We start from the raw sequence: 72,089 nt of genomic DNA, 5'->3' as shown, positions 1-72,089 counted from the left end.
CAATTACTTCAGCCTCTGTTTCAGCTATTTCATCCAAATTCATTTGTTTGAGATTTTGTATATTATTTTTATAAAAATGGTTGGGTGCAAAGTTTGTTTTGCTGCTTCAGCTGATATGGTCTGCTCATTTTGGCTCATTTCTTGTTGTTGTTCATCCATGGTGTCTTCATCAATATTTAGGCTTGAAAACTCTTGTTGTAAAGTTAGGAAATTGTTGATTTGTGTGTCATCTTCAAAGACTTGCCAATTCTTAAGATTGTCTGGGACTGCAGGCCTGTGTTTGGTTTCAGCTATGAAATGGTGATTGGGCTCAAATGGCAGCTTGTATCTGCTGGCAAAAGTTGCCAAGATATGTGCATGTAAGTTATGGCTTCTTGATATTTTAGTAAGTTGGGATTCGCTGAACGTATTGAGTATTTTAGTGGCAGCTCTTCTGTAAGCTCTTAATCTCTGATCATTTGTGACAAAATTTCCCTTCGTTTTCTTTATTATCACGTCTGAGTCTCCTAAGATTGAAACTTTTGTTGCTCCTAGATCTCTGATCAGTTTGAGGCCTAATAGGAGGGCTTCATACTCTGCCATATTGTTGGTACATCTAAAATTTAGCCTATAGGCATGACCTTCAGCATGATCAGTTTGTGTGTTGTGGATCCAGACTCTTGCCCCTGCTCCTAATTTGTTTACAGAGCCATCAAACTCTAAATACCATAAGATTTCTTGGTCCTGACTAGCATTGGGAGTTGTAATCATTTTTGGAGTGGGCAGATTTGAATTTTCTGTTTCATTTAGTTTGGCTGGTGTGCTGGTTACATTAGTTATTTCAACAGTTCCTCAGTTTTGGGTAACGGATCCTTCGTTTGTGCCTATTTCTTGCTCTAAATCCAAATGCTTATCATCAGTTGGAGGACTTGTATCAACATTAAACAAGATGAAAGAATCCATATCAGAATGGATTGAATAGATAGGAAAGTTTTGGGGCTTTTCCTCACTGCTTACCACATATTTCATTAGTGTTTCTCGGTACAGTCTCTTTGGTTGCCCAAAGACTGAAATAGTGGCATAAGAGAGGTCTAATTGCAAAGATCCTTGGAGTTTGGCTCCCCAAGATCTTGATAAAAGCATACCATATTTGGGTGGAATATCAGCTACCACCACGTCCATTAGGATTGTTTTGGTTGGGTATTGGACCAAGGACACACACAAATCTTTGATTAGGCCTAAACACTTGACTTGACTAGAATCAAATGAGAATAAGTCTTTGTATGGTCTAGTGACATCTAGGTTCAGCTTCTCCATTACAGCTTTGGGAATTAGGTTGTGTGAAGCTCCTGAATCAAACTTTGCATTGTGAAACACTTTGTCATGGATGTGTAAACTCACATAAAAGGGTAGAACACCTCCATTTGTTGTTTTACCATCAACCTCAGGACCAAAAAGCAATTCAGGTTGATCATCTAAGAAATTAACATCATCCCTATTTGCTGGCATTTACAGCGATCTTTTGATTTGCTGTCTATATACATCATGTTTAGCAAGCTCAGAGAGAGGAATAAATATCATTAATTTACCAATTTCTGCCTCTAAATCGAAGGGTTTCTCCAATTGAGTTTTTGTGTTGTGACTAGCAGATTTTCCTTTTGCAATTGCACTTTCAGCGATTTTCTCTTGGTTTTCAGTGTTATCTTGAAGTATTTCTATTTTGGAAAGGCTTTCAGGAGTGCTGTTTGAATTCTCTTTTGAGGAAGAGGATACAAATGGTTGATTCTTAAAAGCCTGCATGTCTGATACATCCTCTATAGTCACTTCTTTTGAGTTTGGGTCTGTTTTATTAGCAGGTTCTATGAGGATAGCTTTTTCCTTTATATTCTTGGGCTGTTTAGCATCCTTTGGTTTGATAGTTTCAGGCACATCTATGGTTCTGGTCCTCAATTTGTACTGCTTGTGGACTTCATATACTGCTGTATCATGTAGCCTTCCTTGAAGTCATATGATTCTCCGGACTTGGTTTGGAATTGATTGATATCATGATCATCTTAGTATTCTTGGGTTAGAAAAACTTGTTGTTCACTCTTCAAACCCATCAAGTTGATATGAGAGTCCTCTATTGACTCACTAGATGTGGATGCTTCAGCATAGTTCTCTTGAAAAGGAGGTCTTATGTTATGGTCGGGGCTAGCCCTTCCAACGTTTGGGTTTTTTGTAAAGTTTGGGTTTCTGATAATATTACCTTGTTGTCCATCCCATGATGTTTTTCTTTCAATAGTTCCCATTCTATCTTCAAAACTGTGCATGTTATTCATGATTACATCCAGTTTTTGCTCAATAGCTGAAGGCTCTTCTTTAAAAGTAGTTCTTCTCTCGGCTTTGGCTCTATTTCGCTTAGTGATCAGGTTTGCCTCCACACTAACAGCTACATTCTGCACGTCTGCTAAGCTTTGAGGGGCTCTTTCCCTCAATTTATATGCCATTTCGGAATCAAAACCATCAAGGAATTTATATAAAGCTAGATCAGGTGGAGGTCTAAGGTTTTGTGGAATAGCATTGTAAACATTGTTGAATCTAGCACAATAGTCTAAGACAGCTTCTTGTGGACCTCTTTTTATGGTGTCATATTCGGATAATATGTGCAGAGGGTCCTTCTTCTTCTCCCACCTGTTAAGAAATGTTTGGTAAAGGGCCTCTGGGTCAGCTATGGAATTTGCAGGAAGAGCTCTAAACCAAGGCCTTACATCTCCTGTTAAACTTTGGACAAAAATCTTCATTCTTACATGATCATCATCTATTTCATAATTCTCAAAATAGTCCTGCATTTTCTTGGTATGTTGCAGGGCAGTGTTAGAACCAGTACCATCAAAATATGTGATTTTAGTTTGATAATCCTGAGGCATAGCCCCTGGATTTGCAGGCAGCTATAAAGGGGCATATCTGTTAGCCATATTTACAGGTATAAGTGGAACAGCAGGAAGAAATGGAACAACTGGGACAGTAGTAACAACAGTGGTAATAGGAGGAGTATGTGCAGTGAATGGAGGAGTGGAAAAGGTGCTTTGAGAGGTGGATGAGGAACTAGGAGAAACAACAGTGTGAGGATGGAATGAAACTTTAGAAGGGGTTGGAATATAGCCTTGGGAAATTGCTTCAGGACTCGAATCAGCAATATCCTCTTTCCCTTCTTGTTTCCTTAGAAACTTTGGGATTAAATTGGGATTTTCAAAAGCAGCTGGGGGATTTGGGTCTGGATTTGACCTGGTATAGCGAGATTTCTTCTTTGGAGCCAGCTTCTAGCTTGTTTTTTGGAATTTTCTGAAGATTTTCCCCAGTGGAGTCGCCAATGATGTTATCACTCAGGTTGTCCCTTGGCTCCTTAAGGGATATGGCCGAGGTAACCACAGACCAATCTTTGGATTGCAGGTCCTAGCCTACCTGCAATCAGAGAGGGCTCTCTCTTTATAATTTAGCTTTGTTTTTGGAGTGATTTTTAGGCTAGTTATGATGTACATGGGTTTTTTTTAAGTTTGGTGGGATGGATGGATGATGTTTCAGATAGAGTTGGCATGCAAAGTGTGAGAAGTTCAGACCATTGGGCATGGAGTCAAGGATTAAGGGTTGTTGGGTGTGTCTTCTTTGGCAAAGAGGGACTACAGAGCATGATAGCTAAACAAGGAACAATATCAAGCTGGAATAAGGATGAAATGGAGGTCAGGGAATGAAAGGCAACTAAGTAACTTTCATTATGCTAACAGAGGGAAAATGAGAGAATATCATCTAGGAGCAATCAAGGATTCCTAAACAACATTCATATATGAAAGAACTAGTGTAAATATGAGCAATGAAGTATTCATATTCAGGCCTAATTCTGAGGAAAACATAGAGAAATCACAGAAATTGAGCACAGAGTACAGCTAAGTAACATCTGAGCTATTCTTCTTTCCTGCAATCTAGATCATGATACCTATATGATATACTAAACATAGAAACTGAAAGACAAGTGAGAAAGACTTATTGATCCATGAAGAAGCACGAGAATTTTGTAATTTGCTCTTCAGCCATCAAATCCACAACCAGACAATTCATAAGAAATGCATTCCCGCAATCCTTGTTCATAAAAGTTCTCAAAATATACAGCGGAAGTCTAGAATGACCTTATCAACCAACCAACCAACCAACCCTTAAAACATTGTTTGGGGAGGTATTTATAAGCAAAATATCTACAAACATATCTGATAAAAAGATCTGGGGAAATAACTGCGATTAACCTAACTTCTACTGCAAGTAAAGCAAAAAATATCTATTTTGAGCTGCGCTGGAGGCAGCTCCATCAAAAATGAGTTAATATGCGTCCTTTGGGCTCTGTGCTATTCATTTTACAATAACTGCTTCTTGATCTCTGATCCACTGATCTTAGGTGGCTTTAATGTGCATTAATCTCAATCTAATGAGCCTTTAAATGGCTTTTACTGCTCCACTGATACTCTTTGACTTGTTGGGATCTTCTTTAATGCTCATCTGCTTTGGCATTAAGTCTTCCACTGATACTCTTTAACTGATACACTTTTCAGCTGTTCTGATGCACTTTTTCTTCACTGATACACTTTAACTCTGCAAAATCGCCCTTGCCTTATCACTTTATGGCAAGATATGACTGTTACTGTCTTCTTTATCACTTTCTGCAGGCTTAGAAGGTCTATTGGTGCTGGCCGATCAAAACATGATCAAAAAGGAAGAGGAATTCATAAGAGTGGAGGATTTGTGGACTGGTAGCTTGTGTTGAGGCCGTGCTCATTGTCCGGAGCCAATTTGGGTTTCCGCGGCATTTTGGCACGCCCTTTTTTTGTGATGACATCAGCACGACATCATCGGTGGGTCCTGGTTACAGAAAGATGACGTGGCAGCTGACTGGGGCGATGACATGGCACATGACACGGTGGCAGGGTGGGGACGCAGGCAGACGGCAGTAAGTGGTTTTATCGGACCGCCTTTTGTACGGGGGCGGTAAGTGTCAGAGGAGGCCTGATGCAATGAAGACAGGGCACGCATCCCTGCGTATGGCGGTAAAACCACCCTCTATCGGACGCTAACATCCCGCCTCCTCAACGCTTCCATCCACCGTCGGATTGGAGGGCCGACGGAGTGCGAAGCTGGCGGCAGGTTAAATGGGCAAAAGCGACAGTAAGAGGGAGAAATATGATTTAAAAAGGCGGGAGCGATTACTTTTAATAAAAGGAAATGGATAAATGTAGGCCATTGGATCATGCATAGGTGCATCGGACGGCTGAGGATAAGTCGCAATATCGCATCGGCGGGGGGCAATGGGTCATGAATATATGGGATAAGCGATGCGGCGATGAGCAATATAATATAAACCGTTGGATGCGGGGGTTAATCGGATGGCGGGCGGGCGATTGCTAAATCGCGTCGGCGGAGGGGTAATGGGGAAGGCTTAATGTTTGCGCGATAAGCGATAGTGATATCGCATCGGATGCGATAGCGATATCGCATCAGAGGAATGTCATCGGGGCATAAACAAATGGGGCCAACACTTGACTGCTACCTCTGACAGCGATATCGCGTCGGAGGGGGTGTTAATGCAATCGGAGGAGGGATTTAATGCATGGAGAAGGGTTATATGCCTTGAAAAAGGTTTTCACATGATCGGAAGAAGGTTTTATACATCGGAGGGATTTTAATGCATCGGAAGGGCTCCAAATGCATAGGAAGAGGGCTCTTACTAAGTTTCAAGTAAACTTAGTAATTCCCAAAGCATTATTTATGGTTATATTTCAACCAAAGGAGAGGATATGTATATATGGGGGATTTTATCATATTTTTAATATGGGGAGGGGAAATAAGGAGGGATTTACATAATAGAGTTAGAAATTAATATGAATTTTGACCAGAAAGCACTAAGGATAGAAATCTTTAGGCTACAAAGGGAAAATAAGACTTATAGAAGAAATATGAGCACCTTTAAGCAAAGAAGATCTTTACTTAGGCAAATGTTATGGAATATGATGAATTTTGAGATATTAAGCAGATCTTAACATCTTTAAGGGAAATTAGTGAATGATTTGGGGAAAAGGAAGAAGGGGAAGTTAGTCATGCCTCGCTTGATCTGCTCCAAGGGAAAATTGCTTTATACTTGTGATCCGAAGTAAATAAACATTTTTAAATACACAATTGATCACACTTATTCATTCTGCAACCTCAAAAACTACCTACCCAGCCTACTTAGCCTAACATTTTGTCTTCTTTTTGTTTGGGTGCACTTAGACTATAAAACCCAACTTTTCATCTTTTTCTTTTGGCTATCCTCCTATCTAAATCTATCCTTATTTCTGCCAGGGGCTCAGATTAAACAGTTGAGCACCCTTGATTCTCTACCTATCTAACAATCTGCCAAGATTAAATAGTTTGGACAGATCTTTATTCTCTATCTCTAAAACAAGAAATTTAAACCTAGGGAAGCCAAGATTAAGCTGTTTGGCCTTCCCTCAACTGTGAAACTCTTCAAAAATGGAATATAGTAGTGGCATTTGAGCTAGCACACTTTCCTGACCTCTTGATTGGGGTTCATTTCTTTTTCTTTTTTTCTATGGCCCATTCATTCTTCTTTTTTCCCTTTGATTATTCTTTTAGGGCATCCCTCTTTACATTTTTTAAATTTTTGATTTTCTTTGGAAATACGGAACCTTTGCAGCATAAAAAGATGACATGTTTGGCATTTAAACAGTCAATCATGAAATATGAAACCTATTGCATAGGAGGCTAACACATCACATCATATTTAAGAGAAAATTCTAAGGTTCAAGCAGTGGAATATCACATCGAGCATCAACAACAAGTTCTCCAACTCTTAAAGGATAATCTAGCTGTGGCACATAATAGAATGAAACAACAGGCAAATCAAAATTGCAGCGAAATAAGTTTTGATGTAGGTGACTGGGTATTTCTACGACTACAACCATATAAACAAATGTCCCTCAAGCAAGCTAAGAAGGATAATAAATTATCACCAAAGTATTATGGTCCACACAAGGTGTTGCAAAAGATTGGTACTATGGCATAGAAATTGGAGCTTCCTGCAGCTTCCCGAGTGCACCCAGTTTTCCATGTTTCATGCTTAAAGAAGGTTATTGGTGACAAGCTCCCAGTTCAAACAATATTGCCAGAACTTTATGAGAAAGGAAAAATCATATTGGAACCTGAAGAAGTCACAGAATCAAGAATTGGACATTTATGAAATCGATCAATTCAGAGTATCTCATCATGTGGAAGAACTTACCCACTAAAGATTCCACATGGGAGTATGAGAATTTTGTACAGAAGCATCCAAAACTACTCAAGCGTTTAGGACAACACATTTTTGATGGAGAGGGGCATGTTAGGTCCCTAATACTAGTGATTCCCCCATTACTATTTTCATTCTAGCCCTTATCGTTATTGTTGTGCCCCTATTGTCCCCATATTGTTATTATTGTGCCCCATAGAAGCCCACTGTTGTTATTGTTGTGACCTTATATTATTATTGTTATGTCGACTCAAATATATTGTGACCCCTTAGACTCCTATATATAGAAAGGATGTTTTGTCATTTGTGTCATCCAAGAATTGTTCATTTGTGTAATGTAAAGGAGGTTTCCCCCTTGAAGAGGCTGATTATGAAGTCGTTGATCAATCTTTTCTATATTTTTGTGAGATAGTTTCTTAACATTATACCTTTAATATTCTTTGAAACTAATATATTATTTCCTAAAGTATTTGGTAAGCAACGTATTAATAATTTCTTTAGCATGGCCGAGTACAAGTAGGATTCTTGAACCGCTGGTGAATCCTAAACTATCATGACAGCTCACTACCTAATGCGGACATCTCGTTCAGAATCAGTCATCTCGAGTTGGGCTTGGAGCGGAGTTAAGTGAGGGATATGATAGAGATTAGGTCACCGGCCAAATGCTTAAGTTTAGTGTTTTGTTACAGCTGAAAGGCTTAGCATGTAATATTGTTGTTATTTCGTTACAGCTGAAAGGATTAGATCGTAATGCTAAATGTAATTTTGTTATGGATGCAGGCCTAAAGGGATGTATATAATGTAGGATTCAGATAGAAAATGGTAGCGAGCAGAGTGATATCTATGCTACTGTAACTGTGGTATTTTGTAATCTTGCTGGTATCGACCTCGTTCTGGGCTGGATTCGATTTCATCATGTACATTTGCTGATTCTAAAATTTAATATCAAGGTACTGCACCATGTTGTTTCAATCCTGTGTTTTAATTCTATGTTGATGTGTTGCTGAGAGTTGAGTTTCCAAGTTTCTTAAACAGGGAAACGAGTTGGTTGGCTAGTGCCCATCCAACCTAGCTCGTTCTCCCTCACATTCTTCTTTCTCGTTAAAATTGTGTTGATTTCATTTTAATGCAAGGCGTGAATTAAGGTAGATGCTTCTATTCTTTCACAAAGTTTAGGTTCGATTTCATTTATAGCCATTGTGTGACAGATCCGTGGTGTGCATGCTTAACTAAGTTTGATCTTACCCTTTTGTAATTTTTCTTTTCAAAGCTTAGTATTATTTATGCCTGGATCGTGCAAGCACATTATTCTTGCACTAGTGCATTTACAGTTCTGCAATTTGATTTCTTTAGTTCATGACAACAAAGTTTTTCATTCTTTTCTATCACAAGGATCTTGATGCATTTCTGTAAGTGAGTGTTCATCTTTTAGAAGTATTCTTGATATTCTGGATTGAATATGATTTGGTAATTAAGGAATGAACGTTGTTATAATGCATTAGTTTGTACTTGCACTTTACACTTTTAAGGAAAGGATCGAACTACACATCTAATTATTCAAAGTGAACCTTTTCAAATTAAAAAAGATTGAAAAGGAAGATCGGATTTATGTGAATAACTATTAGAGGGATAAAGCCTATTGTCACAATTAGATAATTTCTTTAATTACATGAAAGAGTTCCTTGATTGGAGAAAAGTGTGCTTTGAATTTCGAAGTTAATTCTTATATTGAAGTTAATTTGGGTTGAAGCATCTTTCTATTTGTGAAATCTATTTTGAAGTTCTATTCACCTTTGCAAATTATTTTCTTAAGTTAACACACTCTTTATTCTTTTATAAAAGAAATTTGAAAACTTGGTGCAGGACTATTTGTTCCGGTACATGAATCAATATCTTGATACAGGAACAAAGTGCTCTAGCCATAAGACTTAGAGCCCCTGCATAAGGACATAAATCTTCAGTACAAGTGTATAATATAATTCCAGCATATAAGCTTTGTTCCGGTACTGGTGCAAGAATATTGTAGGAGTACACGAATAATAGCTCAGTGTAGGGAGAAAGATCTATAAAGAAGTTAGATATCTTCAAGGGTCCAATTATTAATCTGACATATAACTATGCTAAAGATAGACATATATTTCCATTTCAATTAATCAGGATTGCTTACAAGAGTTTGAAAGTTCCTTTCATTTATTTCTTCGCAAAAGTACTTTCTTTCATATTCCAACACTAGAATTTCTTTGGTGTAAATTGTCAGGTGATCTTTTCTTTTCGATTCTGCAAGATTGTAATTAAGGAAGTAGGAATAGAGTTAGAAAATTTTCATATCATTTCTGGCATTTTCTATGCTTTGCCTCTAATTATACGAAACCTACGGGTTGAAAATTAAGTATTGAAGGAGTCTTCTTAACCACAATTCATGCACCCAACAATATTCAATACATACAAATTCTTGACCTGCGCACCCAGCTGGAGGCGGTCTATGCACTCAGCTACAAACTCTTCAAGGCCTCTACGCACTCAGTTGTGGAGCCTTTCCTTAAGACCCAAAATACATAACATAAGACGCGATCACTTGCGAATTATGAGATCATCATGAATTATCTATCTTCGACAAGCTTCACATGTCTTTAACTACATTACATAGCTAAACAAAACCATGGTCCACATACCATGGACTCAAAAAAACAATGAACTAAACTCCAATACCCATTACAAAATGAGGGTCTTCGAGCCACCCCAATGCCCCTAGACACTCCGTAGTACATATAACTTCATGGACTCCATGCACTCTTCTTCTCAAAATGCGAATTCTTTGACCAAAACTTGGACCAAGTTTGACCGCACCCAACACTACTTATGGTGATAGTGGGACTTTTTCTAAAGTTGTTTATGTGCCCTCTGACTTTAGACCATTGACTAGGCATGCTAGTTTGTGCAACACCAAGTTCAATAAACGTAAGTGTGAAACCATAAATGCAGACCCCTATGTGCATTATGTAGGACAAAACCCTAAGTGGAAAACCCTAGGTGGAAACCCTTTCATTGTTAAAGATTTTAATCTTGGGTAATGAAACCCTATCATTGCTTGCTGAAGATGAAAACCCTAGGTGCATTGAAACTTCATTGCTAAAGAAAACCCTCATATGCATTGATCAAATCCTAAGATGATCTAAGCAATGAATGCACGAATGAATCCCTAAATGTATACGGTAAGTGTGCGAAATCCTAAGCATTCATTATGCCCTTACCCTAATTGATGAAAAACACATGTGGAGAAACCCTAACATGAAAGATGACCTAACAAGGCAATGTCATGAAGCATATATAAGAAGCACTAACATTCTCCAAGGCATGTCAATATGATAGAAAAACCCTAGCTACAAGTTCAAAACCCTATATTCAAAAACCAAGATTCAAAACCATAGGTGCATTTTCTATGATAAAACCTTAAGTGCAAAACCCTAGGTGCATTGTCTAAGAGAAAACCTTAAGTGAAAACCCTTGCATTGTTAAAGATGATAACCTTGGGTAATGAAACCCTAGCATTGCTTGTTGAAGATGAAAACCCTAGGTTCATTGAAAATCCCTTGGTAAAGCAAGCCCTAATATGCATTGATGAAACCCTAAAATGACCTAAGCAATGAATGCATGAATGAAGCACTAAATGAATATGATAAGTGCATGAAATACTAAGTATTAAAGATTCCCTTACCATAATGGATGAAGAACACCTGTGATAAAGACAATGTTAATGGATGAAGAACACATAGCATGAAAGTTTCCCTAGCAAGACAATGTGAGAAAGCATATATAAGAAGCACTAATATTGTCCAAGGCATATCAATATGATGCAAAAATACTAGCTAAAAGTTCAAAACCCTAAGTGAAAAACCCTAGGTGTAAACCCCATGGTGCATTGTCTACATGAAAACCCTAAGTGCAAAACCCTAGGTGCATTGTCAATTAGAAAACCTTGAGTGCAAAACCCTAGGTGAAAACCCTTGCATTGTTAAAGATGATACCCCTAGAATACTTTTCATCTCATGAACTAGAAAAGTTTAAGAGAGAAAGAGAGTACAGGTCCTTGGTGGAATATTACAGTTGTTATACTTCTGTAAGGGCTATCTTCTTTTATGTAATTTCCAACAGCAGATAAAAAAAAGGCATAGGAGAAAGAAGAATAATTATTCACTACTCGTGAACTGTAAAATTCTAAGAGAGAAATAGAGTACCCTGTTCTATAGGAGACCTCCATCTGGCTTAAAAACAAGACATATGAAAAGTCATTGAATATTGCACTGTAGTATTCTTCTGGAATTTCAACCTATGTCTCTGAATTTTCAGACTGTGGTATTTCTATGCAACCTCGGCCATCTCAACATACTCTGAACCTATCCAAAAATAAACCCTTGTACCCTCAGATATGTGGAATTATGCGTGTTGGAAATTTTATGATAGAGATAACCTCTGTAGTAGTAAACTATTGGAAACCTTGATTGGAAATGTGAAGAAGTATTGAAGGCATTCTAAGGTCTCATTTTGTAACATATTTTGAAATACTTTTCGAGACATCACTATTTGTTAATAAAAATATTTGTTTTTCTATTCATTTTTGGGTTCTATTTAAAGTGATCTTAACTAGTAAAATAACATTTGTAAAAGGAAATATTGATTCACTCCCCACCCCTCACAGTACTTACAACAGATACACAAAATTGAAATATATTCAAAATGACACAATTGAACTGTAACCAAAATGACACATCTCAATTGTAATCACAATGTAATTCCATTAATAGAATTAACTAAAAAATGCATTCCTTACATACAAATTGTGTTGAGATATCAAAAAGGTACCAAAAAGTAAAGTGAGATCGTATATAAAAAACATAGCTCATATAAATACATCAAAAAGGATGGACATAATGGTTGTTTATGTTGCTACCATAACATCATAAGAAATAAGAACACCATAATAACCCTGATAACAATCACAAGAAAAATGAATTCATTAATAGTCCACATATATCGATGCCTGTGAATGATAATTGGTGGAGCACATGATGACCCCTCCACTTATATTGCAGATCCGCCTCCATTGGACGCCGCTTCATAGAGTATATCATCAACAACCATTTGAACATCTGATCGGTAAGTTATGTTAAATTTTTGAAATTGTGAAGCGATGTTTTTTGCTTTTTTGTGGAGGGGTTTCAAATTTTGTCTTCTAAGTTGGTAAGTTCCAATCATTTGATTGGTTGTCAATTTTGAATTGATTTAAGTGACAATGTTACTTGCACCATAATTCATTGTTGTGGTTATCCCATTAACTAGGGCAAGCTAGTAAGCTTCATTGTTCGTGGTTCTCCGAGAAATTTCTCCACTGTTTTGATAGACTTGACCTAGTGCTTCATTCTGAAGCACAAATTTAGTTCGTGCCTAACCTAGATTTGGATGGCACCAAACTTGAATGATTAAGGTCCCCTTTTGCACCATCTGAAAAACAAGAAAACAATTAAATGAAAAAAAATTTAATGAAATATTGTTATATTTTTTCAAACTACGTTGCAACAACTCATTGTTGCAGTGGTGGAAACTCATTGTTATGATGACAACAACTCCTTGTTACAGTGGCTACAACTCACTGTTACAGTGGTGAAAAATCATTGTTAAAATGGAAAAAACTCCCGGTGAAAACTCCTTGTTACAATGGAAGCAAAACCCTATTATAGTGGTGGCAACTCAGGAGGGAAATCGACACTTCGTTATGAAAATACAAAAAATATGTTTTCATATTGTTAATCAAATCATATATCAATGAATAAGAATTTTAAAAGGTTGCAAGGCATGTTAACTTCCTATTTTTACTACATTTACCTATATTTACTATGTTGACCTAGTGTTACTACGTTGACCTACATTTAGTAGGTCAACCTAAGTTTATTAGGTTGACCTAGGTTTACTAAGTAGACCTATGTTTACTACGTTGACCTAGATTTACTATGTTGACATAGTGTACTAGGTTGATCTATGTTTACTAGGTTGACATAGGTTTATTAGGTTTACATGTTTAATAGGTTTCCTTAGGTTTACAAGGTTGACCTAGGTTTATTAGGTTTACTAGTTTGACTTATGTTTAAGGTTGATATAGGTTTACTAGGTTGATCTATGTTTACTAAATTTTCTAGGTAAGCCATAGTCAACCATAATCAATGATGGTAAACTACCGTCAACTGTTGTCACCATGGTTGGTTGTTGGAAACCTTGGTTGATCAGTTTCAACATGATCAAATATGAACAACCATCACAGACAGTAGTCAATCATGATCTATCATAGATAACTAAAATTTAATGTGGAGAACCATGCTCATCCATAGTCAACTAAATATTTTCCATAATAAACCCTCCTCAACCATAACTTGAACAAAATTAGCCATAGTAAGCCACATTTAATTTTTAATAATTTGAATGGTATCAAATTTTTAGCCCTTATTAGTGAAAAATAATTACCTTCTGAAATAATCATCACTATAATAATAACAATCAAATGATAAAAAGTGAACAAATTCAATTTATTTGCATTCTAGCAGAAGTTATAACAATACTAATTTTTGTGTTATAGGGGAAGTTATAATAATATTAATTATTTTATTTTAGTGGAAGTTATAAAAATATTTTTTATTTTTCTTTTATGGAAGTTATAATTGAATGTTGAGGTTAAATTAGACATCATATTTGTACTAATTATTCACTGTTTATATAGGTTTACAGTCAAAGTAACTATCCTTAACTTAAGAATTTGCATAATCATTCTGAGATTTTATTTTATCTTTTTTTCCTTATTATAAATATCTTAATTTTCACTTAGGAAATAAATGTAAAGAACATGTACTAATTCAAGTAGTTGTTCATTTCAATTCCACTAATAAGTTCTCCTTTCTGTAGCAGTTTTACATTTTTCCTTTCTTGTGATGTTATTATGTTTGGAGTACTCCTTTTACTTACTATTTGGGCAAAAGTTAATAGCAAAAAGTGTAATTTGAACCAGATAAGAGATAACATTGATGACAATTTTACTAAATGCCAATGAGCAGGAAAATATTGTTTTATGAAGAACTTGATTATGAAGATGATTGTCTATTCCCAATATCCCCCAACTTCTAAAATTTTATTCAATTATCATAGTTTTTGAGTATCAATTAACTTAGACCAATGTTAAATTTATTCAGTTGTCACAATTTTCGAGTATTACCCTAACTAAGACAAATGTTAAATTTGTTCGATTGTCATAGTTTTGGAGTACCAATTAATTTTGAAAAATTTTGTTTTGGATACTTACTTTCCAACCCACATCTTAATAAAAAGGTATATAATCAACCTCTTAAATTTTATTAAGTTATCATGGTTTTCTAGTATCAAGTAATTTAGATAAATGTTAAATTTTATTCAATTATCATGGTTTTACAACATCAAGTAACTTAGAAAAATGTTGTTTTGGATAGTTACTTTCCATCCTACCTCTTAATTATTAGAATAATTTTTTATATAATTGCCAAATTTTAAAGTTCACTCATTTAAAGAACAGGTGCTAAAACAAGTAATTGTGACCAAAGTTTCAATGTAAATTTGAAATTTCAAGTTTGTATGTCTTCTCCATACTCCTAATAATTAAATCTATGTAGTACATGTAAGAAAACAAGTTCAAACTATGATTAGGAGATATTTTTTCAACTAATGGCTACCAATTCTTTGTAACTTTGTTTGTTTTTTTGGCTAAAAACAATACACACATAGCAACAACATGAGAAAATTTAGTTGAAAATATGTAACAACGGTGAGAAGCGAGTTTCCACAATGGTGTCCAATGAGTTGCCACACCGATGACCTAGATAAGTGTTGTTGCGGCAACTCATTGGTCACCATTGCAGAATCTCACTGGTCACTGATGCGGCAACTCGCTTGTCACCGTTACCGTAACTCACTGAATTTTTTTAATGGAATAAGCGGCAACAAAAAATGGGAGTGTAATGAAATTTGGTAGGAAATTACCTCTGCTCACTAGATACGTTTTCTCTACGTGCTCTAACTAGCCCAGATCATTAGACCCTGAAACAACATCCCACAAATTTGTTAGCAGGAGAAAAATAATGCATAAATTTGTAGAAAATACAGATAATTTGTAAAAAAGAAACAGTAAATTTATCTTTGAATATGGTAACCCTCTCTACAAAATGGTAACCCTTCGCATCTACGGTAACCTTGTCATCGATTGAGCCTACTCTAAAAAATTGGGAGAGAATTTTCTCTGTCTTTGTCTGAAATAATTCCACAAGAAATACTTAGGAAGGAGAAAAGGACTCGAAAGAGGACTCGGTGGGAGAGAAAATAACTTGGGAAAGGAAAAAAGGGCTTGGTGGGATGGTGAATTTTTGAAAACGACCCGCAAAATGAAGATGGAGTCCAATGAAGATTGTTGAAGGAGTGGGCGAATTTATGAAAATGGTCTGCAAAATGAAATCGTTGGTAGCTCAAAATCGCTGAGTAGACACAATGAAATGGGGCTTTCATGAAAAGGTGTTGACAACAAAAGAGAGAAGGGCTCTATCTTGCCACACGTGATAGATTGAAAAAATTCGTCGACTCGTATGGGTCCATAAATTTGGAATTCCTAATTCAAAATTTGTTCACCACCTATAACCATTCGAAAGGAAACCAGTGATGAAATTTGTGACAGGTAGAGGAGTTGTCACATCAAGGAGTTGGCTCGGACTTGGAAAATATAGCTCTCCATGTTACGATGACGGGGACAAAGACGACGATGGAGAGTTGGAGATGGAGAAAAGTTCCTTTCACAAAGGAGAAATATTTGTTTCGTTCACGGATCCCACGCCGCGGAGCAGATCACTGGAGGGGCCTCACAGGTGACAAACGAGCGTGAAACACGAAGGATGTTCCGTCGACCTATTAGCCTACTCCAGAAGAGAGATTCCCCACTTGCACCACGTCAATGTGTTTGAGATATGCAATGAATACGATGTGCTTGAAATAAAGTGTAGAATCTGTGTCAAGTTGTAGTCAATCAGTTAAACAATTAAATTGTATAAGCCGTAGTGGTCAAGTCAATCAGTTGAACAATTAAATTTTATCGACAGTACTAGTAGTGGTAAAGTCAATCAATTAAACAATTAAACTTTATAAGCGATAGTGGTTAAGTCGATCAGTTAAACAATTAAAGCTCTTTAGATGTGCAGTTTATGAGATATAATGTTGGATGAAAAAATGTTTCCTTATGTGTGAGACCTCCTTTGATAAACTAGGGTCCAAAAGTTGGAATTTGAAAAAAGGATAAGTTGACCTATGTTGATTGTATAATTTTGGAATATTGTAATTTTCTTTTAATTATAAAAACCTAAAATATTCTTGAAATATGCAATAATGTTATAGAATGTGTACCATAGAATTTAAAAACATTAATCAAGTTGTAAAATAAAACATTAATCAAGTTGTAAAATAAAAAATGCCGAGTAGTCATTGAGTTACATGATAGAAAAGTCCCCTCATTCTAGAAAATGAAATGCTCGACGGACTCTGAAGATGCACAATCAGTATGAACATTGTCCAAACTATGGAACATATCCTCATAATGTGGCCGATTTAGAATATTATTAAATCTAATTTTATTTCAAATGGAAAACCATTTTTAATAATTATCTCCAAAACAAAAATTTTAATGAAAAAAATTAAATGTCAAACAACAAATAACTTAGAAAATGGTATTGCGTTTAATTATAATGTATTGAATGTATAGTAATGATATATTAAAACTTGGTGAGTAATGTGAAATGAATTATAGAGTTTATGTATTTAGATATGTGCATATATATGTAGCATTGGTAATAGAGTAAGAGTTTTTCTATTTTAATAATATTTTAAGTTTTCAAAATCACACAAAATTGACACCTAACCACTGAGTTTGGACTCCTACACCACAAAGTGTTTTAATAAAACAATCTATCATCATTTTCTCTACAACTATGGACTTCTTTTAATATGATTTTGATAAATTAAAATATAAGAATAATTTATTCATTTAATATACACTTATTAAAATGGATATGATATTTAAAATATATAAAATATTAAGTAAATATAAAATATACAATATCAATATATAATTTTTAAAAATAGAAATAAGGCAGACTATGTTAAAATTGTAAATATAATTTCAAATATAATTTTAGAGCTTCCATATATATAGAGAGAGAGAGAGAGAGAGAGAGAATTTGTCCAAGGTCTTGGGTGGACATTCTACCCATCGTGAGGGACCATGCAAAGCATGTTGATTAGAAAATAGAGCAACTAGTTTAATAATGAGGAAAGGTGAGACAAGAAGAATGTTAGACTAACTATTCAAAGCTTAATGCTAAAGCAATTGACTATAAAGATAGATAATTTTGATTAAGAAATTGGAAAATTAAAATTATTATGAATCATGTGGAAAAATAATAAATTAGATTAATCAATTAGTAATATTAATCAATTAATAACTTTTAATAAATTAGTTTAATTAATTAATAAAATAATTAAAAAATAAGTTATATTAACTAATTAATAAAATTATAAAAAGTGCTTTTTACTAATAATTATTAATTTTATTAGAAAGGGGGGAAGAAAATTATTAATTCAATGGAGAAAGGAGGGCACAAGGCACCATTAAACCAAAATTAGGAATTATAAAGAATTGTTCTCATACAAACAATGATGAAAAAAAATTGCAAAATAAAAAGAAATTTTAAAAGAATTGAAAAAAAAAGGTTCATGAACCAAAAAATATATAAATGGTCGAATTCAATTGTGCAATAAGATACTAGGGAGATTGTCTATAATGTTTTTTTAAGAAAAAAGATAAAATAAATAAATAAGAAAAATGAGAAAAAAGAAAGAAATGAAGAAAAAAAAAGTTGAGAAACATCAAGTTTATAAAAATGGGCAGGGCTAATGTTTTTTGGTTCATCAAAGTATATAAGCTATTTAGATTTATAAGAATGCTCAACATATTTTGAAAACTATTAGTATTATAAGCTATATGCTCCTTCAGACATGCTTAAAAGTACCTACCAATTTGGTCTATATAAGATTTTATACACCAATACATTTTATAAACTCTAAGGTTCAACAAGGATCTTATTGATCTTTGGGAGATTTGAATAATTGCTTTAAAACCTTGTAGTGTTTGATACTCCTCTTTACCTATTATTTCTTGCTTCTAGTCTCTGATGATGAGTGAAATGTTCACCTTAAACTTAGGATGTTTCATCTCTTCATAATGAAATTATCTCGAGGTATCTACTACTAGTTTTAATGTTCTTCCTAGCTAACATTTTAGAGATGTGATCACTAGCTCCTTTTATATAGGGGAGAGAAGGGTGGACTTTTTCTTTCTTTCTAAAGCTTCATATTTCATAAATAAAATATAGTTTTAGCAAAAAAGAATATCCACCTCATAGAGACTAATTAATGAAAAACAATAAATGAAATTTATAGGAGAAATGACTCTATTTATGCAAAGCTTATTGCAAGTGATACTACAACCAAGGAAAATATTCTAGATTCATGTATATATTATAATTTTCAATCCAACCCATTATTATTTTTGTTGCTTTTATTATTTCACAATATTTATTTATGTAGAGAAATATGAACTCAACACTCATAGAAATTAAACTCTGGTGGACAGAAAAACAACATTTCTTCCAACTACCCAAAAAAAATAAAACACATATACACATAAAATAATTGAAAGATATATGTAAAACATAACATTGTTTGATCTTCATATAACTAAGATCAATTAAAAACTAAAATATTTTACATATTTAATGCATAATTACCCATATGAACATGTTCAAAATTATGTATCACAATAATTTAAAATATTATAAGTTTAAAGTAAATTAGAAAGAATTTGCTGAAAAGTTGTTTGATTCTAAGAGTCATCCAATGGGAGAGAGCACCTTTCCCCAAATAATTCTTGACTTAAAATGAAATAACACCACACGAAAAAAACAAACTAAAATCTATAATAGAGAAACTCTTCAACAAAGATACATAGCAAATTTACATGAATGAAGAAAATGAATATCCTCCTGAAATCACTGAACATAAGTATACCCTCTCTACTCACAAATTATGTACAAAAAATTCTGAAGGTTATTTATAAAAACAATGGAAGGTGATGAAAAAGTGAAAGGTGTAATTAATAATTTCATTAGGGATATTTTGTGTATAGATAATGGAAATCTTATCTAAAAATATAAAAGTATGTCTAAAAATGAAGTATGGGAATATGTTAAGAAAATTTTTTATATAATGTTTCACAAAATACAATGAAATTAGGGATAAAGTTGTGAAAAAGTTTACAAAACTATTTTAATATAAACAAGAGCTATGTGGTGGTAATGTCAATGTTATTACCTTTTTTACACATTGGCAATATCACTATTGTTGTCTTTTTCACATTGGCATCACATGATTTTTTGTTTATTGTACAAGAACATATATATATGAATTCATACAAATACATAGATGAAGATTTACAACTTAAATCTTTATTTATTAATTTATAATATCAATTTGTAAATTACATAATAACACGCATATATTAATTAATGAAACACATTAATTTAAAATATGATTTTGGAATATTAATTGCTTTATAAATATTTTATGTTTAATATATTCCAAATTTACATATATATAAATTAGTATTTAAAATTTTTTATTATAACAATTTTGGTTTATTAGTTTTTTTATTATTCAATAAAATATACTATTTCATTTATTTTTGGAAAATATTAGGTAAAATTTATAAAATATAAAATTACCATCACGTGATGACTTTTTGTTTATTGTGCAAGCATATATATATATGAATTTATACAAATAAGTAGGTAAAGATGTTTATCCAATCATTAGGCCATGTGTAGTTTTTAAGTATATATAGTTTAGTTTAGAATTGGACTACAAAATCTCAGTTTAGAATTGGGAACCAAGTTTCCTTGGACCACATCCATGAGATCTCTAATCAATCAATATTATTTTAAATTGTATAAATAGTAATGTTCAGGTCAATCCGTTAAACAATTAAATTTTATAAGCGTTAGCGGTCAAGTCAATCGGTTAAACAAATGTATGGTTCAAAATTAAATTTCATAAGCAGTAGTGGTCAAGTAATCAGTTAAACAAATAAATTTTATAAGCGGCAGTGGTCAACTCAATCCGTTAAACAATTAAATTTTATCAGCGGTACTAAGAGTGGTCAGGTCAATCAGTTAAGCAATTAAAATTGTTGGTATACATGTATTTAGACTAGCTGTGTTGGTGTACATGCACTTAGACTAGCTGTGTTGGTGTACATGCACCTAGATTAGCTCCAGTTAACTTATTGCTTGCATGTGGCACATGTACACTTTATCTTTTCGGTCCATCGATGACGACAGCTCTGATGTTTGCAGTATAAAATGGCCAAAAGATGACGTGATCCTCATGGAAGGCCTTTCGTTTCTGTGCTATACCAGTAATCATCCGTGCCCTCAAGGGTATCACGATTCTCCCAGAATAGCTTTCAGCTGGAAATACCGAAAATTGGAAAAGAAACCAAATCTTACATCTATTCGAACAGACGTTAGTCCATCGCCAGCGAAATCATGGGATGCCTCATGAAGCCGCGCAGACGATACAATGTTGCAGTACTCCGTCGAACGGGCAGTGGTTTCTTTTCTCTACTTTTGCATTATATTTTGAGGGGGGTTTTCTTCCCACTGGGTTTTCCCTCTTTCCTCCTTTTTATGCATTGTATATGGGTACCTAAAATGGCCTTGTTGCCGGGACTCATTCATTTTGCATCACACTCACCTAAGTTATGCTTAAGGGGGGGTGTTGGTGTACATGCACTTAGACTAGCTGTGTTGGTGTACATGCACTTAGACTAGTTGTGTTGGTGTACATGCATCTAGATTAGCTCCAGTTAACTTATTTTGCTTGCATGTGGCACATGTACACATTAGCGTAAGATAAAGCACACTTAGCTTTAGTTAGCTTTAGTTATTGCATGTACAACTAAGCTTAACTTAGTTGCTTTTATGTATTTATTCTAAAACTCATATTGTAGAATCAATTCACTTTCATTTTTTTCTCAATTCTTGCTCGCTTCCTTCCTTCTCTTACAAGCTTATTATTGTTTTGCGGATCTAGATCTATCTGAGTATCTCAAAAATCTTACAAAAATATATAAAAATATATAAGCGGTAGTCGTCAAGTAAGTCAGTTAAACAATTAAAGTTCTTCACATGTGCAGTTTCTCAGATATAATGTTGAATGAAAAAAAGTGTTAGACCTTTCATAAACCAGGTTCTGAATGTTGGAATTTAAAAACAAGGATAAGTTCTTGATTTGTGTGGATGGGAGATAAAAAACAAAAATTAACTATCAAATTCTTGAAATATGCAATAATATTATAACATAGGCATAATCAAGATGCAAATTCAAAACTGCAAAGTAGTTATTGAGTTACATGATAGAAGAGTCCCCTGGATTTGACATTCAATCCACATCCACTTTTACTTCTTCGCGAACTGATCTTCTTTCTGCTTTTGAAATGTTGAAGGTGTTATGACTCCACTCCATTCCCTTGCCTTTACTCGAATCCCCCTCTTCGATGCGAATCTCCTCTGAAATGGAAGCCTTATTCTCAATTTTCAGAGCCTTCTTCAGCTCTTCCACTACGTCACTCACGCTCGGCCTGGAAGACGGTTCAGCCTCAACACATCTCATCGCGACTTTGGCGACACGAGTGATGGATTTCATGTTGTAACCTTCACTACCCAACCTCTTGTCTATAATTTCTGTTGTAATACACGCATCTTTATCCATATCCAATAGATATGGTGTCACCTGTAAACATTCAAAAAATTCATTGAAAAAGTTGCCCTGCAAAATATTTCTATTTAAACGTTGGATGATTTGTGAGAAGATTTCTTACCCATCTTATGATGTTTACATTTTCTTCAGCAACGGTCAGATCTATGGGTTTTCTACCGCATATGATCTCTAACAAAACCACTCCAAAACTATACACATCACTCTTCTCTGTCAACATTTGAGTGTTGAAATACCTGTCAAAATATTCCCCTCATCAACTTACTTTTAATCGAAGTACGGTGGAAATAAAACTTGAGATTGGCTGTTCTCTTGAAGAACATAATTGAAAGCACGGCAGAAAAATTACATATACTCAAAGTAACGAATTGAATTCATTAACATAAAGAATATTGCATAGAGAATAAGTTGAGTTATTTGGGTTAGGATGTACTCTGGATCCAGGTATCCTAACGTTCCTTTCACCGCAGTGGTAACATGAGTGGCCTTCTCATCAATCGTCATCCTTGAAAGACCAAAATCGGCTAATTTTCCATTCATATTGCTGTCTAAAAGTATGTTGGCGGTCTTGATGTCCCTGTGAATTATCTTAGGAATGCAGCCGGTATGCAGATATTCCAAACCTTGACATAGAAATATGATGTTAATTAAATGATATACTTATATCTATATATATATTCTAATTGATAAAAGAAAAAATCTTTCTCACAGTCATTTTTCTGAATAATTAATCAATTTTTTTTGAACTTAAATTTAAATTTAAACCGTTTAAATAAACTATTTAATATATATAAGTATTTTTTTTTTTCTATTTAATGGTGACCTATCGCAAGGAGTGCCTTAACAGTGCACCCATTCACCGTCAATCCAAAGCCCCGTGGGCAATATATATAAGTAATTCACTTCAACTTAAATGTTAACTTTAAAAACATTTATTTATCTATAAAATACTAACACTCAAGTTGTGCGCAGCTTACACTAAAGTTTTGTAAAACAGTTTTAATCTCCATAAATAGTTTCTCCCCTTAATAATACTGATAATTTATATTATCTACTATTATTTTACTCTTAGACTTACCATGAGCTGCATCCAAAGCTATTTTGAGTCTTATTTTCCAATTTAGTTCTGAATTTCCTGCATTCACACCTGTGAAGAGAATAAAAATCAAATGCAGGTAGGTTGCTTGGGCTATTCTATCAACGGAAACAAAAATATTATCAAGCCATATAATTTACCATAAAGGTGGTCCATTAGCGACCCTCCTGACATGTGCTCGTAGATAAGCATAACTTTTCTCGATTGGTTACAATATCCCAGCAAAGATACCAAGTTTCTATGATTGATTTTAGAAAGAAGATCAACCTGTTCATGGCATACATATAATTTAGAGCCATGCAGTCAAGTATAAATTGTATGAATTTTTAAATATAAAATTTGAGTTTTTTAAAGTTAACAATTGGAATGCTTGGATTTACACTTTACATAAACTCAAGTATAAAATTTCACTAAAAATCCAACCTTTTTTTTCACATTTGGCTAACAATTTTGATGAATCAATACACTTCCAAACAGAACACAGCAAAACCTGTAAATTGAGCTTATATTTTACCTCATTCAAGAACTCATGAACTCCTTGGTGGGAAGAGGAGGAAAGCACTTTTACAGCAATATATTTCCCTTCGGGCAACTCACCAAAGAACACCGATCCAAATCCCCCTTGTCCGATCTTTGTACTGAAGTCTTTTGTTGCAGCAATCATTTCATCTAAAGTGAAAGCGCGGGACTTTGTTGGAATTGGCACAGTAATCATTGAGGACTCTGCAAGCTCTTCATATAGGTTAAACTTAATATTTTACTTGGGAAAAACTCGTTTGTTATATAAATGAAAATTTGGAATTTTTACACAAAAAATAAAATCATAATCATCTCTCATCTATAAGATACATTTCCATTATATAGCATAATAATCTTCTAATATTGACCTTGGTACAAGAAAGGCTTCGTTTCTGTTTTCACCAATCTGTTGTTGTTTGTAACACCTGCTTCCTTTCGCCTCAGTTTGAGGTACACAACAATACCTGCTATCAACGCCACAGTGACGATTAGAATGCCACTGAGTGTTGTTACAAGGACCACCTTCGACGTATTATTTTTTGATTTCTTTGGAGTACATTCCCTCTTATCCATACGTAGGTAGCGGTTTCCAGAATAACTGAAACATAATAAAGAGAGATTTTTAATGAACGTAATGCAGAAAGATGATGAGAATTTGAACTATTCATGATTATTATGTGGCATTTCTATTTAAAATATAAAAAATTCTTGATCTGGAAAATATCTTGAAAGGGAATTTGTGTGGAAATGTAATACTTGAATTTCAACGAACAATGGAGCAGAAGATTGGCAGGAATTGCACCGCTGAAATTATTGTTCTCTATATTCCTGTAATAAAAAATAAAGAACATTTCATTACAAATATTATAAACTGATTTTATTTAACATTGAACAAGAAATGGGAGTGAGACTTGCAACTCTTTAAGATTTTTCAGTTCAGATAGCCACTCTGGAACACTACCGCTCAGGTTGTTGTTTTGGAGATATCTGCATAGCAATTAATGCAAAATTTTCTGTCAAATTTAAGAAATTGGTACTGCAAAATGACTATAATAAATTGAGAAAAAACTTACAGCCTCTCCAACATGGTTAAATTGGATAAATCTGGCAAAGTTCCAATTATATGATTATTCTCCAGTGACCTGTTGATTTCAACATCAACATTGAATATGTTTAAGGCTTGATATAATATATAATATCCAAAGACATAAAGCATTTCAATTTTGTTTTTCCTTTGTAAATTGTTGGAAATAATAATTACTCCAGCATGGAATGCAGTCCAGATTTAGAGTCTCAGTTTAGCTGAGTTAGTGTGAGTTAAGTTGAGTTTAATATTAGCAGTTTGAGTTCACCCTATATTTGGAAAGGTTGAATTTAGTAAGTGCGTGTATGTCAAGTTATTTTAACTGAGCCTTTAGTAGAAAAAGGCCTAAATACCATTTACCTGGTTCATTGTAATGATCAAAAGGTTTTGTGTGATCAATTGAAGAGTGGTAACACCTATGTGTGTTAATTATTGTGTTTCTTCTCTGTCTTTGCAACAAATTGATATGCCGCAGTTCCTATGGTTTGTGTATTAATTATTGTGTTTCTCCTTGTGTGTTAATTATTGTGTTTCTCCTCTCTATTTTTCTAACAAATTGGTATTGGAAGAAAGACCAAAAAAACCTAATAATAATAATAATAATAATAAAATAAAAATAAAAATTCTAATATGAAAATATACCATTCTTTTTAATGAAGTACCAAATTAATAATCTCCTGAAAACTTCATTCTATGGACATTCCATAACCAACCAAAGTGAAGCAACAAGCATTGATGCTATAATCTAGACTGGGTTTTGTTGTACATATCTTTTCAGGATTTTTCACACAGGGTTACACATAAAAGAACAGTCAAAATTCTGCTTACAGATTAACTAAGGCAGTCAATTGTCCAATACTGCTAGGCAAGATTCCTGCCTGGAAGAGTGAGCATACATTTCGGAAATTCTTATAGGCGAAGAACTGTTATCACAGCCAATACCCTTCCACGGGAACAAATAGCAAGGATCGGAAATCCAATCTTTGATGTCAAAATTTATTTTGATAGAGTGAAGAGCGTCAACTGCAATTAAAGAAATACTGGGTTAGCAATTGAATGAAGAGACATATAACTTTGTAATTTCAGTACGAGAAGTTTAGTAAGGCACTTACTATCTTGAGAATAGGTTGCCTCATCCGTGTCATATAGCCAATGATACTCAAAGGCGTTTAATATTGGACCAAGGGTAGATTTAGGGGCCTTCACGATGTTAAAGGAATGTATTTGATAGGGGACGAATGTTAGCTCAAGGGTGGAATAATTAGGCGCGAGAGTAATGATTTCTGTCCGGGTTTCACCATTAATCTCCACGTAGAAAGATCTCGATTCAGAGGTATTGAGCTTCTTGATCTCTGCAAAATACAACAGCAGTAATGGTCTGGTACCGTAACGGGAAGATGTAATATTGATGTCCCTGCTGTTTCCAAGCCACGCTGTTTGCATGACAGCAGTGGGAGGAAGGTCTTTGGTATTGTGCGTTGAAATGGCCTCTTGCGAAATTACAACATCTGACGTAGTTGTAGCATCTAAATATTTATTGGTCCAGATGCGGTCGAATTTGTCTTGAGGATATCTGCGTAATTAACCAGAAAAAGAAACTATTCAGCTCAATACTCGACAAAAGCAGGCGTAGGATTAATGTATCTATCTATCAGCATATTCAATACTTGACATACGCAGTATTGATAAAAATTGAATTTTTTGACATAGTGCCAGTCCCAAGGCGTAGGATTAATCTATCTATCTATCAGCATATTCTATATAAGGCGTTGTTTAGGTTCTGGCACACATCTTTAGGTTTAGGAGATTGTAAATGTATAAATTTCATACCTAATAGGAGATTCTCCACCGACATCATATGTGCCTGGCCACGACATTGTTCCTGGCTTAACTTCTCCATACATGCCATCTTGGAAGGTTCTCAATTCAATGGCAGAAATAAATGGATCGTCAGACTCCGAGGTCCTGATCAAGCAAACGCAGAGCATAGTGCCAGAACTAACAAATATTCTTTCATAATAATCTGCATCTACATCCCGGGTTGTTATCTGTACCACAGCCAACAAACCGGGCGTCTCAATAGAGAAAGAAAAGCTTGGCAATTCTGTGAATCCATCGTAATTTCCAACAGCAAACCATAATCGGAGGAGGTACGGCACATTAGGGGACACAGGCAGCTGATAGCAAGACTTGTTGAGGGGTTTTGGGAATAAACGCAGGTGGTGCAAGTAAGAACCGTAGGCTCCCTGAGAGGCGTTCCCTATGTCGGCTGTCTCGCCGACGTCTATGTAAGGAGCATCAGTGACCCATGTTATATTATCTTCAGTGTAATTCGTTCTCCCTCCGCAACTAATACTCAGAAATCCTGCCACACCACCAGTAACTTAGGAAATCAAAACATAATGTCTGCAACAAGATATCAAGTGAGGATCTAAAGCGCAGAAAAACCGAATCTAAAGCGCAGAAATACACTCATCAGCTGTTGGATCGCATACCTGGTTGAGCGCTAATGAAAGGCAATAAACATAACAGCACGCCCACTGGCGCCATATTCCAGCAACCCCTTTTGTCATGGTGAATTTTACCCATTGTTCCACAAGTTTTTTATACAGTGCTCCGGCGTTCCTCGTGGAAATTAGAAGCAGCCGCTGATCCTGAAACGATTTTGGTGTTATTTACGCAATGTTGCGTATTGTAAATCGCGTGCAATATTAAAAGTTTATTTCACTGGCTAGCAGACACACCGGAACTGAAATGAATATTACATTCACTTTAGCACGGTCGGCAGAAAATAATTGCAATGAATTTGACTTAAATACAATATTTTACAATGATATCGATGATCAAGAATTGTGAAGTTTGAAAGAGGTGGTTTTTTGGTTGGAAATATTAATCTCAACCACAGCTTGACAAATACCATGTTTGCCGTAATCTCAACCACAGCTTGACAAATACCATGTTTGCCGAATGAAGATTAGAAAACCAATTACTATGTAAAATGGTCTATGTTGGGTATTAATTATTTGCTTTGTTGAGATAAATATGGATGTAAAAGTCATTTGTAATGTTGGGCAAGTCCTGAAAACCAGTTTTACAGACAATTACTCCGCAACCCCAGTGAAGGATAAATCTCAATAAGTCTTTTGTGTTTTACTTGGAGTAACAGTCTCCAATTTATCATGCCAATGTATTTTCCTATGTTTTATAATATAATACAAAGTATGTTATGTTGGGATGTGGTTCTAAACCTTCATGAGTAGATCTACCCAACCATTTGCTTTTACTTTGTTTTTCCGTGAGTGAATTCTATGTTTTATTAAGCCTTTGTGTAGTTGCCATATCCTTGCCGCAATTGAAGTTGATTTTGTCGCAAAGGATTTTTTGAGCAAGACTCCTCTTTTTTGCCCCGGTAAATTTCTAACATGGTATCAGAGCTTTAAACTCTGTTAGTGTAAAATCAACTGTTGTTTTTACTAGCAGTTAAAATTGTTTTGAGCGCATATTGTTTTTTTAGCATATTTACTAGCAAGTAGAAAGTTTTTTTTCACACTCAAAAAAGGCAACATCAAGCACAAGCTTCACTAATATTTTTTCACACTCAAAAATGGCAACATCAAGCACAAGCTTCACTAATCCTTAGATACCTTAGTTTAATGACTAAAATTATGATTATTGGGCTATTACAATGAAGGCCTTGCTTTTGTCTCAAAACATTTGGGATTTGGTGGAGAATGGTTTTCAAAACCAACAAATGCAGCAGCATACAATGCCTTGTCTCAAGCAGAAAGGGATTTGTTGAGGGGAAATAGGAAGAAGGATGCAAAAGCCCTCTTCTACATTTTTCAAGCAGTTCATGAAAGTATTTTCTCAAGGGTTGCAGCAACAACGAAGTCCAAGAAAGCATGGGACACCCTCTAGACAGCTTACCAAGGCATGGAAAAAGTCAAAACAACAAAGCTACAAATGTTGAGAAGAGACTTTGAAACACTTTGTATGAAAGAGTCTGAGAATGTAGACTCGTTTTTTACACATGTAATTGGGTTGGTTACTCAAATCAGGTCTCATGGTGAGACACTTGAAGAAAGGAGAATAGTTGAGAAAGTTTTGAGAAGTCTGCAAACAAGGTTTGATGCCATTGTTGTGGCCATAGAAGAGACAAAGAATCTCTCACAGTTCTCAGTGGATGAGCTTCATGTATCACTGATTTCTCATGAACATAGACTTAATAGAGCAACAAGATTCTCATTGGAGCATGCCTTCAAGACACAAGTTTCTTTTGGTCAAGGTAGAGGTAGAGGAAGATCATATGGTAGAGGAAGAGGAAGAAGCCCACACAGAGGTGGAAGAAGCAGCCCTTCAAGCTCAAGTGGGAGGTGCAAAAATCAAAATCAAATTCAAGGCCCAAGCCAAAATCAAGCGCAAGGTTAGAGGTATGATAAATTTCAAGTTCAATGTCATTACTGTAAGAAATATGGTCATCATGAAAATGAATGTAGAAAGACGCAATATGACATTAGTAACAAACCAAGTGTAAATTTCAAAAAAGAAAATCAGAACCATGATAACATGTCTTTAGCTTGTAATTTAGCACAAGAAAAACAAAGTGATATATGGTATCTAGATTCAGGGTGTAGCAACCACATGTGAGGGAACATAGAAATGTTTTCCAATCTAGATGAAAGTGTGAAATCTGAAGTGACATTAGGGACTGATAGAGTCTCTGTCATGGGAAAATGAAGATTTAATATCCTAACAAGGAAGGGGGAGATGAAGTACATTTCAAATGTTTACTTTGTCCCCGGTCTGAAGCGTAACCTCACAAGCATTGGACAACTCATGCAAAAGGGCTACAATGTCTTCTTCAAAAATGATGTGTGCACAATTTTGGATAGACCTCCAAGTAGACAGCTATTTGCAAAGGTTCAGATGACAAACAATAGAATGTTTCCCTTAAAGATAAGATAAAATTTGAAAGAAGAAGGTGCACAAGCACAACTATCAATGAACTCACAAGAGGATGGAAGAAAAGATGTAGTTGTCATACAAGTAAACTTTCAAGCAAAGGTCAAAGACGAAAATTGGTTATGGCATTTGAGATTTGGACATCTCAACTTTGGAGGTTTGAATTTGTTGCATAGGAAAGGCATGGTGAATGGATTGCCACTCATAGAAAAATTGGACAGCTTATGTGAAGGATGTATCTTGGGCAAGCAACATGGAGAGACATTTCCAGCAGGAAAGTGAGTAAAGGCAAAGGCACCTTTGGAGATTGTCCACTCATATTTAGGTGGACCAATGCAGACACCATCAATTGGTGGTAGCTACTATTTATTTGACCTTCATAGATGACTACACGAGGAAGACATGGGTCTATCTCCTAAAACAAAAAAGTGAATTGTTTGAGCGCTTTTGTCAATACAAGGCTCTTGTTGAGAAGCAAAGTGGAGACTACCACAAAGTCCTCAAGACTGATAGAGGTGGCGAATACATCTCAAATGACTTCCTTTGATTTTGCAGGGAGAATGGAATTCACAAGCAATTTACAACAAGGTATACACCTCAGAAAAATGGTGTAGTGGAAAGGAAGAATAGGACCATTATGGGGATGGCAAGGAATATGTTGAAGGAAAAGCATTTTCCAAATGATTATTAGGCTGAAGCTATCGCATGTGCAACATATATCTTGAATAGATGACCAACCAAAGGTGTCTAGAACATAGTTCCTGAAGAGGCATGGAGTGGAAGAAAGCATAGTGTCACTCACATGAGAGTTTTTGGATGTGTGGCATATGCACATGTCCCGGATGAGTTGAGGAAGAAGTGATCCGAATTGGATCCATGAAGAATAATAAAAACACCATGGTTGTACCAAAACAGGACACACTTCAAATAATTATGAGCACAGAGCGATTAGGAAGACCTCTGAACAGTGGCAATTGGCAGCCAGCGAGGAATGATGAGGACCTCGGTCAAAGAACGCTAACCGAGGCCCATGGAGACCGCGTAGGAGGCGAAACTAGCACTTGGGAAGCTCGGATCAGGGAAAGGAGGCAGTTTTTGATGCACGCATCGCTGGGCAAAACCCATCGAGAAGGAAGGGCCCTGAGCGCTTGGTCGCATGGAAGCAGGGAAAACCATGGGGAAAAGCGGTAAAGGCTAAAGGCGGGACCCGCGCTCCAAAACCGGCGGTATTTATCGAGGGCACCCTTAGGCGGTAACCGGATTTGGCTGAAACCTAGCGTTTCCATTTAGCGCCCGACGCGTAGCAGGCAGAGGAGAGAGAAAACTGCCGCTCATCGTACGCTAACAGTCAAGCAAGTCAATCGCGGGAAATGAGCGAATGATGTCGGATCTGGGGGCTCCAGATATAATGGCTGAGAATGTGCTTGATGAAAGAATTGGATTTGACAGGGGATTGAACTGCGATGTATAAGGATTTGAGGTTCGATTTGACCACTGAGGTGGCAGATGAGTCATTTCCCAACGTAACCAAAGAACTGAACCGACGAGGAAAAGTTGGCACAGTTCGCAAGAGGACAAGTGGCCACTCCTTGTGAGCTATTGATGATGATGCAGAAGCAGGGAATTCCAAGCAAGCAGCAGCAGGCGATCCGACGGGGGCGGAAGAGGAAACGAGCAGTCATGAGAGCGATTGGGTTTAAAGCCATAAATAGAGAACAAAAGACAGAGAGAGGACACCGAGAGGAAGAACTGGAGAAAGAAGAAGACGAAGACAGAGAACGAAGAGACAGTGGAGCAAAGAGCGAAAAGACAGAGAGCCAAGCTGACTTGCAGCGTAATGTAGCATCGAGCCATCCCTAAGAGGATCTGTCGGGGAACTGAGCACCACATTAGACTCCTCCCATTAAAGACCAGAGAGGTCAAGAGCTAGTAAGGCAAAGAGTCTGTGTACTCCAGTGGCTTTGGGAATCCAAGAACCACCCTGCCAAACAATTCTGTTTCAGGAGACTCAGATTGAGCTCCTCATTGTAATTCTTTGCTTTAAAGACACAATAAAAGAAGGCCACCGCTGAAAGCTAGACCGGAGACGTAGCCATGGAGGATAGGGTGAACTCCTTATTAATTGTTGTGTTCTTGTACTTGCTTAGTGTGTTTCTCTGTTGTTTTCCATATTTCCAGTGTCTGTGTATTTTGCAATCTGATCGATCCGTTGCCTAAAATGACATAGACACACACCAGCACATGAGTCTGTAATACCTTCATTAATTAATTAATTAACTGAGGTCACTCAAGGGTGATTTTCAGATCAAGTGGTATCAGAGCTCTAGGTTGTAAAGGGTAGACAAGCTTGTGTTGGTTTAGCTGTTGAATGCTTACTAGATCAAAGCTCAAATTAGGAGAAGGAGAGTTGGTTGAAACTAATCCTGAAATTGGGAGAGTCTATCCTCGAAAGACAATGTCAGAGAAAGGTTCCATGGGGCCAGACCCTCAATTCATAAAAAGTTTCCTAGCCATAAAGTCCATGGTAGAGGAAATGTATAGGGACTTTAGAAAGCATAAGGAGGAAGATTCATCAGGCTTCAAGCAAGACAAAGAAGAAGATGAGTTTCAGTTCCATGACCACTCCAAAGGAAAACGGAAAGAAGAAAGCTTCCTCACACCTCCTAATAGCCCTGTGCATAACAAGAAAGTATCTTTGATCAAACTAGATGATAAATTTGATTCGCCTATATATGATGGAGAGTTAAATGCAGAAAAGTTGGGCAATTGGATTAGAAAAATTGATGTTTATTGCAGAGTATAGACCATCGACACAAACAAGAGCAAGATTTAGCTGGCAAGCCTATGCTTAGGAGGCACTGCCTTGGTTTGGTGGGAAGGCAGAACCCAAGATTATATAAAAAGACATGGTAAGACTATATCTGTCTGGAGTGAATTTGTTTCTGCAATCAAAAAGTAGTTATATCCATTGGCCTACATGCACCAATCCATGATGAGTTGGCAAACTCTTCGGCAGTTGAAAGGGCAAAGTGTGCAAGGGTACACTCAAGAATTCAAAAAGAGAGCATTGATTCTAGGAACCTCATTAAACGCACCAGAAACTCTTTTGAAGTACATTGGTGGTCTACACAGCTACATGAGACATATCATCCTCATGTTTAATCCCACTAGTATAGATGAGGTATCTGTACAAGCTACTCATCTAGAAGCTAGAGGAAAGAATGGAAATCCAGAAGTTGGGGGACCATCCCAACCCACTGCAAGCAAGAGCAAGGAGAAAAGAAAGCAGAAGTGGAAAACAAGGAAGGCTAACACTGCACAGAAAAGAAAAGCTTCATGCACTCACTGTAAAAAGGATGGGCATGATGATGAGCATTGTTGGATTTTGCATCCAGAGCTAAGACCTAAGAAGTTCGAGGGCAAGAAGAAGAAGACTGTTACAGCTATTTAGAAGGATTTGGGGTCAGATTCAGGAGATGAGACAACTATTGCAGCCACAGGTATAAAAGGTAAGAATTTTGAAGCATCTACTAGTAATTCTGCACAATCTACTATTCATGAAGAAAATGAGAGAAAAAGACATGAGATTTTCCATATTCGAGTTATTTCCAAACATCAAAAGGTTGATACTTTGTTTGATAGTGGCTCACAAGTAAATCTAATTTCTGAAGCAATTGTAAAGAAATTGGGATTAGTGACTACACCTCACAAGAAACCATACCCATAGGATGGTTGAATGATAAAGCACAACTACAAGTGACTAGACAGTGCAAACTCAAGTTTTCTTTTGGGTCAGCATTTGTAGATGAGGTTGAGTTAGACATAATTCCTTTGGATATATGTGGAATTGTTTTAGGATGTCCTTACTTGTATGATAGAAAAGCTATTTTCTATAGAGTTGAGAACAAGTATCTACTTGTCAAAGATGGAATCGAATACTTTGTAAGAGCTCATAAGCTCAAGAATAATTATACTCTCATAAACTCAGGGTAGTTGAAACAAATGATAAATTGATGTAAACAATTCTTAATGATGGTTGTAAAGGAAAAGAAACCTGATAAGACCAATGTATTTGAGGGATGTAATAATGAACAACAAGCTGATTTAGAAAAGGTTGTTTCAGAGTATGATATCTTGTTTCAAGAACCTAAAGGTCTTCCACCCAAAAAGGAAATAGTACATGATATTATTTTGAAGCAAGATGCTCCATTGCCTAACATTGGAATGTACAGGTTGTCTACTTTAGAGAATGCTGAAATCAAGAAGCAGGTGCAAGAGTTGCTCAAGAAAGGGTTCATCAGACCTAGCACATCACGATGTGGATCACCAATCATTTTGGTGAGAAATAAATATGGCTCGTGGAGAATGTGCATTGACTACCGAGCACTGAATAAGATAACACTAAAAAATAGTTATCCCCTTCCTCGCATAGATGATCTTTTGGATCAATTGAAAGAAGCTGTTTATTTCACCAAGCTAGACTTGCACAGTGGATACCACCAAGTCAGGGTTGCAGAACAAGATGCATGGAAGACTTCTTTAAAAAAAAAGCAGGGACAGTATGAGTGGTTGGTTATGCCTTTTGGCTTAACTAATGCTCTTTCTACTTTCAGGAGATTAATGAATGATGTACTCGGACCTTTTCTTGATGATTTTGTTATTGTGTATCTGGATGACATTCTGATTTTTAGTAAAACATGGGAAGAACACTTAAAGCATGTTAAGCAGACATTAGATGTTTTGAAAAGAGAAAAACTTCATGTTAAACTCTCAAAATGTGAATTTGGAAAAACATCTCTAAATTATTTGGGTCATATAATAGGGGGTGGTGAATTGAAAATAGATCCCTCTAAAGTGGTAGTCATTGTAAACTGGCCTAAACCCAGGTATGCTACAGAAGTGAGAAGCTTCTTAGGGGCAACAGAATATTGGAGAAAGTTTATTTCTAACTTTTCCTCAATTGCAGCTCCCTTACATGCTTTAACGGGATTAAACAAGGTGTTTCAGTGGGCAGGTAAACATTAGAGAGCCTTCGACACCTTAAAATAAAAGATTAGTACAACACCTGTACTAGCACTGCCTAATTTGCAAAGACCATTTGAGATCCAAACAGATGCCAGTGACTATGCCATGGGAGCAGTGTTGACACAACATGGTAAACACATATGTTATCATTCTGAGACTTTTAATCCTACAGTAGTTAACTATCCTACATATGATAAAGAATTGTATGCATTAGTTTAGAGTGTGAAAAAGTGGAAACATTAATTAATGGGCAAAGAGACAGTAATACATACTGATCATCAACCACTTCAATATCTACACTCCGAAACTAAGTTGCAGCAATAAAGGCACTACAGATGGATGGGTTTTCTACAACAGTTCCATTTAGTCATCAGATACGAAAAGGGCATACATAATAAGGTTGCAGACATGTTATCTAGACCCATTATAAATGCATCTACTATACTTAAGCATAATTCTGTGCTACATGAAAGCTACATTGAACAATATGCTCAAGATATAGACTTTAAAGATGTATATGCAACTTTGAGTCAAGGCAAACGAGTAGAAGAATTGGATTATCATGTAAAGGACCGACTCTTATACCATTGTGGGAAACTCTGCATTCCACAAAATGAGAGAGTAAAGATAATTAGAGAAGCACACACTTCTCTGATATCAGGTCACTTTGGGGTAAGTAAAACAGTTGCACAATTGCAAAGATTTTGTTATTGGCCAAAAATGAATGAGACAATTTCTAGATATGTAAGAGGATGTACTATGTGTGCTAAAAGCAAGCTCAGCAATAGAAAACTAGGCTTGTACACTCCACTACCAGTTCCTTCTCACCCTTGGGAAAGTGTTTCCATGGATTTTGTTGGAGGACTGCCTAAATCTAGGAAAGGTTATGATTATCTATATGTTGTTGTGGATAGGTTCAACAAAATGTGTATTTTGATACCTTGTAACAAATAGATTATAGCGGAAAAAACTGCAAAACTATTCTTTGAACATGTATGGGTTCATTTTAGACTACCCACTTCTATTGTATCTGATCGAGACACCCAATTTGTGGGAAAGTTTTGGTCAAGTATGTGGGAATTGATGGACACCAAACTGAAGAAAAGCACAGCTTTTCATCCACAAACTGATGGCCAGACAGAAGTAGTTAATAGGACAGTGATCTAGTTACTCAGAGGATATTGCAGCAAATATCCTAAGCTTTGGGATGAACATTTGTGTTATGTGAAACATGCTTACAACAGAGCAAAACATTCTTCTACCCAGAGATCTCCTTTTGAGACTTGTTTTGGTTTCACACCAAGGTCTCATTTGGATTTTGTCTTTGGTAAAGATACCACAGTTGAGGGACACAGTGATGTGGACAAGGCAACTAGGTTCATTAAAAAAATCCAAGAGATCCACCAGGTAGTACAGGAACAACTAGAAAAGAGCCAAGCCAAATACAAGGCTAGGCATGACAAGCATTAGATGGAGCATAGTTTCGAAGTTGGTGACCAAGTCTGGCTGTATATCAACAAGGACAGGATGCAAGGTGAAGGTAAAAAGCTAAAGCATATTAGGTATGGACCTTTTAGGATACTTGAGAAGATTGGTGAGAATGATTTTCGCCTTGATCTACCAGCTTACATGCACATCTACTCAGTCGTAAATGCATATTGCTTGAGATTGTTTGAACCCTCACTGATTGAGGATCTCGAAGAGCAGAGTCAATTGCCTTCTATTGATGACCCGCTACCTGAATATCTTAATGAATTACAGGAAGACACAGTTCTGGACAGGAAGGTGAGGACGACGTGTAGGGGAGATGTTGAGTACCTTAGATTTGGACTCAAGGGTTCAAAGCCGAGTAGTGCAAAGTGGATAAAAATTGGACAAGTGAGGCAATTGTACTCTCACTTAGTCGATGCTTGAAACCCAACTTTTGGTGGTCCAAAAGCTCCTTTAGTGGGAAGGCCGTGATCCGAATTGGGTCCATGAATAATAATCAAAATACCATGGTTGTACCAAAACAGGACAGACTTCAAAGAATTATGAGCACAGAGCGATTAGGAAGACCTCTGAATAGTGGTAGTTGGCAGCCAGCGAGGAACGACGAGGACCTCGGTCAAAGCACGCTGACCGAGGCCCATGGAGACCGTGTAGGAGGTGAAACTAGCACCTGGGAAGCCTGGATCAGGAAAAGGAGGCAGTTTCTAACCGTGCATCGCTAGGCAAAACCCCTCGAGAGGGAAGGGCCCCGAGCGTTCGGTCGCATGGAAGCCGGGAAAGCTGTGGGGAAAAGCACTAAAGGCTAAAGGCGGGACCCGCACTCCAAAATCGGTGGTATTTATCGAGGGCACCCTTGGGTGATAAGCAGATTTGGCTAAAACCTATCGATTTCATTCAGCACCCGACGTGTGGCAGGTGGAGGAGAGAGAAAACTGCCGCTCATCGCACGTTAACAGTCGAGCAAGTCAACCGCGTGAAATGAGCAAATGACGTCAGATTTGGGGGCTTTAGATCTAATGGCTGAGAATGCACCCAATGAAAGAATCAGATTTGACAGGGAATTGAACAACGATGTATAAGGATTTGAGGTCCCATTTAACCACTGAGGTGGCGGATGAGTCATTTCCCAACGTAACCAAAGAACCAAATCGACGAGGAAAAGTTGGCGCAGTTCGCAAGAGGACAAGTGGCCACTCCTTGTGAGTCGTTGATGATGATGCAAAAGACAGGGAATTCAAAGTGAGCAGTAGCAGGCGATCCAACGGGGGTGGAAGAGGAAATGAGTAATCATGAGAGTGACTGGCTTTAAAGCCATGAACGGAGAACAAAACACAAAGAGGGGACACCAAGAGGAACTGAGCACCACATTAGGCTCCTCCCATTAAAGACTAGAGAGGTCAAGAGTTGGTAAGGCAAAGAGTATGTGTACTCCAGTGGCTTAGGGAATCCAAGAACCACCCTGCCAAGAAATTCTATTTTAGGAGACTCAGATTGAGCTCCTCATTGTAATTCTCTACTTTAAAGACACAATAAAAGAAGGCCACCACTGAAAACTAGACCGGAGACGTAGCCCTGAAGGATAGGGTGAACTCCTTATTAATTTTTGTGTTCCTGTATTTTCTTACTGTGTTTCTCTATTGTTTTCCATATTTCCAATGTCTGTGTATTTTGCAATCTGATCAATCCATTGCCTAAAATGACATAGACACACACCAGCACATGAGTCTGTAATACCTTCATTAATTAATTAATTAACTAAGGTCACTCAAGGGTGATTTTCAGATGAAGAAGTTGGAAAACAAGGGGGGAAATGCATATTTGTTGGATACAGTGATGAATCCAAGGCGTACAAGCTTTACAATCCATCAACCAAGAAGGTCATAGTCAGCAGAGATGTGCAGTTCATAAAAGAAGAAGCAGGGGATGGAAGTTTAGAGAATACATTCAATGTCAAAGCATGTATACCAGATGAGGATAAAGAGGAATTGACAGCAACAAACAATGACTCGCTCTGCTCCTATTCAAGCGTAACAAAGCGGGCACCAAGCAACACCATCAAAAAATAATAGGACAACGTCACGTAGTCAAGTAAGTGCTTCTCCAAGCACACCGCAAAGTGCAACACCAAGTGACATGTCAAGCCCATCTTTAGCAAGCACAAGAAGACCAAAATTCATAAATTTAATTGAAATTTATGAGCAAGATGGAGTTGATAGCAGCACTGGTATGAATTCATTATTTGCTTTGTTTTTTAATATAGATGACCTAATCCACTTTGAAGACGCAATCAAAGAAGAAAAATGAGTTGCAGCAATGGAGGAAGAAATATAAGCAATAGAAAGGAACAACACATGAGAGTTAGTGAACCTTCTAAAAGGAAAACATGTCATTGGAGTGAAGTAGGTCTATAAGACTAAGAGAAACGTTGAGGGAAAGATTGAAAGACACAAAGCAAGACTAGTTGTCAAAGGATACAAGCAACAACATGGAAGAGATTATGCGGATACATTCATGCCAGTTGCGAGGATGGAGACAGTGCGTATAGTTGTGGCGATTATCGCACAACATAAATGGAAACTATATCAAATGGATGTAAGATCGACGATCTTAAATGGAGTGTTGAAAGAGGAAGTGTATGTTGTGCAATCGCCTGGTTATGAAGTAGAAGGCCAAGAAGACAAAGTGTATCAGTTGAGGAAAGCTCTTTATGGGATGAAGAAAGCACCACGTGCATGGTACAACAAGATAGATGCCTACTTATTGGACAATGGTTTCGAAAAATGTGATAGAGAGCCTACCCTCTACATCAAAGAGAGCGATGGTAAGATTCTTATTGTCATCTTATATGTAGATGATTTTATTTTTATGGGTAGTGATGATTTCCTCATCGTTGATTTCAAACAAGTCATGAAGAATGAATTTGAAATGCCTGACTTGGGGTTGTTAAGATATATTTTGGCATAGAAGTGAAACAAACAGAAAATGGCATTTTTATTTCTCAAGAAAAGTATGTAGTAGAAATTTTGGATAGGTTTAAAATGTAGAATAATAAGCCCGGACCAACTCCAACTTTCATGGGGTTGAAGTTGAGCAAACACGATTGCAGCAGCAATGTCAATCCAACACTATACAAAAGCATGATAGGCATCTTGATGTATTTGACCGCCACTAGACCTGATATAATGTATGCAATGAGTTTGGTGTCGAGGTTTATGGAGACACCCAAGGAAACACATTGGAAAACAACAAAAAGGATTCTAAGGCATGTAAATGGGACAAAACAATATGGTGTTTTGTACACCGCAACAAGTGATTTCAAGATGGTTTGTTACACTAATAGTGATTAGGCAAGAAGAGTCAATGACAGAAAGAGAATGTCAGGATATTCTTTTCATTTGGGTTCCGGAGCCATTTCATGGGCCTCCAAGAAGTAGCTAATAGTGTCACTGTCAACAGTAGAAGCTGAATATGTCGCCGCAACAACAACAATGTGTCAGGAAGTTTGGATGAGAAGGATGTTGAGGGATCTTCGCCACGACCAAGAGGGAATGACAACTATTTTTTGCGACAACACATCAACAATTGCATTGTCAAAGAATTTTTTCTTTCATAAGAGGACCAAGCACATTGATGCTAAATATCATTTTATGAGAGAGTTGATTAACAACGATGAAATTGTGTTGTAGCACTGCAGGTCATAGGAAAAATTTGTTGATATTTTCACAAAGCCATTGGCAGGTGAAAGTTTTCTTTATCTCAGAGATTGTTTGGGAATTGTCAATGGTGGTAATTGTGATTAAGGGGGAGTGTTGGAAATATTAATCTCAACCACTACCTTAAACACACTGACAAACACCATGGTTGCCCAGTCAACTATTGCACGGTTGCGATTTTGTTTGCAGACAAAAGGACTGAAGTTAGAGTAGAAGTAAAACATTGACCATTACACAACACAACAGAGTGTTTACGACACTTAATGAATTTTGGTAAATAGGTATGGGCAAGCATTCACTCCACGACTGTTGCCCACACTCCATAACACCTGCAAGATCAGAAAACTAATTACTATGTAAAATCACCCATGCTGCGTATTAATTATTTTCTTTGTCATGTATTAATGTCAAATTTGTATGTTGAGATAAATATGGATGTAAAAGTCATTTGTAATGTTGGGCAAGTTAGAGAGCGAGAGAGGGTGAAAGTATGTGAGGTAGTGAGGAGAAAATCGTGGAGGAAATATTGGTGGGCGCTGAAAACGTAGTGAGGAGAAAATTGTGGAGGAAATATTGGTGGGCACTGAAAACCAATTTTACAGAGTTTTACAGACAGTTACTCCGCAACCCTAGTGAAGTGTAAATCACAGTAAGTCTTTAGTGTTTTACTTGGAGAAGCAACCTCCAATTTATCATGCGAATGTATTTTCCTATTTTTTTATAATATAATACAAAGTATGTTATGTTGTCATGAGGTTCTAAAACTTCATGAGTAGATATACCGCAACCATTTACTTTTACTTTGTTTTGTTGCGAGTGAATTCTATGTTTTGTTAAGCCTCTGTGTAGTTGCAATATCCTTTCCACAACTGACGTTGACTTTGCCACAACCGATTTTTTTGAGAAAGGCTCCTCTCCTCTACCCCCGTAAATTTTTTCTAACAGTTTTATGGTCCAGTATTATCATTGGGATGTTTATTTTGTGATAGTTTAATAAATTTTCAGAGATAAGATGAAAATTAAACCATTCAAAACATATAGGGAATAAAATAGCGAGGGAGAATATTATAAAAGATACGATTAAATTATGAGAAATGAAAAATAAATTTATTAAAAGAAATAACCAATTTAAAAATGAGCAGTAAAATTTTAATATGAAGTCTAGCTAGGGTGAGGACTGTGATTCCCCCAGGCCTGCGGTAGTCTTTCAACTGCACTTGGCGAGGTGCGACACCACCGAACACTTTCTTTTACCAATACTTATGTTCATGGACTACGCCTAACCACTTGTCCTACTTAGTTTGTGTTTCTAAACCAAGTAATTATTATGTTTCCTTTATACCAATGAACACCCATACACATTCATTATCATCAGCAATTATACATGAAGAACACAATTGCACAGTATAAAGGGAGGGGCAACTCCCTAAACAATGAGTCTGCTCGATTTCAATATATTATTCAACTTTACAATGTTTACAAAGCTTTACAAGTATACTTGGGAAACACCAAGTTTCATACTTAGCCAATTTTACAATATTCCACACCTTCGTGTGTCAACCAAAGTTCCTTGCTTGAGCTGAGCAGGCGTGCCCTCACACGAGCTGCCAACCGCTCCTCAACCGAACTTCATTTCAACGGTCGGGCGACCTACCCAAGTCTCCCTTCACACCTTCGCATAGCAAGTGGGTGACCTCACCCGAGTCCTCGTTCACCACCACTGCGTTTGGTCTTGCATGATGAGCGGGTGACTCACCCGAGTCTCCACTCGCGCCTTCACTTGAACGCCGAGCACCTTCACCCATGCCCTCGCCTTTCACCCAAGTCCATGTGCTACCGTGTGGTGCTGCCCAAGGATGGGCACATTAGAACTGCGCCTTCCTTGCTACGGCTAACACTCCCTTTGCACTTCACTTGCTTCATGAAAGACTTGCTTGAATTCGTTGATGTCAAATGCCTCCACTTCGCATATAATATATATGCCTCCGTGTGTGGTCATGCCAGCCCTCGGCCACCTGTATTTTATGCCAATCAACGCCTTCATTTGCTCTTTTGGTTGGTCGACCCATCGACCAATGCCCCAAATCACAACTCCTCCACCGTCGGCTCATTTGGTGAACGCCCTCACTCATTCACTTATAAATATGAGACCGCTTTACCACTTTCGCACGCGCTGAAGTCTTCGCTTGGTCTTTCTTCTAACTTGTGCACTCAAAACATGTCGTACTTCGCATCTCGGATATGTCTCAGACCGCAGGTCCTTACATCCTACCCCACTTAAAGTCATTGTCGTCCTCGACAATATCTTGTCCCAGCAACCATCTGTCACCAAGATCACCATACCAAGGCATACACCCCATTGGTATGTCATACATTATAAAATCATCTCAATCCATGATCATCAACCACCCTGTCACAATCTCCACATGCTGCTCCCCATCGTGGGTGGCTAGCCCCTCCATCTCAAGCTACATGCCAACTGCAACATATCGTGTCGATCTCATCATGTGTCGTCCTCGTGTGAATTGTTGCCATGATACTCCAACACAATGCTAACACATCTCTGTACATGTCGGCCCCCATGTTTAAACTAGTTGGGTAGCTGATCCAACTATCACACTCAAACCATGAGAATGCACATCCTCATGCCCCCATCAGTTGTTTCTTTGAACATCCCATCACATCATCAACTCGATCAAGAATCCATCTCCATATAAGTGTAAGCCATGCTCAGGTCCATGAAGTAGTCCTCATCTCATCTGCAACATGTTGTCCATGATGTTTGGTGTCAATGTGCTGCATGAAATCAGTTGCATCTATCCCAACATCATCATCCATTTGCAAAACAACCATCCCATCAAAGTGAAGAGAACATCTCATCAAACTCTGACTCTCGATGTGCCACTTCCAGGTCCATGAAGCAACCTCCATCATATCTGTAATGTGCCATCCCTCAAGTCTACCATAGAAACAAGTATACACCTGTCTCATCTATCCATGTGCTGCCCATGATCATAGATCAATCAGCTCCCATGTGTCAAAAGTGGTTGACTCTCGGCTCAACCCATGCCCAAGTGTTTCCACCAAGGCATCATCATCGTTGTAACTCCATCACTCCAAAGTGTCTCATATCGATCCTCCACATCAAGTCACTCTTTCAAGTACACCATACATGTACTTGAAAGTATGCATCCCATTCTGCATCAAAGTCCCTGACCTCAGCTCCTCAATGCATCAGATCCTCCAAGTCCACCATATATGAAGTCTCCAAAAGTCAAAACCTCATGTCATCATGAGCTCCATGTGTCATCTCCAACCAACATCTCGGCAAGCATACAAGTCTCCGCCCAAAGGCCTCTGCAATATGCCTCGGCTCTCCACATAGTAGGAATACTCCATAGTCTGCTCACAACTCCATCCAAGTCCATGGCCTTGTTGTACATAAGTGCACAACCTCTTCATCAGCTCATAAGTAAAACATCTCCATGTCACACCAGCAAATCCACCTGCACAACATCCCTGCCTTGGCACTCCTCATTGGATTCCCATAAGTGACACCTCTACTAGTGCTCCTACATAATGTCCCTGCATAGACTACCATGCTCCATGTCTCCAACCTGATGTCCATGACTAAGTTGCCCATGTAGTCAACCAAGTAGACCCATCACAATAATCGGTCATCCTCATCCAAGCCTGCAATCTTTGGTCTTAATGAACTAGGTCACCCAACCATATCATCATCACATGAGTCTCTCCATCATAGCTCCCCCACTAAAGGTTCCACCAAGACTTGCTCTTGGTCTTGGCCATGATAAATCCACCCAAGTATCATCATATACAAGTGTGTGCCCTCGAATCTGTCCATGAGTCATGCCGAGCACTTAGCCAATTCTCCATGTGGCTAAAGCATGACCCATTCCTCCACAATGATCATCATGTTCCTCCCTTGTCACAGACCTTTGTACCTTCTACCATAAGGTCACAAACAACCCCAAAAAGTCCTGCAACAATCAACAATCCTTGCTTCTCCATACAAGGTCTCATCATAGACATATGGTCCATCTACCAAATGCTCAAGTGAAACACAAGTATCAATAGTACTTACATCATCATCATGAGGCTCCTCCATGTGAGTATCCTCATCCATCCATGTCTGCAAACTACACGATCCTGGTCCAACTTGATCAATCTCAAGTCCATCCTCCACGATGGTCATATCTGCAACATCCTCAATCATCACAACTTCCTCTTCCTTTTCAGCACAATCTGCAACTTCATCTTGCTCCATTGTCCAACCAAGTTGTAGAAGTTCATCTTCAACATTCTTTTCCAAGACTTCAAGTTCCTTTCGAATCCGGGGGTTCTCTTCTTTCAACCGCTTCAACCTGTATAAGGTACGCAAGAGCTTCCCTTCGCATTCTTCCAAACCTTCCATGCCTTGTCGTTCAGCTTGGCCCAAGCACTAAGCTTCACCTCTGCCAATCCTGTCACGAAGTATTACACTTCTTCTACCATTCACCTGAATCACCAAGTTCCTTGCAACCATGAACCCGCTCTAGTTCCACTTGTATGTGAAACCAACTTCCTTCACCTGCAAGTACTTGTTTCCACTGTCACCAACTGTTAAGCTTCTTCAATCCTGAATCAGCTTTAATGCTTCAACACCATTATCATGAGCAACCTTTCTCTGATACCAACTGTCACACCCCCAGGCCTGCGGTAGTCTTTCAACCGCACTTGGTGAGGTGCGGCACCACCGAACACTTTCTTTTACCAATACTTATGCTCATGGACTACACCTAACCACTTTTCCTACTTAGTTTGTGTTTCTCAACCAAGTAATTATTATGTTTCCTTTATACCAATGAACACCCATACATATTCATTATCATCAACAATTATACATGAAGAACACAATTGCACAGTATAAAGGGAGGGGCAACTCCTTGAACAATGAGTCTGCCTTATATCAATATATTATTCAAATTTACAATGTTTACAAAGCTTTACAAGTATACTTGGGAAACACTAAGTTTCATACTTAGCCAATTTTACAATATTCCACACCTTCGTGTGTCAACCAAAGTTCCTTGCCCGAGTTGGGTGGGCGTGCCCTCACACGAGCTGCTAACCGATCCTCAATTGAACTTTGTTTCAACAGTCGGGCGACCTACCCAAGTCACCCTTCACACCTTCGCACGGCGGGCGGGTGACCTCACCCTAGTCCTCTTTCACCACCACCATGTTTGGTCTTGCACAATGGGTCGGCAACTCACCCGAGTCTCCACCTGCGCCTTCACCCGAACACTGGGCGCCTTCACCCGTGCCCTCGCCTTTCACCCAAGTCCGTGTGCTACTGTGTGGTGCTGCCCAAGGATGGGTGCATTAGAACTGCGCCTTCCTTGCTGCAGCTAACACTCCCTTCGCACTTCACTTGCTTCACGAAAGACTTGCTCGAATTCGTTGATGTCAAATGCCTCCACTTCGCATATAATATATATGCCTCCGTGTGTGGTCGTGCCACCCCTCAGCTGACCTGTATTTTATGCCAACCGACGCCTTCGTTTGCTCCTTTGGTTGGTTGGCCCATCGACCAATGCCCCAAGTCACAACTCCTACACCATTGGATCGTTTGGTGAACGCCCTCACTCGTTCACTTATAAATATGAGACCGCCTTACCACTTTTGCACGCGCTCAAGTCTTTGCTCGGTCTTTCTTCTAACTTGTGCACTCAAAACATGTCACACTTCACATCTTGGATATGTCTCGGACCATAGGTCCTTACAAGGATAGTGGCAAGTACAGTGGAGGAGTGTGGGTAGGTGGTATGGAGCTTGTGCTCATGTGAGTCGAATAGAGTGATATGAAACATGGAGATATGCAAGGTGATGACCTTAGCAAATGACATCGTCCACTCAGAACCATCAAAAGGATTTAGCAGGTTATATAACCTGTCTTTTCAACACCTTACTTTGCATTTGGTTCTTTGGTATGGGAGGTTGGCTGAGTGAGACACCATACTTTGCATTTGGTTCCTTGGTATGGGAGGTTGGCTAAGTGGTTTTGTTCTAGCCGAACAGGCACAATTTTTTTTATCTATGCATGCTCGCTACTCTGGACACCTTGGTATTAAGAGGAGATGGTCAGGAGTGGATCATGTGCAATGCCAGACTTGTTCAAGCATCAGTGAGAGGGGTGTGGGATCCTAGAGATAAAGGTTGGGGGAATTTGCTGGGAGTGTCTAAGAAGGAGGTTGCAGCTACGGACCCCCAAGTACAGGAGATAGAGATCATTCTAGAGCAAAGTTGTCACACTAGTGTGAGAATTGTGGTAAGAGGAGGAACCCATCCTTATTCTGTTTCTCTCGGATATATGTCTTTTATCATTATTGGGCCACCCCAGCTAGTTTCCCCTTTAGCATTGGTGGTGCTCTAAATAAAGGTTGTGTCTCAGAGCTTTGGGGTGCTAAATTCGGGTGGTTATCTTGTTTGATAGCCCTCGGGGAGGGTTTGCCCTTGGACAAGTTAGTAAATTTGTTTGAAAGCTGGTATCTAAACTAAGTCTTTGCATATTATAGTTGTTGGGTAGTCGTGGTTCCTTTCGTGGGTGAGATTAATAGGCAAGGAGGAAGTGCGTGGGGCTTCTCCCTGGTGGAGAAATTTGGTGCAAAGGGTCCTTGGTAGACATGCAGAGATAACTCGAGCAAGCACGTCGCAGAGTCGACCCTCGTGGAGAGCCTAGCGAATGGGCCGAATGAGTGGCGGAGCAAGAAAATGAAGAGGAAGTGGTCTTGGAAGATGAGGTGGCCCATGCCTGTGCTTAGTCACCAGGTTGTGTGGCGCAACCTCCAACGTTGGCCTTAGTAGCATAATAATTTAGGGACATCCATGCCAGTCTTCACATCATTCTCCAACAAAGGTATGATGATAGAAATGAAGCCATTGTATATATTAATGATGTTCAATACACTTAGGGAGAGATCTTGGAGCGCATTGCTTCTGTCTTCCGTAGGCAACACAGATCCAATGAGAGGTTGGATGAGATTGAGGCAAGGCTGGCTCATAATAACTGTCATGCTCATGAAGGGCATGGCCCTCCTGTGGTCCCAGGAGCTTCTCACGCTCTGAACCCCCCTATGTAAAATGGTAATTGTTGGTTTTTTGTTTGGTCTTGTATGTTTTTTGGGCAATATGGTTAGTTTGTCTAGGGGACTTTTGTAGCAAATGGACTTATCTTTTAAGTTTTTTCACTACTCTCATGCCTAACAAATATGGTCGAAGTGAAGCTGGGAGAGTAGAGGGCCTATGGAATGCATGCTGTAAATTTTTGAGGAATTAATGAAAGCATTTTGACTAGGAAAAAAAAGAAAAGATTATTATAATAAAAGAGTTTTGAATTTCAAAATTTTTAATGTGAGGATACTGTAGCACTCATAAAGAAAGAGTTATAAAATAATCACAAATTGAAACAACTTGTCCATAAACACACTCAATATATTATATTGGAACATTAATGACTTTCCATGGAGTAAAGGGCCATGTTGCAAAGGGCTCATGTTAAGTTGTGTTGTCACTTTCCATGAAGAAAAAGAGCCCATGTTAAGTTTGTTGGAGTGATGCACAGCTAAATTAAACAACAAATAACACACAGCAGAATATCAAGCACATATGACACAGTATTTAACGTGGTTCACCCAACCAATCTGGGCTACGTCCACCAAACATAGGAATCAGGAATTGATTAATCAAACAGGAGATTACATAATGAAAACCTCATAAAACTCTCACCCTCATAGCAAACCATCCGAATGATTGCCTGTTATATAGCATAGAGAATCTAACAGCCTCATTAACTCCGTCACATCAAATATAGGAGGCATTAATTTCCTCCCAACAAACTGGAGTTAATCTAGGACCTGAATTCTATTGTTGTCATTAGCTGAGATTTTTCCTATTTTGCTCCAAACAGAAAAACTCAACAATCTCCACCTTGACAACAATTCGCCTGATGCCCTGTTATTATTGTTTTATCTTTTCTGCAAGCCAAGAGAAGCCAAACACCAACGTAGCTTCTCCAACAAAACTGGTTTCGTGAACATGTCTACACAGTTCTCCTTTGTATGCACCTTTTCAAGAGAGACTCCCCTTTCAGTGATAACTTGTCTTACAAAATGGTACTTAATTGGAATATGCTTTGATTTACTATGATAGGCCGGATTCTTAGCCAAATGTATTGCACTTTGACTATCACAAAGTAACCTGATGTTGTCTTGTAACCTACCAAACTCACCAAGCAAACCTTTCAACCAAACCGCCTCTTTGCAAGCATGAGAAGCAGCAATGTATTCTGCTTCAGTAGTGGACAAAGCAACAATGTTCTGTAGCTTTGACATCCAGCTGATAGCTCCACCTGCAAGAGTAAAGACGTACCCTGAAGTTGACCTTCTCTTATCCAAATCACCTGCAAAATCGGAATCAACATATCCGCAAACAAATTCACTACTCTTATTATAAGAAATACAATAACTACTTGTGCCTCTCAAATACCGAAGCACCCATTTCACTGCTGACCAGTGTTCTTTACCCGGATTTGCCATGTACCTGCTGACAACCCCAACTGCATGTGAAATATCTGGTCGAGTACAAACCATCGCATACATTAAACACCCTACTACATTGGCATATGGAATTCGAGACATATAATCCTTTTCTTCATCTGTATTAGGACATAAACTCGAAGAAAGCTCAAAATGGGAAGCTAAAGGGACTGACACAGGCTTCACATTATTCATACCAAACCTCAAAAGTATTTTCTCAACATACTTCTGTTGTGATAGCCACAGCTTACCATTACTCCTGTCTCTGAAAATCTCCATGCCCAAAATCTGTCTTGCTGCTCCTAGATCTTTCATATCAAACGTCCTTGCCATCTGAGTCTTCAACCTGTTGATTTCTTCAATGCTTTTGCTTTCTAAAAGCATATCATCAACATACAACACTAAGATAATGAACATGCCATTATTTAACTGCTTAAAGTAAACACAATGATCATATTCACTTCTTACATATTTCTGACTCAACATGAAAGAATCAAACTTCTTATACCACTGCCGAGGCGACTGCTTCAGGCCATATAATGAATTCTTGAGCCTGCAGACAAATTTCTCATTGCGATGCTGAACAAACCCTTCCGGTTGTTCCATATATATTTCCTCATCTAAGTCTCCATGTAGAAATGCAGTCTTAACATCTAATTGCTGCAACTCTAAATCAAACAAAGCCACTAATGCTAACACAATTCTAATTGAAACAATTTTAACGACTGGTGAAAATATCTCATGAAAGTCTATGCCAGCTTTCTGAGAAAACCCTTTTGCAACCAGCCTTGCTTTGTACCTGTCTTCCATATCATTCACACCCCGTTTCACCTTGAACACCCACTTGCATCCCACAATTTTCCTGCCTTTGGGAAGTTCAACCAGATCCCACGTGCCATTCTTACCTAAGGCCATCATTTCTTCCTTCATGGCTGCTTTCCATTTGTCACTATTTGAACCTTCTACAGCTTCCTGATAACACAAAGGTTCATCATCATTAGCGATCAAAGCAACTGAAGTAACATGATCATCATACCTTCTCGGAGGACATTTGATCCTTGTATACCTCCTTAAGAATGTTTCTGGTGCTTCCATAATTGGCTGTCTATCATCTGTAGGAACTTCTTCATGATCGCCATCTGAGACCTGTTCATGACCTCCATCTGAACCCTGTTCATGATCTGATTCTGAAACCTGTTCATGACTAGAATCTGAACTATGGTCGTTATGACTATCATTAGAAATGCTGTCAAACTGAATGTGCTGGAAATCAAATACATCATCCTGTTTCAATCTTCTATCTACATCTAACTGTACAAGAGAGGATTCATTAAACTTTACATCTCTGTTGATGATGATTTTGCGGGTAGTAGGATCCCACAATCTATATCCCTTTGTTCCATCACCATACCCAACAAAGACATACCTTTTCGATTTCGGATCTAATTTAGTTCGCTGATGTTTAGGAACTAGAGCATATGCATCACAACCAAACACTCTGAGTTTAGAATAGTCACAAGGGTGTCCTTTCCATACCTCTTGCGGAACCTTGCAGCCTATCGCCGTTGATGGAGATCGGTTTATCACATAACAAGCTGTTGCCACTGCTTCTGTCCACAACTCCTTTTGCAACCCGGCGTTACTCAGCATACACCTTGCTCTCTCTAGAAGAGTCCTGTTCATGTGTTCAGCAACTGCATTCTGCTGAGGAGTATAAACCGTGGTCTTATGTCTCTCGATCCCTGCATCCTTGCAATAGCTGTCAAACTCCTTGGAGGAAAACTCACCACCATTGTCAGTTCTTAAACATTTTATAGTTCTATCAGTGTTGTTTTCTACCAATGCTCTAAATTGCTTGAAAACTATAAAAACATCAGACTTCTTTTTCAACATGTAGACCCATACTTTCCGAGAAAATTCATCAATAAACGATACAAAATACGACGAGCCACCATACAACGCTGTAGGGGCTGGACCCAAAACATCTGAATGAATATAATCAAGTATCCCTTTACTAATATGTTTGCCTGTTTTAAACTTTTGTTTACTTTGTTTTCCAAACAAGCAATGTTTACAGAAATCTAACTTTCCAGATCTTAGATTAGGAAGTAACTTACGGTCAGCCAAAATTTTCAATCCTCTTTCACTCATATGCCCCAATCTTTGATGCCATAAGTGAATGGAACTACTATCCTGCTCAGACACCGACACATGATCTGACCCAGTTCTACCTTCTAATTGAAAAAGATTTCCTACCTTCTTAGCCTTCATCACTAGTAAGATACCTTTATAGATTTTCATAACTCCACCTTGAATTACAGTTTTATATCCATTTGAATCAAGTGCTCCTAATGAAATCAAATTTTTCCTTAAATCTGGTACATGCCTCACATCAGTTAATATTTTTGTTGTCCCATCAAACATTTGCAGTTGTATGCTCCCAATTCCCACAATATTACATGTTACATCATTACCCATGTACACAACACCATCATCAATTGATTTATATGTTTTAAACCAATCTTTATGAATACACATGTGGTTAGATGCCCCAGAATCTAACAACCAATGTTGATCATGTTTTGAAACATTAACAGACAATACCTCATCACTCATACCTGAACCTGATACTGAACCTGTATCTGTGGTGTTGGCTTCCTTCTTTTCTGTCGAAGAGCCTTCTTTAGCAGCCTGCTTTCGCTTCCAGCAATCCTTTTTCAGATGTCCAGCCTTGCCACAATGCCAGCACTTCACCTTTGGCTTCTTTCCTTTGGACTTTGAGCGAGAGTCGCTATGCTTTCCCCCGGAGTGTCTCTCTCGTGAGCGACCTCTGGCCATCATTACCTCTGATGTAGAGGTGTCTGCATTCGACCTCTTCCTCGTCTCCTCAGCCAACAAGGCTCCAACAACATCGTCAAACTCAAGGATATCTGATGTACTAAAGCTTATGGAAGTAACAAAGTGATCCCAGGATTCAGGCAATGAACATAATAGAGTTATTGCCTTATCCTCTGAATCAAATTTCACATCTAGACTATCTAATTGCACCAATAAGGTATTAAAAACATTCAGGTGATCAGCAATTGAGGTGCCTTCTTTCATCTGCAAACTGTAAAGCTGCCGTTTCAGGAGAATCCGATTTGTCAAAGATTTCGTCATATAGAGCTTCTCAAGCTTCGACCACAAGCCTGTGGCGGTTTTCTCTGACACAATGTTGAACAGAACATCGTCCGCTAGACATAACCGAATTGCGCTCAGAGCTCTATCGTCCATCTCATCCCATTCATCCTCCGTCATGGAAGGAGGCCTTTTGTTTTTCCCCAACAGTGCTTTCGCCACACCTTGTTGAACCAGCAGATCGCGCATCTTCACCTTCCAGATCTCAAAATTATTCTTGCCATTAAATTTCTCAATTTCGAACCGGGCACTTTGAGTTTTCGCAATTTGTATCAAAAAACACAATAATCTCCAATACCAACGTTTAAATACCAGCAATTTAAAAAAAAATGCCTATGCCTTTGTTTTTACACAACAAAAAACTGCCTATGCCTTAAAAAAAAAAAAAAAAATCTGCCGTTTGCACTTCACACAAAAAAAATAAAAAAATCTGTGCAACATTACAGTTTATCCTTTGAAATACATGCCCTCTGAATTATCAACAAACATTGCCCAGAGAACTTAGAAAACTTAAAAGCATCTTGCGGTAGCTGACAAGTGGTTTTCTTTAATCAAGGCAATAATCTCAGACGGCAGCGGTTAACGCAGACAGGTTTCAAATGCCCAAAAAATATTGAAGTGATAAGAACAAGACATAGCCCCCGGACATACCAGTCACGTCCACAGAACTGTCTCCTCCAAACGTATACGCAAACCGGTTTGGAAACAAAACTTTAGGGCCAGGCGATCCAATGATTCTATCTCCTTTTTTCAAAGAAACGTGTTGCAAGTTTTGATCATGTGAATAAATTACTTGTATCTGTTGTTTATTGCATTACTGTTTTTCACTGTATATATTTCTTTCAATAAAACAGATTTCATTGTTTCATGGCATTTCCTGGTAAGGGTGATGACAGAAGGGCCGTATAAAGGGGGACAACAACCAGCAACCAGGCCGTAACCAGTCCAAAGTTATATCAGCGACCAAACACAAGTTATATCACGCGGAATTGCAATATATATGCCTCTCAATTGCAATGTATATGTATTTGGCACGGTAAAAAAAAGTTTCAGCATTAAAGTTATGCAACACAATGCATTATCAGCAATACGCACCGTCTTCCACCAGCAATCCACGCCATTTTAAAAAAAAAAATATCCGCGCCGGTTTGTAAAAAAAAAATGTGTCAACGCAGCAGTGATATACACCCATCCGCTGCACAAAATTCCAACGTTGTCCAATATTTACAAAATATTGTTGAAACGTACCAGCACCAGGCACAGCTCCACGCTCTTGCGCTCCACCTACAGCACGCTCCAGCACAACCAGCGCTCCAGCACGATTTGTTCAGCAGACATACGCTGCCTGAGCCACGCAGCACCTCCAGGCAGCAATCGATCTGCTCACCAGCAACCAAACCAACTCCGCGCTCCACCTCCAGCAGTGCCGCTCCTCCAACGTGCTCTGATACCAATTGTTGGAGTGATGCACAGCTAAATTAAACAACAAATAACACACAGCAGAATATCAAGCACATATGACACAGTATTTAACGTGGTTCACCCAACCAATCTGGGCTACGTCCACCAAACATAGGCATCAGGAATTTATTAATCAAACAGGAGATTACATAATGAAAACCTCATAAAACTCTCACCCTCATAGCAAACCATCTGAATGATTGCCTGTTATATAGCATAGAGAATCTAACAGCCTCATTAACTCCCTCACATCAAATATAGGAGGCATTAATTCCCTCCCAACAAACTGGAGTTAATCTAGGACCTGAATTCTATTGTTGTCATTAGCTGAGATTTTTCCTATTTTGCTCCAAACAGAAAAACTCAACAAAGTTGTGTTCTGATTTTCCATAAAATATAAGGCCCATGTTATGCTGGATGCCAATTGAAATTGATATTATATCATTTTTGGAAAGCTTACATAAAGAAGAAGCTAAAGTCCCTAAATTAAAACTATTTTTTCTCATGGTTAATTTGAAACACGAAATTGGAAGCATACCTTGTTACATAAAAGTAAATTTTTTCTTCAAATTATGTTTCACAAAAAAGCCCTTTCAGTTGAGGATTTTTTTGGTCATGAGTTGATCAAACTTTGTAATTCTCAAGGCCTAATAATTTCCAATGGTTTATTGATGTGGGAGGATGAGTTGTATTAATGAGCTTGATAGCTACATCATAAATTATGTGATATTTCATATCCTCATATGCAACCAAAATGAATATTAATATCTTAACACTAACTCTAGATTTTGCAATGCACAAAATCCCCATAAAAGAGAATTTTTTATAACTAAAAGAATTTGTTCTTCAACCAAAATAAATATGATATTTTCTTAAAGGACTAAAGAATTAAATCTTCTAACAAATAAGGATAATATTGATGACATTTATCACCAACCTAGATCCATTTTAACTTTGAATCTACTAAGCTCTTAGAGGGATCAAATTTCTCGAGGGGCAGACCTCCTTTAGAGTGAAAAAAGATTTGATCCTTCTAGGAACATGGTAGATCCAGAGTTAAGATGGATCTAGGCTGGTTTAATTATTAATTATAATTCATTATTATTATAATTATTAATTTTATTATTTTGTTTTTATTTTTATTTTTATGTAATGAGAACACTCTCTACTTCTATTGCCAAGTTCACTATGAGGGTGTGCTGTAAAAATGAAAATATAATGGCTAAATAAGATTGTTAGAAAAGCCATTAGGAATACTTCTAATGGGAAGATAAAAGACTACAAATTCTTAATGAAAAGAAAAAAAATGTACCATATAAACAAAAAGTCTTCATCTTTCTAAGCCAGATCCTAAGAAATTTTAGAGGTAAATTTTGACTCATAAAATTCAAGAAAATAATATGATTCTCCTAGAGGATTGAAATTCATATTTTAAAAAGATTTACAAATCCTTTAATGTCATGAACAATAGTCAAACTTTTTCTAGTAAAGAAACTTTTTTTTTCTCTCTCATAAAAGACAGAGTTTGGGGTTGAGCTGCTCACATAAAAGAAAGCAAGGAAAAAAAAAAAACGTAAAAAAAAATCTTAAATATTGAAGTGCCTATCATCATTCATGACAACAAAATTTTCAAATTCTATAGTAAGCCTCATTGTACATATTTTTAAAAATGAAGATACAAATATTTACTCAGTTATATGACAATTATGAATAGCCCCATTTTATCTGAAATATAAAATTATTTTAGAAAATAAGATCAATATATAGTTACATAAATATGATATGATTTAAACTTATTTATATTATAATTTTCTAATTAAATTTATTTGAAAATTAAAAAAATAAAAATAAAAATAAAAATAAAAATCTATTAGAATTATAAATATCAATTATGAATATTTTACAATCTAGATTGAAATAAAAATTTCTAAAACATTGAATTTACTTGTATGATTAAAAATATAATTCTAATTATTTATTTATAAATATAAAAATAAAATAAAAATTATAAAATATTTTAACTTTTTCTATGATTTAATTTATTTCCATTTCTAAAAATAAATTAATAAACTTACTTTTTTAATTTTAAAATCCATCTTAACGCATTTTAACACATTTTTGTTAAGGATCTAGATCCATACATTAAAACCAAACGATACTTTATTCGGAAGAAAGTTCTTCCCCAAAAAGGTTAAGTATGAAAACTTATTGACTTATTTCTTAATCTACTTCATTTTATACCGCATTAAAAAGTCAATAAAAATAAAATAAAATAAATAATATATCTAAATTAAATAATAATAATAATAACAATTAAAAATAAATTAATTTACATACTAAAGTTATCAAATATAGTAGTTTTATGATTGTGGTGTGGTCCAATAGTTAGGTGGGGATGTTGACCACAATAGTTAGGTGGGGAGGTTTGGTCCCTATAATCTTAAGCAAGACTATGTAAGTCTCAGAGCTACATGTGCCATTTTTTCACGTGTAAAAAAACTTATTTTGAGTCCACCTGCATCTTAGATAGATAGTGATTGGGTACTTGGTTAATGCACTCCTCTTGATGTGAAGTCACTGGTTCAATTCCCGAAAAAACTTATTTTGAGTCCACACGAGTCTTAGATAGATAATGATTGGGTACTTGGTTAATGCATTCCTCTTGATGTAAAGTCACTGGTTCAATTCCCCTCCAGGGTGATATGTTGGACATAATGAAGATGTAGCCCCATCAAACTTACAATTTTGTTATTATTATAAAATTAGCAAATGTTAATAGGCATGTATCCATAATAGTCATCAAAATATACTCTCACTTTACCATGGAAATTTTTAATCTATAAATTGGCTTTGTTACAATACCATAGACCAATACCATAGCTTATCAATGCAACAGGCCCAAAAAAACCATAACTTACTTCATATATTCATATATGACACTCGTTAAACCATAACTTACTTCATATATGACACTTGTTCATATGAGATTTCTTTTAATTAAACAATTTAATTAAAAAGGTAGAAAATACATAATTACCTTGGAGATAAATTTCTACCTTTGATTAGTGTAAATTATTATAAATATTATAAAATATTCTATAGATAAATATCTACCATCTATATAAATATTTGATAATAATCTGTTTAGATTAGATTCTATCATTCATCTAATAATTATTAATAATTAAATTAAAAATTAAAAAATCTTATTTAAAAAAGTCAATATTAATATAATTAATTTAATTACTAAATATAAACCAACAAAAAAATAAAAAATAAAAAATAAAAATTTAGATATATTAATTTTAATAGAAATGATTTGAATGATAATAATCCTATGGTTTGAATTTTGGTTAGCTTTGTTGGATGTTGTTTTTAATCTATTAATGAAAACTAAGGAATTTTTTGGGCAATGACACATCCTTGTCATCCTTAATGATAAGTATAATTATGAATTATTATATCTTTTATTTATTATTTATTCTATAACTTTAAAAAATTCAAATATATTAACTAATTTTTGTATTAAAATTTTAAATATATAAATATATTTAATATTTTAGGAAATGAAAGTTAGGAAGTAATTTAAATTAAAATTTAAGATTTTAATTTTTTGATGATGATGATGATGGTTAATGTCCATTGAGACCAAACTTTGGTCTATCGGACCTAAAGAAACAAATTATTTAGTTTGATTTAAGATTTTATTCCTATGGTCAAAAAGCTTGGAGAGAAGCCTCTCGAGCTCACTGTAATTTTGACAACGCAAAAGGCTAGGAAGGCCAGTTTTGCAACAAGGATTTTGAAACTGAGATCTAATGTGGTTGTACGTGGGGCACTATAAGAGGAAGTGATTTTCATCCTCAATGTTCATATTCTCACATAGATGGCAGAACCTTTCCATCCATGGTGTTTTAGGAACTGCCCAATGACCCGTTTCACTATGGAGCTCATGAGAGTTCGTTCTAATCTTGGCTATATTAATTTTCTTCTTTGAGCTAGTTAAACCAAAGATATACTTTTGATCTTCTAGGGTGGGGTTGATGACCTCCTTATAATATATTAATTTTATTTTAGTTGCTAAATCTTTCTCACACCACATTTTTTCTTTGAATTTAGAAGTAACAATATTTTTAATGTTATTAATGTTTTGCAATGCAACATTCTCATCGATCTCCCAATGGTTTAACTAGGCCCTGGTGTCTTTATACCAACCTCTTTTGAGCCTTAGGTGGTTTTGGCTAGAATTTAAAGCTAGCTTAGGAAGTCTATGGTCTCATATGTTATTGAGTTTGTGCTTGTACAATAGAATCCTAGTCATAGATAGGCTCTCGATAGGGGAAAGACCCACTTCTATAAGGAGAATAGGATAGGATGTTTTGCTTTTAATTTGAGGTTATACTTTATAAAACACCTTTGGATTTGCTCAATCTTTCTCCAGGATTCTCTAGAGATGCTACAACCCCAAACCTCACATCCATATAAGATAACCGGAGTGACTAAAGTTTCAAAGAGGAACTTCTTTCTATCCCACATTACGAGGTTTGATGTTTTACAATTATTTTCAAGACCAAAATAAGCTTTCCATCCCCCATTAATCCTTTTCTCAATGCTATAGTTCAAGTTGAGCTTGTCATGAATATCAATTCCTAGGTAGTTGTAGGAAGACACCTCCTCCAAGTTACTATTTTCATACATAAAATTAGTGTAAGTGTCCTTCTTGGATTTGATAATCATAACTTTTGTTTTGTCAGTATTAACAATCATACCCATGGTAGAGCAGAAATACTTAAGAAGTATAAGTTGCTTATCAAGATTAGATTGGCACCTTGCGAGAAGAACAATATCGTCAGCGTAAAGAAGAAGGATGATGACTATCCCAGCTAAGATCGTGCCAGCACATACTACTTCCTCTAAACAACTTTCTAGCTTGTTGATGTAAATGCCAAATAGGGTAGGGGAGAGAGGGAAACCTTGTTTAACTATGATACTACACTTAATATCTTTCAACCACCCCTCATTTCTCTTTAACTTGGCAATTACATTCTCGTATAACCTTATAGTAGCAGCTCTCAACTCAAAAGGAACCTTTAGCTCTTCTAATCTGTTCCAAAGGTTGTTTCTAGGAACCATATCGAAAGCCTTTCTAAAGTCCACAAAGCAACAAAAGGGATTGGATTTATCATTGCTTCCTCCACAATGATCCTAAGCATAACTACGTGATCTGTTGTTGAGTGCTTCTTTCTAAAAGCTGCTTGGCCTTTAGCCTGCTTACCTTCACTTTCAAGACATATGCTCAACTTCCTTTCCAAAATAATACCATATAACATGGCTAGGAGAGGGATGATCATAATTGTCCGATAATTAGAGGGGTTATTTGTATCCCCGCTTTTAAAAATAGGGATAATGAGGCTTTGAGTCCATGGTTTAGGGAACCCTTGCTTGATTGCTTGATTGAAAAGCTTGTGAATGTGTGGGATGAGGACAAGACCGTCAATTTTTAAGATTTATGCCTGGTAACCTTCAATGTCCTTAGCTTTCCCATTGGCCAAGCGATTAACCCCAAAATCAATGTCTTCTAATGAGAAAAATTATTTCGTTGTGAGAAGGGTTTCAAAGTTATCCATGACATTTGGAGATCCATAAAGCTTTTTAAGATATGAATTCTAGTCGTGTAAAGAAATTTTATTATTATCTTTAGTTTTCCTAGTTAGAATCTACCTCTAGAATTTCTTAGGATCTTCCTTAGAGAGGTGTAAGAGATTCTCTTGTCTTTTACGAATATACTGCCTTTTTCCCTTTTAGTTAGGGCTTTGTATATTTTTATCTTGCCAGTTTTACGAGATTCATCAACAACTTCCTTAATTTCTCTCCTCACACTTTTACAATCTTTGTCATACCATGGGTTGGTTTTGTTATTTCTTTTATTACTCGAAACTTCAATTGAGAACTTGTTAATAGAATATGAGAGGTTGTAGTAAAATTATGATAGAGATCTTCTATGTTGTCTATACTAGATAAAGGAAGCAAATTAGTTTTTAATTCATTTAGAAAGAGATATTTTTATTTCTATCAAAGATTAACTTCTTTTGGCTATAAGGATTATCTTCTGTGGGATCTCTATGCATGAAAAAATTGAGAGTTATAAGTAAAGGTATATGATCAGAGTCAGGCTCGTGGTCGTTTAAGATGTCAAAATTTGTTATTTTGTTGTATAGAGGGAGATCAGAGATAACATAGTCTACCACGCTACTACCAAGCCCATGGATGCAGGTCATTTGGCTAGAATTGGACCTCCTCTTTAGACCAATGCAAATTATGAGATCCTAAGCACTACAGAGCTTGACTAGCTCCGACCCAAACAAATTCTCCCCGATGTTTTCAAAACTCCTTTTGTACCGGATAGCAAGAGGAAGTTCTTTGTCTAACCAAAGAGGATTAGGGTGCTTAGAAGAATAGCTTGTTTGCTTGAAGTTCGAGCATTAATGTCACCCATTAAAAGGATATTGCCTTCATTCCTTAAGCTAGAAATATCATTCTCTAAACCATTGTAAGGACTATTTTTATCTAGATTCTTTTTCTTATAGAAGTTAGAATTGATGGGGGGGAAATAACAAATTTCTATGTAGGTCTTTTTCTCATAAATGTCAGTAATTTCTATCCAACTATATTACTTGTAAGGGTAGTTTTTATAAATCCTAGCATGGGGAGAGATGTTCTTCTTAATGTAACAAGTGTTGAGATTACAATAAGATGATGGAGCTTAGTGAAAAGAGTCGCCTTCACCAAGTGGGCCCGCAGGCTATTTTTGGCGCAAGTCTATTTTTAGACTATGTCTATTTTTAGACATATGGATCATGTCTATGGATTGCAGGTTGCTGTTTATGGATGATTGGTCAAGTTGGGAAAAATAGATGGACTTCTATTTTTGATCAAAGTGTGAGTGATAACAGTGTGAGTGATCAAAGTCTATTTTTAGACTGGCTGTCAAAAATAGAAAAGTCAAATATTATTGTCTCATAATAATATTTGGACTATAAACTTGATCTTATTCTCTTGGAGCACTTCAGTTTGAGCTACAGAGGTGGCACATGTAGCTGTCAAAAGGAAATACGCTTTTCTTATGAGTCAGTTGAGTTTTTGCATGCATGACTTCAGTTAGAACTCAATCAGTTGAGTTTGGTGGAGTTGATTGCGGAGTTGATGGAGTTGTGTTCTGTTTGACTTGGTTAAACTAGTTGTAGTTAGTCTAACTGCAAATAGACTAATGATGAGTTGTTAAACTAATTATTAAGTCATGATGCAACTAATGAATACATCAGTTAACTCAGTTGCATGTCAGTGCATGTTCAGTTCAACAGGGACAGGTGGTAGAGAATCAAATTGCTATCAGTTGTGACTATAGTTGTGCACTAGATCTTTCACAATCAAGGGATTGAGTATGCCAATGAGTTTGCTCATGTATTTGCCCAGAATTGTAGCCTTTTCTCACGTCCAACAAAGTGTGAGTGATTATTTTGAGGTGAAATACGAGTTTGGGAAGCTATTCTCATCAGTTCTTGAGCAGGTATTGAGCAGTAGAGGCGGGCAAGCAGTGGAATAGATTTGGAGATCAGACCTAAGTTGTATTGTGTGTAACAGGTGGAGCTGGTACTGGATTTCTTGTGATAAGCATTGTACTTTGTAATGTTACATGTTCTCAATCATTAATATACAGATAGTGTGGGGTTTTTAGCGAGATGCTTTCCCCGGGTTACATACTGTGTTAATGTGTGAATGCTCTTGATGTTTTATTGTTATTGATGCTGCTATATTGATGATCAACGTAGAGGAGATTATGTATTGTGTATGTATTCCGCAATAGTACATGATTAAGATAATCTCTGTTGAATATGTGTTAAATTATTCATAATTTCTACATGGTATCAGAGCTGTTGATCATCAGATCTACTATTCAGGAAGTGTTTACATTCTATTTCTTCAGGTAGAGTCTGTAATCGGGCCAGGTAGCCTCTGGATTCATCTTGCCTTTGGAAGGTGAGATATCCAGTGAATTCCCATACAGTCAATCTCTGTACGAGAAATATTGTGTTCTCACGAATCTTAGATCCGAGGCGGTTGAGTTGGTTGCTGGTGGAATTCGAATTTGCAGCAGTGTTTTCTTGGTGACAACGCAGCAATGTCTTTCAACGGATTGCGATTGGAGTATGCTCTTGAGGGCAGCTCAAACTATATTGCATGGAAGGACAGGATGGAGGCAGTATTGGATGATAATGGGCTGAAGGAGTTCATAGATACGGATATCTGAAAGCCTATTGATGCTACTCAAGCTTATGCTTGGCAAAAGAAGATCGCAAAATGTCGAAGGATTCTGTTGGAGGGCATGAAGGATCACATTGTGTCCAGCCTCCATGGAAAGGCTACTCAGAAACATCAAATGCGAGAAGGGTGACAGTATTCCCAAGTATCTCATGAAGTTCACTCAGTGTCAAGATGAGCTGGGAAGTGTGGGGGTTATTGTTGATGATGAGGACTTGGTGAGCTTGGCTCTCCTTGGTATTCCGAAGAGTTGGAATTCCTATCAGGACTCTGTCAATGGTCGGGAGAAATTGCCAGGATGGGAAAGACTATGGTCAGATCTTGTGCAGGAGGAGATCAGGCGGAGTACCAGGGACGGATCTTCGTCAAAGGGAGCTAATGAAGAGAATTGTGCTTTGGCTGCCAAAGCAAAGAAAGGGAAAAGAAAGAAAGCTTCTCAGTCTGGTGCGAAAGGCAAGAAGCAGGATATGTCCAAGGTGAAGTGTTTTCACTGTCACCAGCACGGACACTATGCCACAAGTTGTCCGCAGAAGAAGAAGAACAAGCAAGCTGCCGGATCTACAGGGGGAGAGGCCTTAGCTTCTCAGTTTGAGCTTGATTTTTCATTGATCGCATGCTTGGTTTCAAGTGTGATGGGATCAGTGTGGTTCTTGGACAGTGGTGCGTCTTTTCACATCTGATCTGGAGGACAAAGATCTTGGAGTGCACATCGAGATGGGCGATGATGGTAGATACAGTGCGACCGGTATCGGTACCATTTCCTTTGAGAGGGATTCTGGTAAACCCTTCGTATTGAAGGAAGTCATGCATGTTCCAGGATTGACGAAGAATCTCATCTCAGTGGCGATGTTAGAAGACAAGGGGTATGATGTTGTTTTTAGCGAGGGAAAGGCTTTCCTGCACAGTAAGACAACTGGTGAGACTCGGAAGATAGGGGTTCGAGTGAGGAACCTTTATCAGTTGCATGTAGATGGATGTGCAACAATGGCAAGCAAGGCAGAAGGATTAGTGAGCCGGGATGATGGCGAGTTATGGCACAGGAGATTGGGTCACCTTCACCATGGAGCCTTGAAGATACTGCAGCAGATCACTAGAGGGATTCCTAAAGGCACACTTGCGCAGTCAGATCAGTGCAAGGGGTGTACTTTGGGGAAGTTTGTGAAAGCCACCTTTCACGAGAAGGATAGTCGCGCCACGACAATCCTTGAGAGAATTCACACAGACGTGTGTGGACCTTTCTCAGTTGCTTCGACAGCAGAACACAGGTATTATGTGATTTTTGTTGATGATTTCTCTCGTAAGTGTTGGATCTTCTTCATGCAGAAGAAGAGCGAGACATATTCAAAGTTCTGTGAATTCAAAGCACTGGTCGAGAAGGAGTTGGGGAATAATGTGAAGGCTCTTAGGAGCGATAATGGTGGTGAATACATCTCGGACGAGTTCAAGGATTTCTTCAAGGCAGAAGGGATTCGTAGAGAGGTCATAGCTCCCCATAACCCACAGCAGAACGGGGTAGCTGAGCGGAAGAACATAACGATTGTGGGTGCTGCACGGGCAATGTTGCATGATCAGGGCCTACCCCTTCACTTGTGGGTGGAAGCATGCAATACAACAGTTTATGTGCAGAACCGTTGTCCTCATAGGATACTTGGCATGAGTACACCTGAGGAGACTTATTCTGGTAAGAAGCCTGATCTTTCTCATTTGAGGATTTTTGGTGCTAACGTTTACATGCATGTGACGAAGGATGCCAGGAAGAAGTTGGAGCCTACCGCAGAGGTTGGGATATTTGTGGGGTACACTGATACGCCCCACAACTATTGTGTGTATTTTCCAGACAGTGGTAAACCTATTGTGCGACGGGATATAAAATTTCAGGAGGAGAAAGCCATGAAGTGTTCGCTTCAGAGGGAGCTACACTTGCATGCAGATGAGGAGCTATTAGTTCCTAAGGATGAGCTTCATGATGTGGATCAGCCACAGGATGAGGTTCATGGAGTGGACAAGTCCACTCATGCAGCGCCAACCATCAGAGGGCGAAAGCGCTTGACAGAAGCTGAGCGACTGGCTCAAGATGCAGAGAAAGTTGTAGGACCACCTACAGCCCAACGCAGGCAGAGACAGTCACCTGATCGGTACACTGGATACGTGGCTCTTATGGGCAAGTGTGTTGTGACTGAGCCATCCTCTTTCGAGGAAGCTGTGGAGGATCTCGCATGGGTAGACGCCATGGTGGAAGAGTATGATTATATTGTTAGAAACAGTGCATGGGAGATTGTTCCTAGACCGGAAGGGAAATCAGTGGTGGGTTCGAGATGGATCTACAAAGTTAAGCAGGTAGCTGACGGGAGTGTGGAGAAGTACAAGGCAAGATTTGTTGCCCGAGGCTTTTCACATATTGAGGGGATCGATTATGAGGATACCTTTGCACCTGTCGCAAGATATTCTTCCATACGGACGATTCTTGCTCTCTCAGCGCAGATGGGATGGCACATTCATCAGATGGATGTGAAGACTGCGTTCCTCAATGGAGTAATTGAGGAGGAGGTGTACATTGAGCAGCCCGAAGGCTTTGAGGTCTTCAGCAGCGAGTCGCATGTGTGCAGGCTCAAGAGAGCGCTGTATGGGTTGAAGCAAGCACCACGTGCTTGGTACACACAGATAGACAGCTATTTCACTAGACTTGGATTCTCCAAGAGCGAGGTGGATCCTAACCTATACTAGATTGTGGTGGAGGGTAAGTTTCTTATTATTGTACTGTATGTTGATGATTTGATTCTAACGGGTGATGAGCTGTTGATACTGTCATGCAAGAAGGATCTTGCTACAGAGTTTGAGATGAAGGACTTGGGCCTCCTTCACTATTTCCTAGGATTGGAAATATGGCAGCGCAGTGGTGGACTGTTTGTTTCTCAAGGCAAGTATGCTCGGGAGATACTAGAGAAGTTCAACATGCATGGTTGCAAGCCTGTTGATACTCCTCTTCCTGGAGGTTGGAGGAAGGAGGATGCCACTTCGGGAGAAGAAGTGGATGCCACTGTTTATCGACAGTTGGTGGGATCGCTGATGTATTTGGTCAATACACGACCTGATATATGCTATGCAGTTAACCAGCTTTCACAAGCTATGGTTAAGCCTACTGAGCTCTTCTGGAAGGAGGGAAAGCATGTATTGCGCTACTTGAGAGGCACATTGGGATATGGTTTGTGGTACAGACAGGAGGTTGAGGTGAAGCTATGTGGCTTCACGGATGCAGATTGGGCAGGGAGCCCAACGGACAGAAAGAGCACATCAGGAGGGGTCTTCAGTATTGGATCGACAACAGTTTCTTGGTACAGCAGGAAGCAGAGATCCGTGGCACTCAGTTCAGCGGAGGCCGAGTATATCGCAGCAAGTTTGGCTACATGCGAGGCTATATGGATGAGGAAGATCCTAGTTGGTTTGTTCGGTTCTCATTTGGATCCTACTGTGATTTACTGTGATAACTAGAGTTGCATTAAACTCTCGGCTAATCCTGTATTTCATGATAGATCTAAACATATTGACATCAGGTACCATCATATCAGAGATTGTGTGCAGCGGAGGATCATGTTACTTTCGTACATTCCAATGGAGGATCAGGATGCTGATATTCTGACGAAGGTTCTCACCATGAGCAAATTCGAGTACCACCGAGGCAGGATAGGGGTTGCTGATAATCCATATCTTGTCGAGAGGGAGTGTTGAGATTGCAACAAGATGATGGAGCTTAGTGAAAAGAGTCGCCTTCACTAAGTGGGCCCACAAGCTATTTTTGGCGCAAGTCTATTTTTAGACTATGTCTATTTTTAGACATATGGATCATGTCTATGGATTGCAGGTTGTTGTTTATGGATGATTGGTCAAGTTGGGAAAAATAGATGGACTTCTATTTTTGATCAAAGTGTGAGTGATCACAGTGTGAGTGATCAAAGTCTCTTTTTAGACAGGCTGTCAAAAATAGAAAAGTCAAATATTATTGTCTCATAATAATATTTGGACTATAAACTTGATCTTATTCTCTTGGAGCACTTCAGTTTGAGCTACAGAGGTGGCACATGCAGCTGTCAGAAGGAAATACGCTTTTCTTATGAGTCAGTTGAGTTGTTTCATGCATGACTTCAATTAGAACTCAATCAGTTGAGTTTGGTTGAGTTGATTGTGGAGTTGATGGAGTTGTGTTCAGTTTGACTTGGTTAAACTAGTTGTAGTTAGTCTATCTGCAAATAGACTAATGATGAGTTGTTAAACTAATTATTAACTCATGATGCAACTAATGAATACATCAGTTAACTCAGTTGCATGTCAGTGCATGTTCAGTTCAACAGGGACGGGTGGTAGAGAATCAGATTGCTATCAGTTGTGACTATAGTTGTGCACCAGATCTTGCACAATCAAGGGATTGAGTATGCCAATGAGTTTGCTCACATATTTGCCCAGTATTGTAGCCTTTTCTCACGTCCAACAAAGTGTTAGTGATTATTTTGAGGTGAAATACGAGTTTGGGAAGCTATTCTCATCAGTTCTTGAGCAGGTATTGAGCAATGGAGGCGGGCAAGCAGTGGAATAGATTTGGAGATCAGATCTGAGCTGTATTGTGTGTAACAGGTGGAGCTGGTACTGGATTGCTTGTGATAAGCATTGTACTTTGTAATGTTACATGTTCTCAATCATTAATATACAGATAGTGTGGGGTTTTTAGCGAGATGCTTTCCCCGGGTTACATATTGTGTTAATGTGTGAATGCTCTTGATGTTTTATTGTTATTGATGCTGCTGTATTGATGATCAACGTAGAGGAGCTTATGTATTGTGTATGTACTCCGCAATAGTACATGATCAGGATAATCTCTGTTGAATATGTGTTAAATTATTCAAAATTTCTACAACAAGATATACCCCTAATGCCTCTACGGGAGGATCGCTTATTCCAGGTAGACCATAATTAAAGCCATCTGTGTTAGGGACCTTAGGTTCTTCGTGCTCCCAAGTTTCAATAAGAAAAATAATATCAACATCATTCGAGATTCAACTTAGCTTGGGGCCTTTATTCCATGGAAAGCACCGATAGTTCCAAGAAAGAATCTGGAGCATGTTGAATTGCTATTTATTTTGGTTTCTATCTCAAATAACGGCTTTTCTATTTCTGATTATTGCCCATTTTCCTTCATTCCTAACTTCCTTTACCTTTGAACCTCATTTCTCAATTCTGCTTGATCTTCTGGAATGATATCTTCATTTATAAATATTCTCGTTCCTTTAGACTTGAGATTTTACTATGTATGTCATACTTATGGTCAGTAGAGCTCACATTTATTCGGATCATCCTTCCTTTATTCTCAGTTAGTTTCCCCAACCTTGTTGCTTCTGCGAGACGCATTGTTTAAATTTGTAACATGTTATGTAATTCTGTCTGGGCCTACCTCCTCTTTCAAACCGAAGATTATAAGGTTCAAGGCCCTTTTGTTATGCTCATGGTCTAATTCTATCAATTGTTTCATTTCCTCTTTAATTGGTCTGATATCTAATTTACCTGCTACACTATTTAGGGTGAGGTCGCTATTAACTTTTTCTTCTAGGTCTTTAATCATGTCCTTCATTTTAAGACTCTCTAAAGTATCAACATCTACTTTCTTGGATGTTTGGTTCATATCTTGGTTTTGTTTTTCTATAACCTGCAACCTAGTCTCCATTGCCTCCATCTTATTCTCCAATAGTTCTATTTTATTTTCTATTTGCTTTTTGATCTTGTCTTCAAGAGATGTGAATTCTACTTGCTTGGATGTTTGGTTCATATCTTGGTTTTGTTTTTCTATAACCTGCAACCTAGTCTCCATTGCCTCCATCTTATTCTCCAATACTTCTATTTTATTTTCTATTTGCTTTTTGATCTTGTCTTCAAGAGATGTGAATTTATTTTCTAGCATGGCTGCTAACTCTGTTTGTAGCTTGACTTCTCTTTCTTCTCTACATTTCTCTAAAGACTCTATATACTCATAGAGGCTCTGTAGAGTAACTGTGTTAGGTCTACCTTTGGTAATCTTTGGTAATTGTGGTGAATTATTCATACTTGAAAATATATGAGCAGATATGTATTAGAAAAATATAAGGAATGTGTGCACCTGATATCAGCGAGCTGGACCGCAGACGCACGTGCCCCAGATTGTTTTTCTATTACCACAGAGAGATCATGAATTATTATCGCAGAGAGATCATAAATTATGATCACGGAGATTGTAAATTATTACCGCAGAGAGATCGTAAATTATTACCACAGAGAGATCGTAAATACATCACCCTAAATTATTACCCCAGAGATCGTAAATACATCACCCTAAATTATTACTGCAGAGAGATGGTAAATACATCACTCTAACTTATTACCGTAGAAAGATCGTAAGTACATCACCCTAAATTATTACTATAGAGAGATTGTAAATACATCATCCTACATTATTACCGTAGAGAAATCGTAAATTATTACCGCAGAGAGATCGTAAATACATCACCCTAAATTACTACCGCAGAGAAATCATAAATACATCACCCTAAATTATTACCAAAGAGAGATGGTAAATAGATTTTTTCTTTGAACTTAGAAGTAACAATATTTTAATAAGGAATGTGTGCACCTGATATCAGCAAGTTGGACCGTAGACTTACATGCCCCAGATTGTTTTACATTTTTTCTTTGAACTTAGAAGTAACAATATTTTTATAAGAAATGTTTGCACCTGATATCAACAAGCCGGACCGCAGACGCACCTGCCCCAGATTGTTTTTCTATTACCGTAGAGAGATCGTGAATTATTACCCCAGAGAGATTTTTTCTATAAGCCAATTAAAAAAATAAAAATAAAAATAATTTATTAAAATTACATTTAATTTAATTTTATATATTATCTTTAAATTTATAAATATATAATTTTAATATATTATAATTTCAATCATTTTCCAATTATATATATTTTCAATTTTAAAATAGGATAGAATTTTATATTTTCTTTTTTTAATTTTTTAATTTTTTAATTTTTTAATTTTACATTTTAAATTTTAAGATAGAAAGAGTTGTGTATCTTTTTCATAGATATTATTATAAAGGTAAATTTGATGATTGTTTGAGAATGGTAGTATAATTGACAAAAAGTATGTTCACAAGCTTTTCTGTATTCTAGTAATTGGAAATTTAATTCTTTGGAGTGACTCTTGAACTTTAAAAATAGTAATTTTGATGAATATTTTAACTAATTTAATATTATTTTAATTTAAATTAATTAAAATAAAATAAAATGTAAATTATTTTTAAAATTTTAAATTGAATTGAACTTTATTTTGAAGTAAAAACAATTTGTAATTAGATATTTAACTTAATTTTATTATTTTATATAATTATAAATATATATTTTTATATTTTCACTAATTTAATATTATTTTAATTTAAAATAAAAATAAAATAAAATGTAAATTATTTTAAAATTTAAAATTGAATTCAATTTAATTTTTTATTTTAAAGTAAAAACACTTTGTTATTAGACATTTAATTTAATTTTAGTTATTTTATATAATTATAAAAATATATTTTTTATTTTAATAATTTACGAAATATTCTAATAAATATATATTTATTTTTAATAAAATTTACATTTTATTGTATTATAAATATAGAGAATATAAAATGATAAAATGAAATAATAATGACAATAATGGTCGTTATTTTTTATTTTATCTCATCATTATCTAGTGAGTAAATGACTTTAAAAAATGTTATGTGATAATAATGATGGTGATGAGTCTAGTTCTTGTTGTTAAAGTACCTAGTTACACTCTCAGGGTTAGACTCTATTAATGAGCCAAGCCAATATGAAGTGATTCCTTTCAGTGGGAGGGGTTATTCTCAACCTGGATGGAAAAATTGAAGTTGAGTATAGTTGGGGTTTAAATAATTGTGCAGATAATGAGGCAAAGACATATGGATCACTACAAGATCTACGTTCGGTGGAATAAGAAAACATCGAAGATTTCAAGGTGTTGGAAGATTCATAGCTAGTTATCCATCACTGTGTTCTTGGATTTGTGTCTAAGTGTTAGAGATTGTGAAACATTATTGGGCAAACCATTAATTTGAAACTAGTGTTCTCTATTATTAGCTTCTTTCAGTGTTGAGAATGAACAATTTTGTTGCAAATGATATCGCAATTAGACGCAAGAGTCCTAATGAGAAATGATATTCCTTGTCTTGCAATTATTCCTTAACAATGGTTTGTTATGCAATCTAAATTTTGTTTGTATCTATAGGTATTTTGGAGAATATGCACACACCTCCAAAGATCGTGTGTCCTTTGGGATAATAAAACTGTGAATAGATATTAAGAATAAAGACCATTCTGAAACTGCAGTTATACCAATTTAATACAATAATTTCATCACTATTAAAGAAAAATAAACATATGTACATAATAGAATTAAATACCTTTGATGAGTTTAGGCTCTTTAATAAGAATAATTTTAAATTAATTTTTTAGATCCATCACAACCCGTGACACCATTTTAACTCAGCAAATATGACTTATCATCAAAACTATATATATATATATATATATATATATATATATATATATATATATATATATATATATATATATATATATATATTAGGTTGTGGCTCACAAACACCTTGGTCAACGGGTGGCGCTACGTCCATGGAAAGATCTGGGTTGATCGACCCCAAAGGGAATCTAGCCCTGCAGCCCACTAGCGATGCCTAATCCCAAGGGCTTCGGGAGAATGGACCCTGTAACCTCCCGATGGCGAGGCATTGATTTTGACCAACTGAATATCCCTTGAAACTAATATTTATAATAATATTATTTAATTTTAATAATAATAATAATAATTTTTTTTTTTTTCAACCACCTCAATAGTAAATAAATAAATAACAAAACAAAATACTATTTAATAATAATAAAGAGTAGACCCAATACCCCGTAAAAAAAACTAAAACAAAAATACTATTTAATAATAATGATAACGATAATGGTGGGTAGACCCAATATCCGGTCAAAAAGCTAAAACAAAATTTACAATTAGACATTGATGGATATGGCACTCTCTTAATAACACTCTCTTAACATATTTTAATGCACAGATTCAAAGTACTTTTAAACATTACAAAAATTATGTTGGATTTTAAACATTACAAAAATTATGTTGGAATATCACATCTGAACGCTAAACTCATAGAATATTTTACTCTCTTAATATATTTTAATACACATATTCAAAGTACCTTTAAACATTACAAAAAAACATGAGACATTACAAAAAAATATGTGAGAACATCTCATGTGAACGCTAGATTCATAGAATATTTTATAGGAATTGTCTATAATGCGACTTTTTGAGATTCCGGTGACGGAATCCGGCGGAAGAAATTGAGATGAAATCATGATTTTTTGCAGTTAAAATGGTTTTTTAACTGCATATTCGGATTCAGCACCCTGGAAAACCCCTGGGACGCTTTCATTGTGCAGAAATTAGCTATCAAACTTGGATTCGATAAATCACTGCCGGATTTTCACCGAAAAAATCGCCGGAAAGGCTTTCAAAAGTCGCGTTAAAGACTACATCTATTTTATACGATATATATTTCAACTTACCTAACCATCAAATCCATACACCTTGCACGTTATACTATTTCATGCCAAGCTATACTTTTAAACCATAAACCATGTAAACATGAGTGGTCTCTCTTTGAAAAAATTTCAACCGGGTGGACTTTCTCTCAAAAGTATATATATATAAAATATTATTTAAATTTCTTAATTATAAATATGTTTATTTTCCTATTAACAACGTGTTTAAATATGTCGTGAACATATTTTTTTTTAAATTCAAACAAGTTGATAATTGAAAAATGTGCCAACCACATATTAAAAAATTGGTTCCAAGAAAACGATACCAGCTATTTTAAAATCAATTCTTTTTAATATATATATTAATACACATATAACCATTTGGTTGACCGACTGGCACATTTTAACAATAATTATGATTTTAGAGGTAAATTTTGACTCATAGAATTCAAGAAAATAATAATAATAAGTATGATTTTAGAGGTAAATTTTGACTCATGAAATTCAAGAAAATAATATGATTCTTCTAGAGGATTGAAATTCATATTTTAAAAAGATTTACAAATCCTTTAATGTCATGAATAATAGTCAAATTTTTTCTAGTAAAGAAACTTTTTTTTTCTCTCTCATAAAAGACAGAGTTTGGGGTTGAGCTGCTCAAATAAAAGAAAGCAAGGAAAAAAAAAATACGTAAAAAAAAATCTTAAATATTGAAGTGCCTATCATCATTCATGACAACAAAATTTTCAAATTCTATAGTAAGCCTCA

The 72,089-nt window shown here is 36.8% G+C and overlaps 1 protein-coding gene and 1 pseudogene across 2 annotated transcripts; both read right to left on the bottom strand.

Moving 5' to 3' along the window:
• Nucleotides 1-21,861: 21,861 nt before the first annotated feature.
• Nucleotides 21,862-22,261, bottom strand: LOC149210060 (putative serine/threonine-protein kinase PBL28). The gene has a single exon (XM_089394349.1). The coding sequence runs from the start codon at nt 22,220-22,222 to the stop codon at nt 21,893-21,895; it is 330 nt and encodes a 109-aa protein (XP_089250475.1). The 5' UTR covers nt 22,223-22,261; the 3' UTR covers nt 21,862-21,892.
• Nucleotides 22,261-27,698, bottom strand: LOC149210059 (putative LRR receptor-like serine/threonine-protein kinase At1g67720; annotated as a pseudogene). Its single transcript, XR_016253105.1, has 12 exons — nt 27,423-27,698; nt 26,758-27,292; nt 26,040-26,500; nt 25,756-25,950; nt 24,917-24,985; nt 24,755-24,830; nt 24,212-24,503; nt 23,839-24,056; nt 23,465-23,591; nt 23,307-23,375; nt 22,662-22,851; nt 22,261-22,464 (listed from the first exon to the last, which is right to left on the bottom strand). The product of XR_016253105.1 is annotated as a putative LRR receptor-like serine/threonine-protein kinase At1g67720 (transcript).
• Between the last annotated feature and the right edge of the window lie 44,391 nt (nt 27,699-72,089).

The sequence above is a fragment of the Pinus tabuliformis genome, chromosome 1_2 (assembly GCF_031772625.1).
Source record: "Pinus tabuliformis cultivar Carrire ecotype Pingquan chromosome 1_2, CPIR1, whole genome shotgun sequence".
NCBI classification, from domain to species: domain Eukaryota; kingdom Viridiplantae; phylum Streptophyta; class Pinopsida; order Pinales; family Pinaceae; genus Pinus; species Pinus tabuliformis.
Note: the sequence above shows the minus strand (reverse complement) of the source record. Positions and strands in the feature narration are given on the sequence as shown.

What these genes read in the sequence shown, in the direction of transcription:
- LOC149210060 (XM_089394349.1), bottom strand. Translation starts at nt 22,222, where the DNA reads ATGGATAAAGATGCGTGTATTACAACAGAAATTATAGACAAGAGGTTG.